This window comes from Trachemys scripta, chromosome 7 (assembly GCF_013100865.1).
Source record: "Trachemys scripta elegans isolate TJP31775 chromosome 7, CAS_Tse_1.0, whole genome shotgun sequence".
NCBI classification, from domain to species: Eukaryota; Metazoa; Chordata; order Testudines; family Emydidae; genus Trachemys; species Trachemys scripta.
The window spans coordinates 54281122-54353024 of record NC_048304.1 but is presented as its reverse complement, the minus strand read 5'-3'; the positions used below and the strand labels follow the sequence as shown (position 1 = coordinate 54353024).

General features: G+C 45.0%; 3 protein-coding genes across 4 annotated transcripts in view; 1 reads left to right on the top strand and 2 right to left on the bottom strand.

The window, feature by feature from the left end:
• LOC117880924 (protein transport protein Sec24C-like) overlaps positions 1 to 9829 on the bottom strand; it is a 15960-nt gene extending 6131 nt beyond the window's left edge. The window contains exons 1-11 of the mRNA XM_034777526.1: positions 9598 to 9829; positions 8984 to 9175; positions 7788 to 7881; positions 6648 to 6764; positions 6045 to 6215; positions 4723 to 4819; positions 4276 to 4421; positions 3175 to 3313; positions 2127 to 2245; positions 1187 to 1366; positions 174 to 365 (exon numbers count right to left, since the gene is read on the bottom strand). Of these exons, the coding sequence (XP_034633417.1) occupies positions 174 to 365; positions 1187 to 1366; positions 2127 to 2245; positions 3175 to 3313; positions 4276 to 4421; positions 4723 to 4819; positions 6045 to 6215; positions 6648 to 6764; positions 7788 to 7881; positions 8984 to 9175; positions 9598 to 9686 (1536 nt within the window). The 5' untranslated portion in view covers positions 9687 to 9829. The remainder of the gene's footprint in view (positions 1 to 173; positions 366 to 1186; positions 1367 to 2126; positions 2246 to 3174; positions 3314 to 4275; positions 4422 to 4722; positions 4820 to 6044; positions 6216 to 6647; positions 6765 to 7787; positions 7882 to 8983; positions 9176 to 9597) is intronic.
• A 12293-nt stretch (positions 9830 to 22122) lies between these two features.
• LOC117880074 (protein transport protein Sec24C-like) lies at positions 22123 to 61607 on the bottom strand. Its single transcript, XM_034775784.1, has 8 exons — positions 61460 to 61607; positions 47141 to 47343; positions 40088 to 40174; positions 37495 to 37636; positions 34653 to 34828; positions 32594 to 33055; positions 26704 to 26834; positions 22123 to 22305 (listed from the first exon to the last, which is right to left on the bottom strand). The coding sequence occupies exons 2-8, from the start codon at positions 47313 to 47315 to the stop codon at positions 22123 to 22125; spliced, it is 1356 nt and encodes a 451-aa protein (XP_034631675.1). The 5' UTR covers positions 47316 to 47343; positions 61460 to 61607.
• A 5836-nt stretch (positions 61608 to 67443) lies between these two features.
• The window catches only part of SYNPO2L (synaptopodin 2 like), a 59294-nt gene continuing 54834 nt past the window's right edge, over positions 67444 to 71903 (top strand). Inside the window, exon 1 of one of the 2 annotated variants that reach the window (XM_034777523.1) lies at positions 67444 to 67574. In XM_034777523.1, coding sequence (XP_034633414.1) covers positions 67470 to 67574 — 105 coding nt within the window. In that variant the 5' untranslated portion in view covers positions 67444 to 67469. The remainder of the gene's footprint in view (positions 67575 to 71903) is intronic. The other variant, XM_034777525.1, reaches the window with a different exon arrangement.

The window sequence follows — 71903 nt, the reverse complement described above, 5'->3', positions numbered from 1 at the left end:
GATGTTCATGCCAGCTAAATCAAATGGATAAAACATTCTTTCCTATGGGCTACAATGAAACTACTCAATGAGATTTTAGGATGACAACCTTCTGAGTTGGATGCTCATTGCTCCAATTATTGCGAGTCCTGCACACATCCTCCCCCTAGCCTGCTCCACCCTATCCAGCTCACCAGAGTGCTGCTGATGTGGTTGAAGGATGATACTCCAAAGAGGTTTTGGATCAGGCCCTGCTGAACATTCACTCCTACCCACACAAAGATGTTCAGTCCATTCTCTAGCAGGTACATGTCGCCCTTGGAGAGTCGCTCTTCAGAGTTCCGGATTGCCGCTGGCAAGGTGTCGCTGTCAACATCTACTTTGGTCTGTTCAAATATTAAATTAATTGAGCCCCTCGTTAGACATTCTTACTTAATAATGTTTAGCTGGGAATTACAAATGTTACAGAGCAAGGACTACATGGATGCCCCTAAGTCTTACGAGCCACACCAATTTCTGCCCTAAGTTTCTCTGACTCATAAGGTAGCTGCTCATACATTTCCTTCTTCTAAAAAAAGGACATCAAATCATGTACCAATCTGCAATGCTGCACCAATTGGGAATGAATTGCACTATTAGCTATAACATCGTTCCTGTTGAGTATGCTGTGAAATAAACTAGAGACGATTTACTGCTAACGAGAACAGATGGGCCTCATGGCCCTAGCAGCAATACTCCGCAATCTCAATACTGACCCCTGCGGTGGGAGTGCATTCTGCAGCTAGTGTTATTTCAGGTGTCTTCCCATTTAATTAAGGAGCAGCATCAGAAAAATCCCAATTCATCCTCCTAGGCTGGAAGGATTGTGGTTGTCATGTAGGATTACAAGGATGCAAAAGAGGATTTTCCAGGCTGCAAAAGAGCACATAGGACCCTGCTCACCCATTCCCACCGGGTAGGAGGAGGATTAAAAACCTTGTCAAATCCACAGTGTGTGGTAATAAACATAAAATTTATGGTATTAAAAAGGTACCTGCTGGATGGCACATCTCAACTCCTCTCCCATCGAGCTCTTACATCTCACAAGGAAATGTTACTCTTCTGGGGCAGGGGACGGGGGGGGGCGGGGAAGAGGTGAAGTCTCTGGAATGAAGACTACTCATGGTGTGTAACAAGGCTCAAATGTACTTGGAACAAAAGTACTTACCAGAGGCAAAAGCCTGGGGTAAAAGAAAACGTTTGTTTCTGCTACATCCATGGAGCTGACTAACTGGCGGATGTAGGCGCGGTCATCAGTGGTGACTTCTGCCCCAGGCTGCAGGACATCACTCTTCAACACACAGTTCAAGTACACAGGAAGCAACTTCATGCATTCAGGGAGGATCAGCTACAAATGGCAAGATGGGGAATAAAGAGATAGAAGTTAATCAGCCATCTCACTGAATGAGACAGCAGGTAATTTCAATGACCACAAAAAAAGAGAGAGGGGGAAACTTAGAAAGGAAATCGCAATGGATCACAGTTACAATTCCTTAGCATTCTGGAGCCTATTAGTTTTCACACTGTGTAGTTCATTCAGACAGGAACACACTTTGGTTCATTATGGCATCCTTAGTTCTTTAAGATATCTGATGCTGAGATTCAGACACTCACCCTGTGGTTCTCTTGCATCATAATAGTGCTTGAGAAATACTGTAGTAGCAGAGCCATACAAAGGAAGCTTGCCCAACACTGGAATAAATCTGAAGAGGCTCCACCCAAAACATTTAAAAGATCCATGATTAAACTTTAACATACTGAAGTGTTGTGCATTCAAAGAAACCTAGTATCTAAGGAATGGGATTCCCGGCTATGGAGGTCTCTATTTAAGAGGTCAAGTATCATGTAAGGTACCGGCTCCTAAGAATCACAGGGCACGTGATATTATAAGTTTCTCCTGAGGAGATGGTGACTGGTGTGCCTCAATGTCAGGAAAGTCTACCTGAGAAGTCGCTCTGAGCAGAGCTTCTCTTCCAAGCTATCTGGTTATATTTCTGCCCCCAGCTGCTAAATAAAGCACTCCACTCAGATTAAATGGGATGGGAGGAGTTCCCTTCTCAAGCTGAACCTCCAAAAGCTGCCATCCAAACCGAACCACAAGCAGTCACCTGGCCAGCAGAAGAGGGGCTAGCGCAGTTTTTTCGGTAACATGCCAGAATCTGTGCGCACTGGTTGATCAGCGTGTCTCGCACTGTCTTGACTGGATTATTCAGAACCCCACGATACGCTGCACAGGAAGGCACGAAAGAAAAAAAAAAATCAGCAGGGATGTTAAATGTTGTCATTAATAATGATTTAACTTATAAAGTGATCTAAAATCTTTACTGTAGCCATGTGTAGAAACCTAGAGCAACCTCAGATGGTTTACATTATAGAATTAGTTATACTTCATTTTTTTCCCTTGTGGGAAAGAGTCTACACATTCCTACCGGAAACTCAAACAATCCCCATTTACCTTGTTTGAATGCATACTCTCCATCTCCCCCACCCCACACACACCTTCAAGGCCCTGCAGCAAGGCCAGCCACACTTCTGGGCAAGGACAACTGGTGAGACTCCTTGTAGAGCCTGGCAATGCCATTCCCTAAGGGGACAGGAGGGGTCACTGTGGAATGCAAGTGACCCTCTCTTCCTCTTGGAGAGGAGAGCACAGATGACTTCTGCAGTTCCCTAAACCCTATTTAATTCGTATACTTTTAATATACACTGGTTTGGCACTATGAGGATGTTCATCGGTTTAACTACTGTGATGTCGGTGTGGGAGCAACTTTGTGTTTTTCCATGCCTGGAGCAGAGGAACTCAGGAACATTAAAGGGGGAAAAGCGCTTTGGTTCCAGGAGTGGACATATGCAGGTGGCAATAGCTACACACATACACATGCCTCCTTTTGTTCAGCCAGTCCACCGACCAGTCTTGGCATCTGACTCAACAGGCAGCAAGGCTGTGCCTTCTGTCTGCCCCTCAGTCCAGACAAAGAGTACTATGATCACAGCTATCCGTGGGAGGGAAAAGACTGTAGGAACACAAGGATGAAAACTCCAACCACCAACTGTCTAGTCTTTGGTGGAAGAAAGTAAAAAACAAGTGCCACTAGCTGTGAAAGAGAACTATAAAATAATAGTAAGACTAGCACTGTCTCCAAGACAGTCTCTTACCAAACTTAGCCAAGAAATTGATGAGTGTGTCTGTCTCGCAATTCCGGTAGAGGTCAGCAAGTTGCGTGCAACAGTTCAGGGAGAGGTTGTGAATGCGGAGTCGTCGCTGTCCTGCGCAGTTTGTGTACAACAGAGCACACTATAAAAGAGACATGTACAGAATGACAGAACAGTTAAATAGAACTCAGTCCTGCTACAGTAAGCAAATCAGCACATCCCATTTTGTTAACATCCGACCCTTTGATCTGGAGTGTAACCTCAGGTTAGCTACCTGAGCCTGAGAAAGGGGAGGTGATTTAGGGTTTGGCCTGCTGTACCCCAGAGCTAACTGTCCATCATTCCCTTTGTTGAAAAGCTAGTGGTTTTTCAACCAACACACTGTGCCTCTTCCTTCCTATAGAAAAGCCTTCATATGGTGCATTAGAAGGCATTTAACACTATCAAGTCCCTCCCATGTGTGAACTTCCACTATTCCAAACAAGGCTTGGATAGCTGGACAGACAATTAGGATGATACTGTTCTAGTTTTAAAGGATTTACAATCAAAGCCAAGAGCATATAGACACAGAATAGGGGATAGGAGGCAATAAACAGAAAGAGACTGAGCTTCTTTATAGTTCCACATATGGGGAAAATGTCTCTGTAGGGAAGACTGGCTTAGAGAGTCTTGGAAAATGAACTGCCTGGAGGGCTTTGAAGAGGAGGTGGAATGGGAGAAGGACCCACATCTAGTTGTGTGACTTGGGCAGAGAGGAAAGGAAATGATTGTGAAAGTTTCACCACGAGCCAATGAGGGAGGATGGAAGACTTGTTCTTTCAATAGGCCATCAGCATTCAAGCTGGAGGGCGCCTCAGTCAAGTAAGGAATCTAGCAGAACCCCTCAGCAATGCAGACATATAACCCAGTGTATGAACAGCTGAGAAAGTGATTTTAATTCCAAAAGAGGGAACCTTATAGCAAGTTACACAGGTGGATGCTGTCAACTCCAAAGATCAATGGTCCTGTATCTCCATCTGGAGAAGCTCTGGTAGCGTGCGATAACATTTTTTAGTTTGAAAGTTCTCACCCACTCCCTTCCCTGCAGACTATCTTCTGCCTCACCTGAAGAAGTGCCCCACTATCTTCACTCAGTTTGTCATCATGTCTGAATTCCACTGTGATGGTTTTATCACAGTCCAGACCCGCCAGTTCCACATCCGTCGTGTTGCTCATGTAGAAAGCTCCAAAGAAGTCCGTTGCTCGAATACCTGAAAGGAAGAAAAGGACACTCAAAGGTGAACAAGCCACATTTTATAGCAGAGTAGTCTAGCAGGCAGCATTTGGGAAGGTGCGGCAGACCTTGTCTATCAGGGACACTAAGTTACATTGAGATCTCTTGCTTCAGCTTTTCATTCAGTTTTGCCATAATCCCATGGATTTTAGAGCTTTACAAGGGCAGAGTCCGCAGCCTAACCTCGGTATGTTCCAGGCTTTGTGTGTTTATGACCCTTCCCACTCCCTACATGTTTACTGGCCAATTTATTAAGTCTAGGCAATGCAAATACCCACCCGTGCTTGTGCGCACCCTCATCACAGCATCAAATCCCACTTCCTTTTGGACATCTTTGCGCAAGTCATTCAGGAACCGTTCTTGGTCTGTCTCCAGCTAGAACACAAAGCTCCAAGTCAGATTTTTTTGGTGTGTCAGGCCTGAGTTGCCCTTCAGGCCTCAACACACACAGACCAAAGGTATCTCAAATCCTCTCTTCCCTCCCCCCAAAGAGCCTTCTCTCAGATCTCAACATCCCATTCCCCAAAATGCCCTAGGAGCCACTTCTTTCAAGGTAGGGAATCCTGCTCCGTACAAACTGCTGGAGACCACTGCACCAATGACTGCTAGTGAGAGGGATTCAGAAAACCTTTACCACAGAACACCATTGGGGATATCTACACTAGGTGAGAGGAGCAGAACTCTGGCTAAGAGTTTCTGCAATCCGTTGTGATGGAAATAGAAATCTCTGGCCACTGTACACACATATAGAGGATTACAGTCAGTTTCTGAAGTGCTGAACCCTGATATTATGTAATATGAGATTTTCAGGACATGGCAGATTTAGGCCCAACTACAGACAAGTTTCATGATGTGAAGCCTGAGACATTGTATACAACACTCATTTCAGAGAACAACATTTGATCCAGCTGATCTTGACAAAAGAAGCCATTAAGTGTCTATTTGGAGACCTGCTAAAACCCTCTGCAGTTTCCCTCTTCCTTGAGAGCTGCCTGAAGAATATGAACTTGTTCCCTATACCTCCTGTGCAGTTTGCCTTCCAGATTCTCCCTCTCTCTCCCACAAACATTACATCCATTTGGAATGAACATCTATTATGAATGAAGCCTAATTTAACCTCGGAAGTAAGCCTTAGACGTACATTTTCATGATGCAGAAACTTCACCGCTCATCTTAACTACAGAGCATTCTGATGTTTTAACTTAAAAGCAAAGCTTTCTCCATCTGGTAAGTTAAGGAAGATACCTGAACTAGCACAAGTTGGAATGCTAAGTGTCTCTATGTAGCCAGCACTGCTGGGAGATTCTGCCCTGTAGGTAATACATTGGGATGACTGTTATAGGGCTGATAATGCTCTTCACTTTTCATTAGCCTTTTCTTATTGTTAAACTATATAGCACAGGTTCATTTTTTGCCCTTGGTACAAATAAGTCAGAAATATAAAGCAAATAAAAGCACGTAAGTTATAATCTTGAGTTTCAAGTATAAACTAAGATCCTCACTGATGGCCCATATCCCATGAAAGAAAACAGGCAACTAAGTGATGGGTTTTGTTCACCTGTATAGAACAGGTGCTAGCCTGACCCAAGAAAGCACTTACCTGGAAATAGGCGTATTTATAAATGGTGCCACCTGTCTGGTAAGGAACCACCCCCAGTGTCGCCACATCCAAATACTGGTTTGGAAAAAGGAACAGATCTACACAGCAGCCCTGGGCCACACAGTCCTTGGCCAAGTTGCTGTAGAAGCTCGTCTGAGGCTGAAACAAAGTCTATGGAGGACAGATGGAGTACAGAGATGGAAAGGGAGTGGAAAAAAAGGGAACATGAGACCAGTGTAACTGCTACAGACAACATACATATTTCTTCAGCGTATTAGGATATGTGAGGCACCTTTCCACCTAGGATTAAATAGGTACTAGGTGTAAACCTTCTGATGGTGCAGAACTTCTTAGTTATACAATTATTCTCCCCCCTCCTTGGTTTCTGAATTCTAATACTACCCACTCTTGTCCCCGACACAGAAGCGTTTTCTGTCCTTATAGTTAACACATACTCAGTTCCAGATGGCTACCCAAGGGGAATAGCCATTAGATAGAAGATTTTCAGTTAGCTACTATGGAGACTTTACATCTCTTCTTGATTCCTTCTAGGTTACCCCAGAGCAATACAAACTCTCTTCTAAGCAGTACATCAATTGTTACCTTTTCCTTATCTGTGTTGATTAGCTTCCTGTCATCTCTGTTCTTCAGCTTCCCTGGAGCCTCTGCAATGGGCAGTGAGGTGTGAAAGATGAAGAGCTTGCCAGCACACTCTGCAGCCTACAGGGGAGGGGATGAAATTGCTTAGGTGAGAAAGAGCTGATGAGGAACAGTGGATTTCTCAAGAAGAATATCTCTGGGACTACATTAAAAGCCTATATTAATCACTGGTTCCTCTATACTAGTTAGGTACTTAATCCTTCACTGATGTGACCAAGTAGTTGACGAGCCTACCTGTCTGAGATTAATAGCTCCCATGTTTTGTGGGTGAAACAGAAGTACAGTTATAGGGAATGCAGTGGATTTTGGAAACAGCTTCCTCAGCTTATTATTTTTAAAACACTATCCCATGCCTAAAGTATCTTTTTAATGGCTCAACTGCCAGCAGGTAGATCCCCCAGTCCTTAGATACCTCATGAGTGGGATACCGAATGGCTTGTCTTTGCTTTTCCTCTCAGTGTAAGTGAATATGGATAACAATTCTCTTGAACAGGTAGCAGTGTCTTCTAGGGAATTCTCACATGATTAGCCAATGGATCAACACATACAGGTTTGAGCTGGGTCAGGTATTGGGATGGGAAATCTTTAGAAATGGTCTAGGAGCTTTGCAAAAGTGATGTTGGCAAATTAGTGGTGGTGTCCTCTCTGAATCAGAACTAATGCAACTGCCAGAGCAATCTTTCAGAGGAGACATAAAACCAAGGTCCTAAACCATTTACAAGTTCCCATGGCACTTTTTGTAACAATGTGCATATCAACCCCAGGGACCTGACCAATTTTCATCTCAGGCAATTATTCTAAACTACAGTTAAAGTCCTGTGCAGTTTCAGTTGCATAGGGTATTCTTCACTTTCTATCCTAAACAATTAATTGAGCAGGTTAAAGAGCTGCTAACTTGAACCACACAGGTGGCTGCATTTCATTGATGGGTTAAGCATTCCCTACCAATTGCACACACACCTGAGGGGAACAACAACTTTGTTTATGAACAGCACTTAGATTCCCTAAACAAAGGTGCTTCTGCTGTAAAAACAGAACCTTTAGCAGAATTAAGCCACTCCCCACAACAGCATGTCAACAAACCTTCAGTGCCTCCATTCCTGCCTGAATCACTGGGGCAAAGACAGTTTCTGTTTCTCTTGTGTCTGCAAACATTTCCGGGATCTGGTCCAGCAAACTGCCAGGAAAGAGGGAAAAGGAGATCATCAAAAGGGATTCAAAGCTCACCTTCTAAATCCATAGCTGGTGACCTCTGGGACTGAGGTGCATTGTAAATAGTGATTATTAACATGACTAATCCTTCTCTAACCTGCATGCTATTGAGTTTCTTAAACTGACCTTTAGTCATCTCTCCATCCACTTCCTCTGCCTGCATTTGCCTCCTCAGTGCACATTCTAAGGCCCCAACTAATGCTTCTTCTAATAACTTCCTCTTCTCCTTCGAAGTTATGATCTGAGCTTCCTATTCTTTGTCCCTCAGGAACATCACATGCAAGACAGTAAGCAAACTCTAGTTTCTAACTTAAAAGTTCTACTGTCTTCTGTTCATTCCCCTTCAGTTGCTTCACTGTGCTGCTTTCTAAATTTCTGGGTAATAAGAATAAGTCCCGGTCTCACTCAGTCGGCCAAACATCACCTGTTAAGTACTCAAAGCTTAATATGCTTATTAGTTTTACGTAAGCCACTCACTCATTTTTCCCCACAGAATCAATTTAGTCAGCAGTCACCTCAACTCTCGGCTACTAAGCAGTAACCTCAGATAAACTGACTTTGTGAATTCCGTTATGATCTCCTGCTCTCAGTGACAGTCTAACAGATTCTTGTCTAAAGAAGCCTTTCTCTTAAGGTCCCATTTTGCAGCCTCCTGCCAGTTCAGTCACAGTTCTAGTTGAGCAAGCTCAGACAACCCCGACAATGAAGTGAAATACAGCTGTATTCCAAGGTGTGCATCAGTTGCTAGCATATCATGTTCTGGTTATTGTCTTTTAGCATTTTCTAACAAACTGGTGCATATAAAACTTTGTGGAGGCTATTAGAGTTGCAGCATCCTGGCAACATAAGGATACCCCCAATCATAGTGCACTTCCCTGTTCTTTGCCAGCTCCATTGTGGGCATACTTAACATTAAAGTTATACCTAAACACTATTAAATGTATGATTCAAATACTATAGCCAAGCATTGTACAACTGGGCATTATCAGAGTTGGATCCTATTTCGACACAGTATGGGTCCCTTTGACAAGCCATTTACTGCACATTTCTACCCCAGTTCCTGTTACCTGACAATAACTGTCCTGGACTCATTCACGTTCACCAGGAAGCCATCAAGCAGCGGCACAAACATATCAGCTACGTCCGACACAACCATCATTTGCGGCTGTGCCAATGAGCTCTTCACATTATAGAAGTGCAACACTTTGTTGTAAGTGACGAAGCCCACCCGAATGGCTGACTCTTCCATGTTGCCTTCCCTGTAAAATAAAGACACTTACTGCATCACAGGGGTCATTGAAAGCACAACTGCTGCAATATGCTGAATCAAATAGAACAAACCAGGACTAGAGAACGGGTAACTGTACCATCGTTCCTAGTGGATAGGTAACCACAACTGGTACTAAGTTGGGCACAGCTCCTTTGCTGGGCACAGACTGAATGAGCCATGAAGGTGGCCAGTCTCAATGCCATCCCTTCAGGACAGAGCTGAGTCACACTGCTGGGCCAGGGTATGTAGGCTTGCAGTGCTACTTGCCAGGCTCATGCATGCTGTCAACCTTCACTTTTCACCAGCAGTAAAAGCATTCTAAAGGGAGTGTCCCCTCTGCAAAGGCATAGAGGGGTAGCAGCTTTGCTGCAGTTGCTGGCTGCGACAGTACAGAACAAAGGAGCTAGTTACCTGGGCAGGTAATCCAGGAGTGACTTCAACTCTTCACAGATCAGCCTCACCAAGCCACTCTTTACAGCATTGTAAGACACATCAATCATGAAAATGAAAGCAGGTGGATTGGGAAACTTGTTATTCTGTGGGAAGAGGGAAAGAAAAACATTACACCATGCTTAAGAAGAGATCATACAAAGGCTCTGCTACCCAGACAAAGTAATGCCATCAAAACACCAATGACTTCTATTTAGTAATCAGTTAAGAGCAGAAACTAAGATACTGGCATTTAATTTGCTTCTCCACTCCCACCCAATTAATTTAAGTACCGTATTTTCCGGCGTATAAGACGACTGGGCGTATAAGACGACCCNGACTTTTGAGAAGATTTTCCTGGGTTAAAAAGTAGTCTTATACGCCAGAAAATACAGTACTTCATATCGCTCCCCTCCTATGGCCAAAAGGACAGAGCGCAAATACTTCATATCAGCCAAGGGGTATGAATTTCTGTTTTCACACCCTCCTTCAGGGTCTCTAGTGGTGGCGGCCATCAACGTGAGGGCCTGTCAAGGTCAAGCAGGGCCCACATCCAAGACAAAGGACTCCGAAAGCTGGGCTTGTTTGGCTGAAATGTCTATTGGACGGGTGAGCTACAACTTTGAATAGCATACCAGCAAGCATTGCTAGGTCGCTATGATTTTAACATGTGGGAGATGCAAAAATTTAAGGACATGCTCCCCCAAGAGGGCAGACAGTAGTTCTCTTCACTAGTGGAAGAAGGGAAGAAAGTAGCTAAGGCCTCCCTGAAGGCAGCCTTGGATACCACTGATTCTGCATCCAGATCGATGGCCACAGCTGTTCTAATGCAAAGAAGCTCATGGTTATAGTCTTCAGGGTTTCCTCAGGAGGTACAGCAAACCCTCCAGGACCTCCCATTTGAAGGGCCCTTGCTCTTTTTATAGCAAATAGACACCAAACTCCCCGGACTTAAGGACTCTAAGGCGACCCTAAAATCTGAGTCTGTATTTGCCGGTAGCATCCAGAAAACACTACAGGTCTCCACAGACTGGACACTATTTTGCGCAGCCTGCCTTGCAAGATCAGTGGAGAAGGAAGAACAAAGGGTACAGGCGTAGGCCCCTTCTCCCAGCCTCCTCCTCAGGCCGGCAATCTTCCCCTGCCACTTGGGCAGCTCAAAGCACTCATTTTGATGAGATGCTTGAGGAAGACATCTCAGTCCCCTCAGTTTTTGATCCAGTTACCCCTTTGTTTTCTAACCGACTCTCCCGCTTCCTCAACGCCTGGACCCACATTATCTCAGACTGTTGTGGTCTAAGCCTCCAATTTTTATCCACCCTGCTCTCCTCCCTGTCCCTCTTCAGGGACCCTTCTCACAAGCAACTGTTGGAACAAGAAGTCCAATCCCTCCTTTAGGTGGGAGCTTGGAAGAGGTTCTGCACCATCTAAGAGGAAAGGAGTTTTATTGCTGTTACTTGCTAATTCTGAAAGCCAAGGGGAGCACTCAGACCAATCCTAGACCTGCATCATCTCGACCACTATCAAGAGCTAGAAGTTCCACATGGTCTCCATCATTCCTTTGCAGAATCCAGGGGATTGGTATGCTACCCTTGACCTAAAAAGGACATACACTTCTACATATCTATTTTCCAAGGACACAGAAGGGTCCTAAGATTTGTCATGAACCAGACTCATTATCATTTCATGGTTCTCCCATTTGGTCTGTGTGGCAAACCCAGGACAAACAGCTACAAAAGGGGGGGTAGTAATCAGTCCCAGGGGGTTAAAAAGACCTCTCCCAAGCCACTGAGGTGAGAAAACCAAGGGGAAATAAGGTTCAGCTGGGCAAGGGGTTACCAGGGAACTAATTAGGTTCAGCTGGCTCCAACTGCTTGGGACCTTTTTAAACCCTCCCCGGCGTGGAAGGGGGCGGGGCGAGAGAGAATGAGAGACGCAGGGAAGCTGCCAGTAAGCTAGGAGCAGCAAGGCTCTGAACCTTTCCTGCAAGGAAGGCCGCACTCTATCCCCAGAAGGGAAGATAAACAAGCACAAGGGACTGACTGAGGGAAGGAATAGCCAGACCCTGTGCTACCTACAAGGATTTGCTTTGCCCAAGCCTGTGTCTCCAAGGCTAAAAAGGACTGAGCCTGCTGAGGAGAAGAAGGTACTTTGCCACACCTGTCAGCCGCCCCACAGGTCTTCTCCAAATATATGGTAGTAGTAGCAGTAGCAGTTTTCCTCAGGAGAAAGGGAGTTCACATATTCCCGTATCTCAACGACTGGCTAATCTAAGGCCGGTCCACAGCTCAGGTGGAATCAGACATCCATTTCATCCGAACGACTTTCCTGGCCTTAGGTCTACTAATGAATGATCAGAAATCCACCCTTATACCTGTACAAAGGATAGAGTGCATAGGGGTGGTTCTCAACTCCGTACAGGAAAGGCCTTACTTCTGGAGGATCGTTTTCCCTTCAGACACATCTGGTCACCACAGTCTGGATGTGCTTGAGCCTCCTGGGTCATATGGCATCATGCACATATGTGGTGCAACATGTGAGGACTGGCTGTCCACTGTATATTCACCTTTGTGACATCATCTGGACATGGTACTCACCCGTCCCACCCCAGAGCCTTGATTCGTTGACTTGTTAGTGGAACCAATGCAGTGTCTGTGAAGGAGTACCTTTCAAGGCCCCAACCGTCGGTGACGCCTCAGCGCTGGGTTGGAGAGCACCCCTAGGGTGCCTCAGGACTCAAGGCCTATGGTCCCACTAAGAGGTCTCTTCATATCAAGATCAGGGAATTTGGGGGCAGTCCACCTAGCCCGCCAAGAGTTCCTGCCCCACATTACAGACAAGGTTGTTTCGGTTCTCACGGACAATACAACTGCCATGTACTACATCAACTGCCAGGGCGGAGCGCATTCTTCCCCTCTATGTCAGGAGGCAATCTGACTGTGGGAGTTCTGCATCACACACTCCATTTATCTAGAGGAGAGGGTTACTCACCTTGTGCAGTAACTGAGATTCTTCGAGCTGTCTCTCCTTGTGGGTGCTCCACTTCAGGTGATTGTGTGCCCTGTACCTCTAGTCGGAGAATTTCAACAGCAGTACCTGGTTAGGCCGCACATGCGCTCTCCGTGTCTCACGCCTGTGTTGGCAGTTCATTAGTGGTGTGTTGCTTCCCCCATCTCAGTTCCTTCTCTACCAGAGTATTGATAACTCCGAAGTAGAGGGGAGAAGAGAGGGTAGTGGACCATCCACACAGGGACACATCTCAAAGAACCTCATTCACTGCACAAGATGAGTAACCCTCTCTTCTTCGAGTGATGTCCCTGTGGGTGATCTGCTTTAGGTGACTGTATAGCAGTGCCCCTTGGTGGCAGGAGGGATTTGGAGTTAGTTCTGAATAGACATTCTGAATAGATGTGTCCCAGCCGCGTGTCAGATGCTGAGACCTGATCAATAACATAGTGTTGTTTGAATGTGTGAGGTGATGTCCAAGCTGCATATGTCGGTAATAGGCATGTTGTTCAGGATGGCTATCGATTTGGCTACAGATCTTGTGGAGTGTGTTCTAACCCGTGAGGGGGGTTGTAGGTCATATTGCTGGTAACAGAGCTGGATGCAATCTGAAATCCATCTGGAAAGTCTCTGATTAGATATGGGTTTACCTTTGGAACATTTCTCCCACACATCTCGCAGACATGATGGCAACTAGAAAGGCCACTTTCATGGAAAGGTGTAATAGAGAACACATAGCCAAACGTTCGAATAGGGCAGTTGTGAGGAATCAAATCATTAAGATGAGGTCCCATAGGGGCGCTGGCACTCTGGGATCTGGATAGAGGTTGCATACTCCCTGGAGAAATCTTTTGGTAATTGGGTGAGCAAAGGCTGAAACACTGTCCACTTTGTCATAGAATGTTGTAATGCCAGCCAGATGTGCTCGTATTGAACTAATTAAAAGGCCAGATTTCTTAAGGTAAAACATATAGTCCAGGACCAATGATATGGTAGAGGTGATGGCATCAATTTATTTGTTTAGGCACCTCGTGTGGAATCTCTTTCATTTATGGAGGTACATAACTCATGTAGTGGGCTGTCTGTTTAGCAAGAGATCTTCAACATCCTCAGAACAAGTTATCTCCTCGCCTTGGAACCACTGAGGAGCCAGGCTCTGAGATAGATCGACTCCAAGTTTGGATGCAGAGTCTGACCCGCTTCCTGAGAAAGGAGATTTGGAAGAAGCAGGAGAAGACGTTGGGGCACGATGACATCTGTTGCAGTATGGATACTAGGTTTGCCTGGGCCATGCGGGTACTATCAGAATGATTTTGGCTTAATCGATCCTGATCTTATGCAAGACCCTGGACAGCAATGGGGTAGGAGGGATAGCATACAGGAAGGATGTATCCCATAGGATGAAAAATGCACCGCCTCTGGATCCTGGCCCCAGACCCGCTCTGTAGCAAAAATTTGGGCATTTGGTGTTCTGTTTTGTGGCAAATAAGTCTAGCAACCATAGTTGAAAAATGCTCTGGATCACACAGGTGTTGGTTTCCCACTACTGATCGTTCGAGAACCTTCGACTTAATGTGTCAGCTGTGACCTTTTGAGACCCCAGGAGGTAAGTGGCTGATATGGTGATGCTGTGTTGGATGCACCATAGTCAGAGCTTTATGGCCTCCATACATAGGGATTGTGACCTCGGTTCCTCCCTGTTTGCTTATGTGGAACATGCAGGCCACATTGTCCATCACAATCTGTATGTTTCTGTTTTTGATCAGAGTCATGAAATGTGGACAGGCATTGCAAACTGCGAGCGGTTCAAGTACATTGATGTGGAGTGTTGATTTAGAAGGAGACCATCTTATCTATACTGTGAGGTTGCCTAAGCAGGCACCCCATCCCAGTAGAAGCATCCGTTGTGATTATCATTTTGGGAGGAAGCTGTAGGAAAAGGACACCTATGCAGATGTTGCGTGGGTGAGTCCACCATTGTAACGAGTCCTTGACCTTTACTGGCATGCTTAGAAGTTTGTTCAAACTGCGTTTGTGTGGGGCATACACTGTCTTGAGCCAAACCTACAAGCAGTGCACCTGCAGCCTGCTGTGTTTCACCACGTATGTGGTCATCGCCATGTGACCTTGTAGTTGGGAGACAGGTTCTGGCGGATATCTGTGGGCTGTGCACCAAGGTATTGATGAGGTTCATTAGAGGGGCAAATCTCTGAGGAGGTAATGATGCTGTTGCTTCTAGAGAATTTAGATGGGCGCCAATTAAGTCCAGTTTCTGAACTGGCGTTAGTGTGGACTGTTGGACATTTATTAATAAACTGAGACTTGTGAAGAGCGACATTGTCTGTTGCACGACTGTAATGTCTTCTTCCCAAGTGCGAGTCTTGATTGGACAATCGTCTAAGTAGGGGGTATATTGTGACCCGTGCTTGCAAAGGTCGGTCACTGCCACAGCAAGGACTTTGGAAAATACCAAGGAGGCCGTGGAAAGGCCAAAAGGTAGTACCGTATATTGGAAATAGTTCTTTCCCAGTATGAATTGAAGACATTTCCTGTGCGTTGGACATATAGCAAGGTGAAAATATGCATCTTGAAGGTCGAGGGCCACAAATCAATCCCCTTGTTCCAGTGCTGGAATGATTGTAGATAACATCACACAATTCAGGATGGTTTTCTGACAAATTTGCTTAGCTTCCTGAGATCAAGGATGTGTCACCATCCTCCAGACTTCTTCCGTTTAAAAAAATGGGAACAGAAGCCCTTCCCTCTGATGTACCGAAACTGGCTTTAGCACCCGCAGGTGTAGGAGATGTTCTTCCAGTCTCAGGAGGGGCTTGTGAGGCATCCCTGAAGACGGATGGGGAGGGAGGATGGGTGATAAGGCTGGAGGGGGAACTGGATGGCATAGCCAATTTTGATGATTTCCAGTCCTCATCTGTTGTAAGTGATAGTTCGCCAAGTTGGATAGAACGGTATTAGACAGTTGGTAAAAGGATGGTTGGTTGGTTGGAAGTGGTGCTGGCAGCAAGAGTTGGGGGAGGTTTGTCAAGCCCTGGACCAAACATTCAAATCTGCTGTTTAGATGTTGATTGTTGGGATGTAGTGGGTTGGGAAGAGTTTGATCTGCATCTGGTCAGTCTCTCCCTATGTCTCTGGTTATCGTATTGTCTCGGTTGCTGTGTGTACGGGGCCTGTCTGGGACGCTGTGATGTATAATACCTGTCTTGTTGTTTATGTTTTGTTGCAGGTATATAAACACTAAGATCTGAGAGTGGTCCTCGAATCTTTCAATGAGAGGAGTGACTTGTCAGTCTTTACCAGCAAACAGTATTCGACCCTTGAAGGGAAGGCATACTTCAGAGCCCCCTACCAGGGAGCAAAAAGGCGTCTGACAGGGAGCCTCTACCCATTCCTCGGACTGAGCAGAATGCATGGCATTTCCTGTTCTGACGGGACACGAACAAGTCCACCTGGGGAGTCCCCCACTTCTGGAAGATCAGCCTGACCCCCTCTGAATGGAGCGACCACTTGTGGCAAGACGAGAAGGTTCTGCTGAGGCGATCTGCTAACACATTCCAGGCCCCAGGCAGATGTGCAGCTACCAGATGGATGGCATGCTGCACACAAGTCCCAAAGGCAGAGAGTTTCTTGGTAAAGAGCCAATGACTTGGCTCAGTCCTGTCTGTTAATGTAATATATTGTGGTGGTATTGTCTGTCAGAACCTGCACCACCCTGCCCTTCAGGTGGGGCAGGAACGTCTGGCAGGCTAGGCAAACCGCTTCAAGCTCCCTGACATTTATGTGATGGTTCCTGAAAATGTGCCTCTAGAAGGAAGGCTCTGGCTCGAGTCGAGTTGAGAGCTGCCCCAATGAACTCTATTCGTTGCACCGGCTGTACGGTCGAATTCTTTTAGTTTACCAACAGGCCCAGGTCAGGGCAGATGGAATGTATGAGCTCGAGGTTCCATTGCACCAGTTCCCAAGATCTGTCCTTGATGAGCCATGGGGGTGGCTGATCTGGGGAGGACGACGACTACTGGGTTACCAGGGGAGGCCCCAGGAAATCATTCCTCGTTGGGAACAAGGGTTTTGGGGTGGGCGCTTGCTCCTCTACCCTGGAGTTTCCCCATCTGCACTGAGCTCGGTGCCGCCGGTTGCTGCTCTGAGGCGGTGGCTGAGGAGTGGATTGATGGAGGCATCGGCATCACAGGCATGCCCCACACGCCCCAGTAGGGCCACTGCACCAGCCACCGGCCTCGCTGCCATGACGGCATCGCGAAGGTGAATGAAGCCTCAGGTGCCCAATTGCACTGATGCTGTTGCAGTGAAGGGCTGAATTCCCTTTCCGTACTGGAGAAATCACCTTCCGGTGACCACAGAGAGGACGTAGAAGCTTGCGTCTGGCAGCTAACCATCGACACGGGAAACCAGGTGCCTCGAGTAGGTGGATCAGGGACGGGGGATCAGTACTGCAACGCAGACCGCTCCCACGGTCCAGGAGACTGAGATCTCTACCGAGGAGACAGCCAGTGGGAGGATGACCAGTGCTGGCGGTACGATGACCGGTGCCTTCCTCTGGCGACCCATGTTGAGAGGGCGGAGACCACGACTGCAGAGCCAGTGATCTAGGACATCCTGTAGAAGACGGAGACCTGGGACGTGGAGATGGAAAATGCTGTCTCAATTCTGGAGACCAGCGTCATTTGCCAACCCTCTTAGGGGTCTTTACCGCAGGCTTGCCCTTGCCTTTGCCGTGACCCACAACACACGTGGTGCTGGCAACACTAGTAGAGGCACCTGCTCTCTGGGCACTTGGAAAGCCTGTGAAGGCATCGGCCCTGCCACCAGTCTGGGTCTTCTACTGCTTTCTGGAGTCAGTGGTGGATCCCTTGGGGAGCGAGTGGGGGCCTCACCAGGGGAGGGAGATCCCCATGTGGCTCCAGTGTGGGCTGTTGGCCCAAACTGGGACAAAAGTTTTTACAGATGCAACACTTACAGATGCTTCACATATGTGATTCCCCCAAGCCCTTGAGGCAGCTGCTATGGGGGGGTCACTAACAGGCATAGGCCTGTTGCTGTCAGAGCAGGGCTTAAAACCTGGAGACTGGGCCATGCCCTGCTTGTGACAAAGTCACCATTGGGACTCTCTCTCTCTCTCTCTCTCTCACTACACTACTTAACTACTTACTAACTAACTACTGTAAACAAACTATTTGCAAGGCCCTAAAGACTGGAGTAGAAGAACCGCTAATTCTTGCTATGCAAGGGAAAGGCGCTTTGACTAACCACCATGGGTGGTAAGAAGGAACTGGGAGGGCGTAGGGCTGGTGGCGCCTAATATACCGATGCATGAGTGCAGCACTCAAGAGGGCACCACAGCTGACCCTACGGATACCACTAAGGCAAAAATCTCCAACGGCCGCACATGTGGGCGCATGCACACCTAGAATTGAATTGACATGAGCAGGCACTTGAAGAAAAACTGTTTTTTCTGGCTTTTAAAACACACTTTGCTATGCTAGCTTTTATGCCTTCCCCAAAGAAGTGTTAATTGTTTTTACTGGTTGATTAGTTCTAGGTGGACAAAACATCCAATGGAGTCCAAGTTAGGGCTATACTCATTTCACTTGTGACCTGAAACAGAATTTGAACTCAGACCTTTATTGGTAAAAAGCTAGTGCATTGGCCCCTGAACCACAAAGGGAACATTCCTAAAATTTCTCCATTAAGAATATCTGATAATAATGTAATTGGATCTCTGATAACACTGCTCTACAGCCAAAATGCTTCTGAAATAAATGTAGTCAAACTTTACTAATTCTGGGTCACTGAGAACGAAAATGATGCTTAAAATTGTTGATTGGCTCTAGTTTTCAAGATATGCTATTGGGTCAGTATATACAACCCTTGACTTGGGAATGAGGAGGATAAGTGAGTTCTAAAGGGAAGGGAATCTCAACTTAAACCAGAAATGACTAAAATACATCTTTGACTGCATCTATGAATAAATCTATGACTGGGTTTGGACAGTACTTGCTTTTTAGGCAAAACAATGAATGATGCAATCTGAAGCTGGTATTGCGTCATGCATGATATTAATTGCATCATGTTATTCCTAGAAGTCATGGATGATGCAATCATAACGAAGCTTACATCACCCTGCTGAACAAATTGCCCTATATCCGCTCCAGAAATCATACAGTGTCGTGCTCTCTTATTTGTTAGTGTTTGATTTTGCAAAGGGACACATTTCTGTTTAGCCAAAGTGAGCAGAGATGCCTCGTACTTGTGTGAACAGTGCAGATAACTTCTGCTATGTTTGTGGTGAAGTGACTTTTGCATCACAAAAGCGCAGTATAACCACTATGGTTAAGAAAGCTTATCACCTTTATTTTGGCTGCAAAACTGGAGATCAGGACAAGTGGTGGGTCCCACACATATGCTGCAACACTTGTGCAACAAATCTTCGCCAGTGGTTGAACAGGAAAGGGAAATCTATGCCTTTTGCAGTGCCAATGATTTGGAGAGAGCCAACAGATCATACCAGCAATTGTTACTTCTGCATGATGCCTCCAGTTGGGAAAGGTGTGTCAAAGAAGAAAAAGTGGACTGTGCATTATCCAAACATTCCATCAGCTATACGCCCACTACACCACGGAGGAGGACTGCTGGTTCCTGATGCACCAGAATCATTCTCACCTGAGTCAGACGAGGAAGAGGATGAAACTTCTGGTCCTGAACCATCAATGTCACAGGACCCACATTTTCGCCCATCCTCCTCCTCTGAACCACACTCATAACACAAGGTGAACTGAATGACCTTAGTCAGGGATTTGGAACTACCCAAGAGTAAGGCAGAGCTGTTGGGCTCCAGACTACAGCAGTGGAATCTCCTGGCAGGTGATGTTAGGTTTTCCATGTTCTGTGACCGTCAAAAGGATCTTGTCACATTCTTCTTCACGGAAGGTGATCTTGTAGCCTGCAATAACATCGATGGTGTGATGGCAGCCCTCAACATCGTTCACGATCCAGATGAGTGGAGACTGTTCATTGATTCATCGAAGACTAGTCTTAAAGCTGTTTTACTGCAGAATGGCAATGTTTTGCCATCAATTCCAGTTGGTCATGCAGTCCATATGAAGGAAATCTATGACAACATGAAACAACTTTTGAGGTGCATAAACTATGACCAACATCAGTGGCAGCTTTGTGACGATTTGAAGGTTGTTGCTCTCTTGCTTGGTCTGCAGACTGGATACACAAAGTACTGCTGTTTTCTCTGCGAATGGGATAGTCGTGCAAGAGATTCCCACTACATCAAGAAAGATTGGCCACTCCAACAGTCATTGGAGCCTGGGAGGAAAAGTTTTCAGCATCCACCACTTGTTGAATCAAGGAAGATTTTGTTACCACCCTTAAACATCAAGCTGGGTCTGATGAAGAACTTTGTCAAGGCCATTGACAAAACACAAGCAGCTTTCAAGTACCTCCATGGAAAATTTCCAAGGTAAGTGAAGCTAAGATAAAGGAAGGTGTCTTTGTTGGTCCTCAGATTCGTGAACTTCTTCGAGATGATGCATTTGACCATGCACTGCGTGGCAGGGAAAAAGACGGCATGGAAAGCCTTCCAGTTAGTGGCAATAAATTTTCTCAGAAACAAGGCAGACAACTACAGGTTGTTGGTGGAAAACCTCCTCAAGGCCTACAAAAGCCTTGGTTTCAACATGTCACTAAAGATACATTTTTTGCACTCTCATCTAGATTTTTTTCCACCGAACTGCGGAGCAGTGAGCGACGAGCACGGCGAGCGATTTCACCAGGACATTGCAACAATGGAGAAACGCTATCAGGGCAAATGGAGCCCATCAATGCTTGCAGACTATTGCTGGACAGGGACAAGAGATGCTCCATTTAATGAATACAAGAGACAAGCCAAGAAGCGCCGAGTAGACACTAGGACTAAACTATGTACATAATAGTTTTTTGCCTTTTGTTTCATAATAAATTTTATTTATATAACCCTTTTGCTGATTTTTAAAGTGTTACATAAACAGGACAGGTGAAATATCATGTAAAGCAACCATGATGTCATATATGCCATCATGTGCCAGCAATGCCCCTCTGCCATGTACATTGGCCAAACCGGACAGTCCCTCCGCAAAAGAATAAATGGACACAAATCGGACATCAGGAATGGTAACATACACAAGCCAGTAAGTGAACACTTCAATCTCCCTGGTCATTCTATCACAGATTTAAAAGTCACTGTCATTGAACAAAAAAACTTCAGAAACAGACTTCAAAGAGAAACAGCAGAACTAAAATTCATTTGCAAATTCCACACCATTAATCTGGGCTTGAATAGGGATTGGGAGTGGCTGGCTCACTACAGAAGCAGCTTTTCCTCTCCTGGAATTTACACCTCCTCATCTATTATTGGGAGTGGACTACATCCACCCTGATTGAATTGGCCTTGTCAACACTGGTTCGCCATTTGTGAAGTAACTCCCTGCTCTCCATGTGTCTGTATATAATGCCTGCATCTGTAGCTTTCACTCTATGCATCCGAAGAAGTGAGGTTTTTACTCACGAAAGCTTATGCCCAAATATATCTGTTAGTCTTTAAGGTGCCACCAGACTCTTTGTTGTTTTTATAAACACATGAAAAGACCTAGGTTTATAATTTATGATTAAAACTCTACTATCTACACAATATACTGTGACAAAGTTCCTCCTCTATCTTGGTGGGTCCTGCGCTTATTGGCAAATTTTCTTGCCTCAGAGGTTCACCATGTGGGTTGGGGAACAGCCCAGAGACCTTCCCTTCTGGAAGAACCCACAGTCCAGGTCAATTGGGAGGTTTGGGGGGAACCCGGGTCCGCCCTCTACTCCGGGTTCCAGCCCAGGGCCCTGTAGACTGCAGCTGTCTATAGTGCCTCCTGTAACAGCTGCATGACAGCTACAACTCCCTGGGCTACTTCCCCATGGCCTCCTCCAAACACCTTCCTTATTCTCACCACAGGACCTTCCTCCTCGTGTCTGATAACGCTTGTGCTCCTCAGTCCTCCAGCAGCACACCCTCACTCTCAGCTCCTTGCGCCTCTTGCTCCCAGCTCCTCACACTCGCACCACAAACTGAAGAGAGCTCCTTTTTAAAACCCAGGTGCCCTGGTTAGCCTGCCTTAATTGATTCTAGCAGCTCCTTCTTAATTGGCTCCAGGTGTCCTAATTAGCTGCATTAACTAGTTCTAGCAGGTTCCTGATTACTCTAGTGCAGCCCCTGCTCTGGTCACTCAGGGAACAGAAAACTACTCATCCAGTGACCAGTATATTTGCCCTCTACCAGACTCCTGTACCCCACTGGTCTGGGTCTGTCACAATACATAGACATAAAATGTAAAAACTTAAGTATCTTAGAAACAGTTGTTTTAATTGTCATATTTGAATTCAGCACATCAAAATACATAATAAATAGCACATTTTATCTCTGAAGCAGACAACTTCTCAAAAATTGTAGACCAGTGTAATGTGCTTTTTTTGGGGAGGACCTATGGAGGGAGTGAACAGCATTTTACCTTGATCTTTCACCAGAAAATTGGTAGTAACGAGGGGTGGGACCTGCCCTCTAACTCCAGTGATGAATGGCTCTGATCCACGGTTATTTCTGTCATCTTCAATTACTTGGATCTAGAATGGAAAGCAGCATGTTAGCCACAGCAGGCTCCATTTCATGAAGACACGGATGGGGGAACATAGAATCTGCAGTTACAAAGCAGTCAGACAGGGATTGGGACAAACATTACTATCTCTAAGAACTGAGACGCCTAGACATAGTTTAAACTTTACCAAGCAGTCAGCTCTTATTGTTTACAAATTGGGAATAAAACAAGAGATGGGTTTATTTCAACAACAAAAACCAACATATTTTAACCCCCCTTCCCAGTTTTCTATTTTAATTATTTTGAAGATTGGCATATTTTACATTTTAAGATCTGATCTGGACTCACTTAAAGCAAAATTTGGCCCATGAAAATAATTTCTAACAGTATTCTGCTCTTTACTGCTCCCCAGTATACTCTGTTGCAACTACAATCACAGCCAGATCTCTCTGGCAGCTTTGTTATAGATTCCAAATATCTTTCAGCTTGCACTTCCTTTTTTGTCTGCTTTTTCTTTCTGAGCTGTTAAGTTCCCGGTATTTTCACAAAGTGAAGCTGTTCCACTGTATATCTGATTAGACTCTGACCTAAAATAATCTGAACACTTCTACATAGTGCTCACTCGAGTTCATACTTTGAGCTTTTGGGACCGAGGCCAGTCTGCAACTCAGACTGTTACAGATCATTCAAGCTGAGCTCGACAGGATGGTAACAGTGTTAAATCCACTAGTTACCGTGATAAACGTGTTTAAAAGAATATGTCTAATTAGAGATTATGCATTATGAAGTTCAACAGCACTTTTGGATTAAACGTATCCACTGAACTCTGCCACAGAATGGGAGAGTTTAGTCTAGAAAGGGTTAGCCCTTGCAATACTTTTTCAGTACCTATGCCAAATCCAGTTTAAGCATTAATCTAGCACTGATCCTACTGAACAATCCATTCCCCCCAAATTATATCCCTCAATTTGCAACCTATTTTAACATGCAGAGTGTTATACAGCAGAGTTCTTGTTACCCTTATACAGTACATGTTCTAAATTGTGCAAGTGGAATGCTCAACCACAGAATCAGACTGTGACCATTCCAGGAAAAATCTTCTCAAAACTCTACAGATTAGCTGAAGTTGGTGTCATCACTGATTAGATATGAGTCATGTGACCAACTTTAACCAATCACCAGTAAAGCAAAAATGATATTGGGGTAACAGAAAATTTAATCCACCATTTTCCTCCAATCCAAAGGTAGATACTTTTCATTTTAAAAAGATTCTCAAGGCACATTTCTAATTTAAAAATTTAACATTTTAATTTTTAACAGTGGTGTAGGATCACAGATAATGAAAGAATGTTTATAGCTCCACATCCCTCAGAGGAAGTCTGCTAAGGGATTCAGACGAGGAATTAATGTAAAAACAGAACAGTTACTTCAAAAGTGAGACAATTCATCAAACACTGCTCAAGAATAAACAGTAACCAAATTCAGCTTACACAGGTAGAAAAGGAACAAACTGTGTGTACTTGTCATGCATATGGTATGCAGAAAGAGTATGTGTAACTACTCATATTGCATTTTTCGTGTTATAGATGTTCCAATTGGAATCTGATATAGGTAGGTATTTTGCTTTTAAAAGTCAGACAATGTGGAGGGGAGACATTCTTCATAATCTGCTTCCAAACTGCTGTCCACTTTCTATTGCCCCTTATTTCATGACATAGGAAGTGATTTAATGACCAGTCCCCATGTGGTGTTTATTTTATTCATTTTGATGAGGTAAGCAGAAAGGGATGGGAAAGAAGGATAAACGATTAACACTGAAGGGTTAGTAAGGTGAAGCTTATGCTGCAAACATGCACAGGTGGTCACCAACACACAGATGACAGAAGACAGACACCGCACTTACTGGGCTAGGAATTGCATCTGGGTCTATTCTGTGCCTGGGTTTCTGCTGGGGTGGCAGCTCACTGAGTTGCTTTTTTTTTTTTTTTTTTAAAGTAACAGAGTGCCACAAAAAGAAAAACAAAGAGTAATAAAACAAAAAGTAACAGTGTTACTTCTCTCTGCCAAAATGTATAGCACTGGAGTTAGATATATTCATTTGTACAATCATGCAACAAGAGGAAAAGAACACATCTGCTTCCATACTACACAGTTATCCCAGAATCTGTCTTGCCATTGAACTGTTCTTGGGTTCTGAACATTATGTTGGCAGAGACAATGACTCACATGCTTGTTTTGCTAGAATTTGGGGATTTATGCTTTGAGAACATGCTGCAATGGAGGCACTTGATGCAAGTTTCTTGAGATTTAATTTAGTGAAAGAGGAGAGAAGCAAGCAAAGGTATTAAAATGCCCCCATTCCTTCCAAAAAGCAAGTCCTAAAACACACACACACACACACACAGAATCAAAAACCAGAAAAGCCTAGGACTTCAATACCATTAGTTAGATCAGGTGGTAACATGAAGCCAGATTAAAGGCAGGTATAAAATTAAAGTAGTGACTAAAACCATTGCCCTGAAAAAGTTTGTCAGCATCAGAAGCAATTGTGGTCTTTGGAAACACCAACTCAGCAGAATCAGGAGGAGTGGAGGATGAGCCTAAAAGGCTAGTGGTAGGAATTATGAGGGACTGCCATTTCACACTGTTGCTTGTTCTTCAACAAAAAAACTTCAAAAACAGATTCCAATGAGAAACTGCAGAACTGGAACTAATTTGCAAACCGGACACCATCAAATTAGGCTTGAATAAAGACTGGGAGTGGATGGGTCACTACAAAAACTAATTTCCCCCTGCTGATACTCTCACCTTTTTGTCAACTGTTTAAAATGGGCCACCTTGATTACTTGGCCTCATTAGCACTACAAAAATGATTTCCACCCCTTCTTGTCAACTGTTGAGAACAGGCCACTTCCACTTTAATTGAATTGGCTCGTTAGCACTGACCCCCCACTTGGTAAGGCAACTCCCATCTTTTCAAATGCTGTGTATTTATACCTCCCTACTGTATTTTCCACTCCATGCATCTGATGAAGTAGGTTTTAGCCCACGAAAGCTCATGCCCAAATAAATTTGTTAGTCTCTAAGGTGCCACAAGGACTCCTCATTGTTTTTTCTGATACAGACTAACACGGCTACCACTCAAACCAGTCCCCTGCCTGCTTTTTGGAACCTCCCCTCTGTAGAGGATTAAAATTCGAGAAATAGCTCATCCTTCAACTACTAGTGTCTCACGATTCTGCATAGAATGCTCTTGGCAACAGAGTTAACTAGCTGCTTTGAAGTTACATCTAGAGGGACAGGAAAGACGACACCCTTATGGCCCATACCTTAAATAAGCAAAATATCAGCAGAGCTGGATTAACTGCTATGGTGCTATATATTCAATCAGTTCCTGTCAGGATTGCGTAACAGTACACTTGTAATGAATGGCCCACCATACCATAAACAAGCTCTCCAGGTCTCCTCAAATTGAACCATCATTGATTTCTAACTCAATTGTTTATATCCCTCTTAGAAGCTGGGTAATCTCTGTGTCAGACAGAATTAATGCAGTTTTGGGACCTGCGTCAGTCAGTCAACTGTTTCGGACCGAGACATGGAACTTATTTTGTTCTATCAGTGACGTGGGAGATTTTCAGAATTCAGGTGACAATTCCCACAGGACATTTGATTACTTTTAAGTAAGGCAGGTCATGTGTTGTGCCTAAATCTGCAGATGTAGGCCCTTTCAAAGAGTCACTAACAGAAACATCAGCACACAACGATCAAAGTCTGTTTAGGGGGAGTGACAATATGTACTACTTTGACATATTAGTGTTCACTTGAAATACCCCCATACTTCTGCTTTTGGGTTAACAAGCTTGTAGTCTAACCAGAGTCCTCAAGAGAGGGGATGAAGGTTGCTTCTGAGGAATTCTCCCCTTCCCACATGCTAACATGGAACAAAGCAGCACCCTGAAAATTAGTGCTATAAATTCAGAATTTACAATGCCATAGGGCTAATGAGCAGTAGCAAAACTGTACTTATATAGCAGCTTCCATCCAAAGTCCCAATATTCTTTACAAACAGAATACAAATTCTTTTCTCAATGACTGTCTGAGGCAGGTAAGTATCCCATTTTTACAGATAGAGAAACAAAGGGAGAGAGAGGCTCAGTAATGTGTTCAAGACCACACGGAATCAAGGACAGAGTTGGGAACTGAACTCAGATGTCCTACACCCAGTTCCATGCTCTAATCACTAGACAATACTGCTTCTGGTAAACCAGAGGTTATATTCTCAGAACCATCGTTCACGGGCAGAAGTATGAAGAACAAAGTCAACAGATATAGCATTGGGACCTGTTTTTGGCATCCGTCAGTTTGATTTATACGAAGATGTTTTATGGGGAAGTTCATGTTGGTCAGAACTGAATTAACTTACAGGGCTAGGAATGGAGTCTGGATCCAAGCGTTTTGGCGGGGGAGGTGGTGCAGGTTGACTCCCGTAATTTGGTGTTCCTGGATAAGCGCCGCCATAGTTTGGTTGTGGGCCCCTAACCTGTCCAAAGGAACCTGAAAAAGAAACAAAAAAATGAAAGCATATCTAATTGTTCTGTATTTGTACAGCACCTTGCACAACAGCGTCCTGGGTCTGTGACTAGGGCTCCCTGGAGCTACTTTAATACAAATAATACTAAACACTTCCTTTCTTAACCAATTTTTCTAGTCATCTTAATCCAAAAATGGACAGCTACCTGCCCTTCAAGTAATTAGGATCAAAGAGATTTATCAAAATTCTTCAGTTGTAACATGTCTCTCTAGCAGAGTAGTCCAGATTTAATAGTGATTTAAGTAATCCATTGTTGGAATCTGTTTCAGAAATGGGAAGAACTGGTCCTTTACCTACTCCCTTAATGGGTTAGATCTGCATTAAAGCCTCTATGAAAACACAGGCTATGCTGCAGATCTGGCTAATATAGATTATGACCGAAGCAGTCCGGTACCCCATACTGCACCAACAAAATAAAGAAATACTGACAGAAATGTGTCAGACAGCTTTTGTGTTGCCTGAGATTAGCAGAGATTAAAACTCTACTTTTCTAATTTGTTTAGTTTTTAAATTGCATGTATTTATTTCACTTTGCTTTACACTTTATTAATGGAAATGCCTGGGGTGGTACACGGTTGTATCAGCTGCAAAAGACACAGAAGGCAGTATACAGGTAGATAGCTATGTATCTGCCACAATTCTCTTACAAAACGGATAGTTCTGCCCAGCAGTGTTCTTAAATATTTAGGCCATGTCTACACTACCACTTATGTTGGCAAAATTTGTGTCAGTCAGGAATCTGGAACCCCCCCCCCCCCCCCCCCCCCCTGACATGTTTCACCAGCATAAGGGGTAGTGTGTACAGCGCTATGTCAGTCGGCGAGCTTCACCCGCTGACATAGCTACCGCAGCTCATTGGGGGTGGTTTTATTATGTCGATGGGAGAGCTCTCTCCCGCCGGCATAGAGTGGTTACACAAGCAATCTTACAGCAGCACAGCTGCATCAGTACAGCTGTGCCCGCTGTAAGCTCACTAGTGTAGACATAGCCTAAGTGACATGGTCAATAATTCACCTAGCCGATTGTAAAATGCTGCAGGGAACGTCTTCCTGATCCTTGCAGCTAGTTATCAACATTAAGGGTCACAATCATTTAGCAGAAAATGTAATAGATATTAATGAATTCATCCTCAACACCCCTGCAATGAAGAAGAGTACTTCAAAGGGAGAAACAAATTCAAAGGGATAAATTAACCTGATCACAGAGAGAACTTCAGTCAGGGTTAGAACTCAGGCGCACCTCGCTCTAAAACCCATGATCAGCAACTATACCACTCTACAATGCAGTGATCAACAGCAGGCAACGTAACAGGATGAGAACTGTAGATCTTATGTTTGAATACTTCTTTTCATTAGTTCTAAATTTACTGCTCTTTAGTTCACCAAGGCAGACAAATCAAGGCATAAGGAGATGGAAGAAAGAAGTAATAAGTGGGAAAGTAGAAATCCATTCTCAACATGTTACGAATCTTTCCATAAACATGCAGGGTGTGCGCATTTTAATCCCCAAGCACCGATATTTAATTTTTGTAAATTCCCTACTTCTGAATATAGGAGAAAGCAAATGTCAACTTTACCAACCAAAGCACAAGATATTTAATTTGAATTGGAAACTCTTCAGGGCAGGGAACCATATTTTATTCTTGTAAAGAACAATGCAAACATATGGTGCTAAACAGAGAAGCCCTCTACACCAATATTCCACACAAAGATGGACTACAAGCTATCAGGAACAGTATCCCTGATAATGTCACAGCTAACCTGGTGGCTGAACTTTGTGATTTTGTCCTCACCCACAACTATTTCACATTTGCGGACAATATATACCTTCAAGTCAGCGGCACTGCTATGGGTACCCGCATGGCCCCACAATATGCCAACATTTTTATGGCTGACTTAGAACAACGCTTCCTTAGCTCTCGTCCCCTAACGCCCCTACTCTCCTTGCGCTACATTGATGACATCATCATCTGGACCCATGGAAAAGAAGCCCTTGAGGAATTTCACCATGATTTCAATAATTTCCATCCCACCATCAACCTCAGCCTAGATCAATCCACACAAGCGGTCCATTTCCTGGACACTACTGTGCTAATAAGCGATGGTCACATAAATACCACCCTATACCGGAAACCTACTGACCGCTACACTTACCTACATGCCTCCAGCTTCCATCCAGGACACACTACACGATCCACTGTCTACAGCCAAGCTCTAAGATATAACCGCATTTGCTCCAATCCCTCAGATAGAGACAAGCACCTACAAGATCTCTATCAAGCATTCTTAAAACTACAATACCCACCTGCTGAAGTGAAAAAACAGATTGACAGAGCCAGACGAGTACCCAGAAGTCACCTCCTACAAGACAGGCCCAACAAAGAAAATAACAGAACACCACTAGCTGTCACCTTCAGCCCCCAACTAAAACCTCTCCAGCGCATCATCAGAGATCTACAACCTATCCTGAAAGATGATCCTTTACTCTCACAGATCTTGGGAGACAGACCTGTCCTCGCTTACAGACAACCCCCCAACCTAAAGCAAATACTCACCAGCAACCACACATCACTGAACAAAACCACTAACCCAGGAACCTATCCTTGTAACAAACCCCGATGCCAACTCTGTCCACATATCTATTCAAGTGACATCATCATAGGACCTAATCACATCAGCCATACCATCAGAGGCTCGTTCACCTGCACATCTACCAATGTGATATATGCCATCATGTGCCAGCAATGCCCCTCTGCCATGTACATTGGCCAAACCAGACAGTCTCTACGCAAAAGAATTAATGGACACAAATCTGACATCAGGAATCATAATACTCAAAAACCAGTGGGAGAACACTTTAACCTGTCTGGTCATTCAGCGACAGACCTGCGGGTGGCTATATTACAACAGAAAAACTTCAAAAACAGACTCCAAGGAGAGACTGCTGAGTTGGAATTGATATGCAAACTAGAGGATTGAATAAGGACTGGGAATGGCTGTGCCATTACAAACATTGAATCTATCTCCCCTTGTAAGTATTCTGATACTTCTTATCAAACTGTCTATACTGGGCTATCTTGATTATCACTTCAAAAGTTTTTTTTCTCTTACTTAATTGGCCTCTCAGAGTTGGTAAGACAACTCCCACCTGTTCATGCTCTCTGTATGTGTGTATATATATCTCCTCAATATATGTTCCATTCTATATGCATCCGAAGAAGTGGGCCGTAGTCCACGAAAGCTTATGCTCTAATAAATTGTTATTCTCTAAGGTGCCACAAGTATTCCTGTTCTTTTTATGGTGCTAAACAGTAAGCAATTCTTTTGTACCAATGCAAGCCAGAATAAATTTTTTCTAATTCAGTTTAACCCAGTTAGCACCTACATTGACCAAGAAGCATGGAGTAAACACTAAATCTCCATTAGGGATACATCCACCAGGGGTGATCTCAGGACTCTCCTCAAACTCTGAACAAGCTACAGGGAACACTAGATAAAAAAATGCAGCCAAGAGACCAACAGAGACAAATCAGGAACCAGACCACTCTTGCACCTAAAACTCAGACAATGAATCCATACTCTCCTGCAGTGCAGAAAGATCATAAAATCATAGAAGATTAGGGTTGGAAGAGACCTCAGGAGGTCATCCAGTCTAACCCCCGCTCAAAGCAGGACCAACCCCAACTAAGTCATCCCAGCCAGGGTTTTGTCAAGGCAGCCTTAAAAACCTCCAAGGATGGAGATTCCACCACCTCACTAGGTAACCCATTCCAGTGCTTCACCACCCTCCTGGTGAAACAGTGTTTCCTAAAATCCAACCTTGACCTCCCTCACTGCAACTTGAGACCATTACTCCTTGTTCTGTCATCTGCCACCACTGAGAACAGCCTAGTTCCATCCTCTTTGGAACCCACCTACAGGTACTTGAAGGCTGCTATCAAATCCCCCCTCACTTTTCTCTTCTGCAGACTAAATAAGCCCAGTTCCCTCAGCCTCTCCTCGTAAGTCATGTGCCCCAGCCCCCTAATCATTTTTGTTACCCTCCGCTGGACTCTCTCCAATTTGTCCACATCCCTTCTGTAGGGGGGGGGGGGGGACGAAAACTGGACGCAATACTCCAGATGGGGCCTCACCAGTGCCGAATAGAGGGAATAATCACTTCCTTCAATCTGCTGGCAATGCTCCTACTAATGCAGCCCAATATGCCATTAGCCTTCTTGGCAATAAGGGCACACTGTTGACTCACATCCAGCTTCTCGTCCACTGTAATCCCCAGGTCCTTTTCTGTAGAACTGCTGCTTAGCCAGTCAGTCCCCAGCCTGTAGCAGTGCATGGGATTCTTCTGTCCTAAGTGCAAGATTCTGCATTGTCCTTGTTGAAGCTCATCAGATTTCTTTTGGCCCAATCCTCCAATTTGTCTAGGTGACTCTGGACCCGACCCCTACCCTCCAGCATATCTACCTCTCTCCACAGTTTAGTGTCATCCATGAACTTGCTGAGGGTGCAATCCACCCCATCATCCAGATCATTAATGAAGATATTGAACAGAACCGGCCCCAGGACAGACCGCAGGGGCACTCTGCTTGATACCAGCTGCCAACTAAACATTGAGCCATAAATCACTACCCATTGGGCCCGATGATCTAGCCAGCTTTCTATCCACCTTATAGTCCATTCATCCAATCCATACTTTTTTAACTTGCTGGCAAGAATACTGTGGGAGACCGTATCAAAAACTTTGCTAAAGTCAAGATATATCACATCCACTGCTTTCCCCATATCCACAGACCCAGTTATCTCATCATAGAAGGCAATCAGGCTGGTCAGCCATGACTTGTCCATGGTGAATCCATGTTGACTGTTCCTGATCACCTTCCTCTCCTCCAAGTGCTTCAAAATGGATATCTTGAGGACCGGCTCCATGAATTTTCCAGGAACTGAGGTGAGGCTAACTGGTCTCTAGTTCCCCAGATTCTCCTTCTCTTTTTTAAAGGATAAGCACTATGTCTGCCTTTTTCAAATCGTGGGGACCTTCCCCAGTTGCCACGGGTTTTCAAAGATAATGGCCAGTGGCTCTGCAATCGTATCAGCCAATTCCCTCATCACCCTCGGATTCATTAAGCTGGACCCATGGACTTGTGCATGTCCAGCTTTTCTAAATAGTCCTTAACCTGTTCTTTCACCACTGAGGACTGCTCACCTCCTCCCTATACTGTGCTGCCCAGTGCAGCAGTCTGAGAGCTGACCTTGTCTGCGAAGATTGAGGCAAAAAAAGCAGTGAGTACTTCAGCTTTTTCCACATTAAACTGTCACGAGGTTGCCTCCCGCATTCAGTAAGGGTCCCACACTTTCCCTGATCATCATCTTGTTGCAAACATACCTGTAGAATCCCTTCTTGTTACCCTTCACATCCCTTGCTAGCTGCAACTCCAACTGTGCTTTGGCCTTCCTGATTATACCCCTGCATGCTCGCGCAATATTTTTATACTCCTCCCTAGTCATCTGTCCAAGTTTCCACTTCTTGTAAGTTTCCTTTTTGTGTTTAAGCTCACTGAAGATCCTGCCTTGTACCTACCTAATGCATTTGGAAAAAAGACATTCTCTTCCTTCAAGAGGACAGTAATTCCTTCCTGATGACTGCAACTCAGTAACCAATACCACTAGTTCGCTCCGACTGCACATTACCTTACATCAAGTATAGAAGGAGCAACGGGATGACTTACCATTCTGCTGCATTTGGTATCCTGACTGGGAAGGATGTGTGGGAGGAGGTGGTCCCTGAAGGCCAGTCATTGCAGGCCCTGACATGGATGGATGAGGTGGTGGTGAGGACACATGATTAGGCTGGGATGTTGGTAATCCAGTTAGAGCCTGTCCAGGTAACTGTGAGCCTTGCATTGTTGAAGGTCTTGGGGCCCCAGTGGTAGGAGGGTAACTGGAAGGTCCAATCCCTGTGGAGCAGGGAGGTGGGACAAAACCAGGGGCTTGAGGGAGGCGCTGGGCTGACAGTGGTGGACCAGAAAAAGCAGGTTGCGCCAGGGAAAGACCCTGAGACAGGCTGGTAGGAGGCAATCCATGGGTCATGGTAACAGGAGGGGGTCCTTGGCTTGAAGAGTAAGATGTGTAGAGACCAGATCCTGTAGCAGTAAAGCTTCCTGAGGTTGGAGGAACGGATGTTGGGGGACCTGACAAGCAGAAAAGTTATTGCCATTATTTGCTTTCACAAAGACAAAAAACACCTGAGTTAAGAGAGCACAAACAAAATCCACACCCTCTAACCTACCTTGATCTCTACCTCAAACTACACTCTGCTCTTAAATCCAGACAAAAACCTTCAATGAAAGCCCTTCTGAAACTAGGGTCGGAGAGGCTGAGGAAGATGAAGTTCCTAAAGAGTTCCTGAATCACGATCACGCTTCCCCCCACCTCCCAATGATCTTTGATTCCAGGAACATCTGTAATTCATTTTGTGCTGTTTAACATAGTGAGTCTTTTCATTAATGTGAAGGCCATTTTGCAGTGGGCAAAGCCAGATTGAAAAGCTACAATGAACTTTATCTCCTACCATTGATCCTTCTCCTTGTAAGGCTATGTCTACATAACAGGCCTTACAGCGGCACAGCTGTACTGCTGTAAAGTCTCCCATGTAGCCATTCTTTGCCAGCAAGAGAGCTCTCCTACCAGCATAATTAATCCACTCCTAACAAGCGGTGTTAGCTATATCGGCAGGAGAGCCTCTCCTGCTGACATAGCGCTGTCCACACCAGCACTTTTGTTAGTGAAACTTATGTCGGTCAGGGGGTGTTTTTTTCAGAGCCCTGATCGACAAAATTTTTACCGACAAAAGTGCTAGTGTAGACAAAGCCTAACAATGCAAGACAGATGATATCCTTAATGCAAATGTCCTGTCTTTTTTCTGTGTACCAAAATATGTTACTATCTAGAGGTAATTACACCATACTATTTATAGTGGGAAATTTGAGAAAGATATTACCCTAAGTGTGTACAGTAGAATTTGTATACTTAAATCCCACTTGTTTTTCTCCTAAAAATAGGAAGTGTGATTACGCTATAGTACAGAATAGGCTTAGCAAAATTAATTGTGTTAACTAAAACAATTCAAGTGCAATAAAAATGTTTACACACAGAGAAGACCTAGTTTCACTGCAATTTCCAACCTTCTGTATAAAGGCAATGTCTTGCCAACTACAGTAGCAGGAATGACAACACAGAAAGGATGCTCAGGTTCAGCGTTTTCTTCTGTAGAAGTCTTCTGATGTTTATTTAGTTTACAAAGCCCCATGAAACCCTTCAGTGCAGGACAATACAGTCTTTCATCCACTTATTGTTCACACAGGTTCAGTGCTCTGTACCTTTGGTAGCTCCAACAGGCTTCCCCCCCCCTCACTTTTTTAGACCAGGCTCCTGCCCAGCATCAATGTATGTAGAATCTGCAACAGCTGGCTGAGAAAATGGTCTATTTCTGTAGTTCACATCCAACTAGTGTAGCTGAACAGTAGAACCAGTTACACTTTTCTTTCTCGGTTCCTGCAATCCATTCCCAGGATCACCACATGTCACAGGCTCAGTGCTAAGCTTTCTCAAGTAACTTCCTATCACTATAAGATCTACCTGTATACTACCATGACACTCAATGTCCAGAAAACACCATCTCTTATTGGAAGAGGGTCACTGCCATACAAAAATGGCTCCACTACCAAAATACGAACACAGAGCGAAAACAATTATACATACACAACCCTATGTGCCAAAATAACTCACCATAGCCCAGTCCAGCTGGGGGAGGAGCAGAGGTTGAACTGCCTATCTGCATTCCTGCCATGTGATTGGTCAGTTGCTGCGCACTGGTTGGCGGAGGGCCATATTGCTGGAAGGTAGCTGGTTGGCTAACAGGTGTGGGTGCAGTGCCTGGTATGAATGGCTGAGATGCAGAGGGCCTGTGAGGGGAGAGAAGGAAAGAATACAAATGTTATTAAGAGTGCCCTGTTATGTGAGGAATGACAGTTTTCCATGCTTTACAAACTGTTTGACTGTTCCAACACACACCTTGGTTTCAAGTTCTCACAAAACCCTGAGAACTATGCAGTACATGAAGTCTGAAGTACAATTAGTTTCTGCACATCCTTTAATATTCTGTAACAATTCTGCTATCAAAAATCCAGTGTTTCTTGCAATATAAATACTCATAGATTCACCTCACCAAACACTGTGCTTTTGTTTTTTCCCATGTTAGGCACAGCACTGTCCTAGAAGTATTGCTGCAGTGTAGTGGCATAGTAGCAGTGCTCTGCACTGCCAACTGGGATACCTGCCTTGTACTTCTCAGTCTCACCCCCCAGTTAGTTTGAGGCTGGAAGAGCTGTCAAGCTAGGGTGGATCAGCCATTCTGGAGGGCGAGTGAGAAAAGGAAGTGCTTAGTGTCAATCAATGGAGACTATTACAGCCAATTAAAAGAAATGATGTCCGACTCCAAAAAGGATCCATGCCCAGCCATCCTCTAAAACCTACTGGCATGACAGAGGGGCCCTTGGCTGGAGAATCCTCTGAATTCCAAAGGGTCACAAAGAAGCCAGAAGGGATATTTAAAAAGTTACTCCCACAAGGATGCAGACAGTGAAGTTTCAAACAGAAGGATGATGAGCTCGAGCTAAGACAGAAATTAATGCTACTGTAAGAATATAAACATACAGAAACTGAACAGAGTATTAGAGTCTTAAAACGCCTGATGTTATATGATTACTACAACCTAAGATTTTTGAGGGGAAGTTTTTGAACAGATTAATAGTTAGTAACTACTGACAACCACTGTGCCCACTATACTGTAGTGTCTATGTCTACCACTGAGGTCTTTCTAGAAGCTTTCCAGATGCAAAGATTCAGACTGTGTAGCAAATTCTCCCTACTGTGAAATGTTACATATACTTATTGCATTATAATAGGGGAAGACTCTTCCTACGATCAATACTTAAAATCCTCCTAGGAAAAAAAATAACTAACTTTAGGTCCCGCACAAAGCAGCGTATTCCCCTTCCACACAGGAAGGATTTAAAGACAATAAAAACAGGTTATAAAAGCCAAAGATAAACAGTTTTACTGTGGCAGAAATGATTGCTTAATACAGTGGTCACCAACCGGTCAATCGCCATCGACTGGTCGATCCTGGGGACTCTCCCAGTCAATCGCGATCACCAGCGGTGCAGCTGGGCTGACGCTCGGCCCTACACCACTCCCGGAAGCACTGTCCCCACAGCTCCCATTGCCAGGGAACTGTGACCAATGAGAGCTGAGGGGGCAGTGCCAGCAGAGAGGGGCATCATGCAGCGCACCGTGCCACCGACCCCCTCCCCAGGGGCGTGTTGTCCCATTCTGGGAGCAGCGCAGGGCCAGGGCAGGCAAGAAGCCTGCCTTGGCCTTGCTGCGCCACCGATTGGGAGCCACCCGCAGTAAGTGCCACCCTGTGGGAGGCTACACCCCAACCCCCAGCCCCCTCCCGGAACCAGCACCCCATACCCCCCCTCCTGCACCCCGAACCCACTCCTGCACCCCAGCCCTGAGCCCCATTCCAGAACCAGCACCCCACACCTCCTCCTGCACCCCAACACTCTGCCCCAGCCCAGACCCCCCTCCTGCACCCAAACTCCCTCCCAGACCTTGCACCCCTCACCCCCTCCTGCACCCCAATCCCCTGCCCCAGGCTCAGCTTGGAGCCCCCTCTCACACTGCAAACCCCTCTGCCCCAACCCAGAGCCCGCACACCCTCCCAAACCCCAACACCCTTCCCCAGCCCGGTGAAAGTGAGTGAGGGTGGGGAAGAGCGAGCAAGCACCGGGGAGGAGGTGTGGCGGGAAATGCAGTGAGCGGGGCCTTGGGGAAGTGGCAGGATAGATCCTGGATTGCCCTTAAATTTAAAAAGTGATCTTGGGCATAAAAAGGTTGGAGACCACTAGCTTAATAAAATAAAGGGTGGGGGGAGGGAAGAGAGTTACTCCATAAAGCTCAGTGACTCAAATCTGATTGATTCAAAGTTTGGACCCCTTCCTACTCACCTATATTTTAAGCACATGAAATTCTTTAAATATGGTCTGCACCCAAGTGTCAATGTTCTCACCTAAAAAACCCAAAGACAACAGCCCTGCGCTCATGAGCAACTCTGACATAGCTAACAAGAGCAGAATGTTTCAGGAACTAACAGAGTTTCAAGCTCATGAGATATTATTCTAAAGGAATTTAAAAAAAGGGGGGGGGGAGGAGAAGGGGTTTCTAGCCTGATTTTCAAAGTGGCTGAGAGAACTCCCCGGCCACACTGATGCCAAAGAAACTGGGTATGCTCAGAACCTCTGAGAAGTCTGCTCATTGAGTTTCACTGATGTTTTGATTATATTCCTTTCCCTTTTACATTGTTTCACAAGTGGCAGTAAGACAAAAAAAAATCTGAAGCCACTTCAAAATCTCTTTGCTACCTAAAGCACAAGTTAAGAGACCATAAGTATTTTTGCCCTTCTTTGGGGGGGCGAGGCGGGAGGAAAGTAGTATTGTGCTCTAGTAGCTTGATAGATTTAAGGTGGCCGAAGCCTTTCCTATGACTTGCTCTTCTCATAAGTACCTTTGCATCTGGACTGCTGAAGTTGCAATCCCATTCTGCACATCTCCTTGCCCAAACTGACTATACACTGGCTGGCCAGCAGGAACAGGTGCACCAGAGGTTGGTAGGGGAGCTCCAGACGTAGGGGGAGCTCTTAATGTACCTAGGGATACACAGAGAGAAATATTAATTGCATAGATTACCTCACAGAAATCTACCAGCACTGACCAGGTACCCAAAACTAAGGGAAACAAGAATCCGTATGCAAGAGGAGATTAATGATTTGTGATCAAAGGCAGTATCTACACTGACCTTTCACCATTGCTGAAGCATCAATGCAGCTCCATTTATAGCAACAGTGAAAGCCCTAGCATGAACAGGCTGCCAGCACTTTTAGCCACAGTGTTGTCTACCTCCACTCAGAAGAGGTCTAGATGATATTCGGTTAAGTCTCAGCAGTGGAAGTTCACCAGTGGTAGCAATGACCAAAGAGTCAGCTAAAGACAAGGCCCAAATGTCCATCATCCTTACAGTAACAGTGGTGTGACCCCCTTTATGCTAGTGGCTAAATTATTTTCAAACCCAAGTAAGGGAAGTGGTCAGGTGGGATCTTATGTCAACATTGGGTCACTTTCCCCGTACGCACTGGCAGATGAAAAGCATTTGCTGGAACCATTTACAAAATTGTTTCCTGGCACTATATTTTTTGTAATATAACTGGGAACAACATGTCTAAATTGAAGTTTTTGGAGACTGTGAATAGTGGTTAACAGACTTAGTCTCATATTTGTTAGATCAAACTGTTTCAGTTGCAGTGTGGACATAACTGTGCAGTGAAATTAAGTCTGTCTTCCTTATCAGTCCCCCAGCACATAGGGCAATGCCAAAGAAGTGCTTTCAGTGTCTACTTCCAAAACAGAATGCACAAGCATAGATTTGGTATGATCACATTGACAAACACACTTATGGATACTTAGTAGCACAATCAAGACAACTAGCCATAAAAAACGTGTATTTGTATTATTATACATATGACTAGATGCAGATGACTTAAAACATAAAATTGCTATATCATATTGGACCACTAGTGGTATCCCGACAGTGGCCAGTACCAGATATTTCATAGTATGCTGCTAGTATCCCCATAATGGAGTTATGAAATAAACTGCCATAGGGGAAGCTATTTTTCAATCCCAGGAAGTTGGTTTTTTGCACACAATCAAGATGGGCTTATATTCATACATTTTATTCTGCCTATATAAGCATGGTCTTATTTTAATTTACTATGCACCTGACCTCAGAGATAGCATGGAATAAGTTATATGAGCTAATTATGCCTTATGTGAACAAGTTTTTCCCCTTTATAAGTTTTAAATTAATTGCCAAAATCTCACTGAATGCCCTATTTGCCTTGCCTCACAATACCAAGAACAAGGGGACATTTAAATTTACTTTATACCATTCGTTTTTTATATACCTCCAATAAGTCACATCTCATTTGTCTCCTCTCTAAACTAAACAATCCTAATACTTTTCATCTTTTCTTCCCATACAGAAGTCCCTCCAGACCTCTAATCGTTTGAGTTGCTCATTTGAGCCCCTTCTATTTCTGCTATATCTTTTTTTGAGATGGGTGACTATTGGCACTTAATTTCATTTAAGAAACTTTAAGGCATTTTTGGGGTCTCCTTCCCATAATGAAACAGCCTCCTTGCAAAACTGTTAGGAATTGTGGGATACAACCTTACCGTGGGTCTATCCCAGGCATCTGAAAAGCATATCTAGACTGATTCCTAGAAGGGGATAGTGAGACTGCTCTAATGTTAGCATAGTCTAAAATGCATAAACACATGAATGAAATGTTCAAAGGTGATTTAACTTTGTTGACAGAACTCAGAGTCTCTTGCAAATACATCAACGCTAGTTATGAATGCATTTCTTTAATCATTTCCTTGCAATTGCTCCAAGAAATCACTGGAAAATATTTACTTTAAAATTGCTGCTGGCCAATATTACCTGGAAATATTAGTGTCACCGCTAAAGCCCCTCTGTCCACCTTTATCCTCAGCTAAAGACATTGCCCTTTTGCAGTGCAGACCCCATTGGGCCATTTCATTTACCATCTACACTATCCTGAGACTAAAGATACTTTGACAAAAATCTCAATCTCTCTTTATAGTGAAATTGTTTTAGTGGAGCAGCCGTGTTAGTCTGTATCCGCAAAAAGATACAGACTAACACGGCTGCTACTCTGAAACTTGTTTTAGTGGGTTAGCCCCAATTTTGACCTCATAGTGCCCTAAACTAACAGGATAGACAAACATAGCTGTAGTTCAGTCTAAATCAGGCAATCTTCAGGAATTTCTACTAAGATTCTTTCTTTATACGCTGTGTGTGTTTCTGGAGGGCTGCCAGGGAGTAGAACAGTGAGGATACCATCAACCTGCAACTGAGTAGCAAAGTGCATATTCACTACTTCCTTGAAACAAAACGCTCAGATCAAATGTGAACATAAAAGATTTCACAGAGACACTTAGCAGAGAAACTATTTTTTGCTGTATGGACAGCAGGACGCCAACATCACAAACACTCCCACACAGAAGACTCCATTTACCTATGAAGTTAGGTGCAAGAGTAGGAGTGTCAGAGTTGAGAGAAACAGGAGAGCCCTTCGAAGGGAACCCCAAGGAAGAAAAGTAACCTGGAAAGACAAAACACACCAGCAAGTAAAGCCTGAGAGACAGTACTCAGAGGTGAACTCGACAATGCCAGCTGAAGTCAGTTTGCTTTAGAGCAGAGAAACCCATAGAGATGTAGCATGGCTCTATTTGTTATACCCCACAAATCCTGAAATATTCCCTATACACTGCTACTCCATATTACTATTCTATTGTATAGAAAATGTACTACTAATGGGCAACATCTAACCATTGTAGATAGTACAGGCTTAACCAGTATTGAGCCTGGTCAACAACAAGTATTCTAGCAGCAACATGGAATTCAGAGAACTCTATAGGACTGCTTTTCCCAGGAAAAACCTTGTCAGAAAAGCAACTATCTCCTATGAAACATTCATACAAGCTCAGCCCACGGTAGGTTTATTCCACATTTCACTAACAAAACATAAGAATGGCCATACTGGGTCAGACCAAACGTCCATCTAGCCCAGTATCCTGTCTACCGACAGTGGCCAATGCCAGGTGCCCCAGAGGGAGTGAACCAACAGGCAATGATTAAGTGATCTCTCTCCTACCATCCATCTCCACCCTCTGACAAACAGAGGCTAGGGACACCCTTCCTTACCCATCCTGGCTAATATTCATTAACAGACTTAACACCATTTATTTATCCAGTTCTCTTTTAAACGCTGTTATAGTCCTAACCTTCACAACCTCCTCAGTCAGGGAGTTCCACAAGTTGGAAGTTCTTCTTCACACAGCGCACAGTCTTATTTGTTTTAAACCTGCTGCCCATTAATTTCATTTGGTGGCCCCTAGTTCTTGTATTATGGGAACAAGTAAATAACTTTTCCTTATTTACTTTCTCTACATCACTCATGATTTTATATACCTCTATCATATCCCCCCTTAGTCTCCTCTTTTCCAAACTGAAAAGTCCTAGCCTCTTTAATCTCTCCTAATATGGGACCCGTTCCAAACCCCTAATCATTTTAGTTGCCCTTCTCTGAACCTTTTCTACTGCCAATATCTCTTTTTTGAGATGAGGAGACCACACCTGTACGCAGTATTCAAGATATGGGCATACCATGGATTTATATAAAGGCAATAAAATACACTCTGTCTTATTTTCTATCCCCTTTTTAATGATTCCTAATATCTGGTTTGCTTTTTAGACCAACGCTGCACGCTGCATGGACGTCTTCACAGAACTATCCACGATGACTCCAAGTTCTTTTTCCTGATTTGTTGAAGCGAAATTAGCCCCCCCATCATATTGTATGTATAGTTCGGGTAATTTCTTCCAATGTGCATTACTTTACATTTATCCACATTAAATTTCATTTGCCATTTTGTTGCCCAATCACTTAGTTTTTTGTGAGATCTACAGATGCCGATTTAAAGGACAGGTTATAAACCATAGTTAATAGTTCTGCAACTTCACATTTGAGTTCTTTCAGAACTCTTCAGTGAATGCCATCTGGTCCCGGTGACTTGTTACTGTTAAGTTTATCAATTAATTCCAAAATCTCCTCTAGCGACACCTCAATCTGTGACAATTCCTCACATCTGTCACCTGCAAAAACCAGCTCAGGTTTGGGAATCTCCCTAACATCGTCAGCCGTAAAGACTGAAGCAAAGAATCCATTTAGTTTCTCCGCAATGACTTTATCGTCTTTAAGTGCTCCTTTTGTATCTCCATGGTCCAGGGGCCCGCTGGTTGTTTAGCAGGCTTCCTGCTTCTGATGTACTTAAAAAACATTTTGTTATTACCTTTTGAGTTTTTGGCTAGCCATTCTTCAAACTCCTCTTTGGCTTTTCTTATTACATTTTTACACTTAATTAGGTAGTATTTATGTTCCTTTCTATTTACCTCACTAGGATTTGACTTCCACTTTTTAAAAGATGCCTTTTTATCTCTCACTGCTTCTTTTACATGGTTGTTAAGCCACGGTGGCTCTTTTCTTTTAGTTTTTACTGTGTTTTTTAATTTGGGGTATACATTTAAGTTGGGCCTCTATTATGGTGTCTTTGAAAAGCGTCCATGCAGCTTGCAGGGATTTCACTTTAGTCACTGTACCTTTTAGTTTCTGTTTAACTAACCCCCTCATTTTTGCATAGTTCCCCTTTTTGAAATTAAATGCCACAGTGTTGGGCTGTTGAGGTGTTCTTCCCAGCACAGGGATGTTAAATGTTATTATATTATGGTCACTATTTCCAAGCAGTCCTGATATAGTTACCTCTTGGACCAGTTCCTGCACTCCACTCAGGACTAAATCGAGAGTTGCCTCTCCCCTTGTGGGTTCCCGTACCAGCTGCTCCAAGAAACAGTCATTTAAAGTATCGAGAAATTTTGTCTCTGCATTTGGTCCTGAGGTGACATGCTCCCAGGCAATATGGTGATAATTGAAATCCCCCACTATTATTGAGTTCTTAATTCTGATAGCCTCTCTATTAGCATTTCTTCGTCACTATCACTGTCCTGGTCAGGTGGTCGATAATAGATCCCTAATGTTATATTCTTATTACAGCATGAAATTACTATCCATAGAGATTCTATGGAACATGTGGATTCACTTAAGATTTTTTACTTAATTTGATTCTACATTTTCTTTCACATATATTGCCACCCCCCACGACCTGTTCTGGCCTTCCGATATATTTTGTACCCTGGGAATGATTTTGTCCCATTGATTGTCCTCAGTCCACCAGGTTTCTGTGATGCCTATTATATCAATATCCTCCTTTATCACGAGGCACTCTAGTTCACCCATCTTATTATTTAGATGTCTAGCATTTATATAGAAGCACTTTAAAAAATTATCACTGTTTATTTGTCTGCCCTTTTCTGATGTGTCCGATTCTTTATGTGAATGTTTCTTGTCTGATCTGGCCCCTAGATTATCCTCTTCCATCCTCTCCTCCTGACTAAAACCTAGAGAATCTCTATAACTAGACTCTCCTCTAAGAGAAGTCTCTGTTCGATCCATGTGCTCCTCTACAGCAGTCGGCTTTTCCCCGTCTCTTAGTTTAAAAACTGCTCTGCAACCTTTTCAATGTTAAGTTCCAGCAGTCTGGTTCCACTTTGGTTTAGGTAGAGCCCATCTCTCCTGTATAGGCTCCCCCATCCCAAAAGTTTCCCCAGTTCCTCTCTACACCATTGTCTCATTCACGCATTGAGACTCTGAAGCTCTGCCTGCCTACCTGGCCCTGCGCGTGGAACTGGGAGCATTTCTGAGAATGCCACCATAGAAGTCCTGTATTTCAGTCTCTTCCCTAGCAGACTAAATTTGGCCTCCAGGACGTCTCTTCTACCCTTCCCTATGTCATTGGTACCTACCTGTACCACAACCACCGGCTCCTCCCCAGCACTACACATAAGTCTATCTAGAAGCCTCAAGAGATCCGCAACCTTCGCACCAGGCAGGCAAGTCACCATACGGTTCTCCTGGTCATCACAAACCCAGCTATCTATGTTTCTAATGATTTAATCTCCCATTACTAACACCTGCCTTTTCCTAGTGACTGGAGTTCCCTCCCCTGGAGAGGCAACCTCAGTGCAAGAGGATATCCCAACACCATCTGGAAGGAGGGTCCCAAATATGGGAAGGTTTCCCTCTGCTCCCGTTGACTGCTCTACTTTCCTGGACCTTTCATCCTCCTCAACAGCACAGGGGCTGTCTGACCGGAGGTGGGACAATTCTACAGTGTCCCAGAAAGCCTCATCAACATACCTCGCTGCTCCCCCTTAGCTCCTCCAATTCCGCCACCCTGGCCTCCAAAGCCAGTACGCAGTCTCTGAGGGCCAAGAGCTCATTACACTGAATGCACATATACGCCACCTGCCCATAGGGCAGGTAATCAGACATGCTGCACTCAGCACAATAAACTGGGTAGCCCCCACTCTGCTGCTGGGCTTCTGCCTGCATTCTCTCCTACAGCTACCTAAGTTAATGAAAGGGTATTGTTTAAATCAAGAAGTTTTGAATATAGTTAGTTTACAGGTTTTAAAGAACAGCAAGTGAACCTTACCCCCTTCCCACTCCTCTTCCAAACTCCCTTGCAAAACTCCCTGGTCACTTGCTCATTGCTTTATAAAGGCCTGGCCTTCTTGATAGCCCCGCCCACTGACTAAGGCTCAGCCAATTAACAAAGTCTTCTAGCTTTCAAACCTTACTTTGAAGCTCACAGTACTTCACCCAGCCACAGCACACAGTCCCCAAGGGTCCTGTATTTGCTCCTCCTTCACCTGGAGAACTCCCTTGCAAAACTCTCTGTTAGCAGCCCTGTTCGCAAAAGCCTAAACAAGAACTAGCTATTGCTCAGTCAATAGTGTGACATCATGTCTTTATCCCACTTACAGTGAAAACTAGTGGCATGGCACCTCTTCTACTCTGCTACCAACTGGGACTATCACTACTATAAAAGTCAGATCAGAAAATGGGATTTCTCCTCTAAAAGCACGGCATAGCAGCCACCTTTTTTAGATCCCTCGCTGTTTTTTAAATGTAGTCTCAACTGCAATTCTGAAGCTACATGGTGCTAAATTTCTGCCAGCCCCTTACGATTCTGGACTGGCCTATACATCATGCAGAGCAAATGAATCCTACCACCATTACGTGAGATACACCTTTATATGTGATAGGGAGGAGAAGAGATGGCCAGACAGCTGGCCAAAAAAAGGAAGAATGAGAGAAGGAAGTTGGCCAGCTCCAGAAGGTGATGCAAGCAGCAGAGCAAGGGAGAAGTTGCTGGGAAAACCACCCCACCTCTTGAATCCTTTTAAAGTTGCCTGCATTTAAAGTAATATATATGGCTGCACGTTTATCAGGTCCCTGATAATATAATACCAAGTAAAAAATTTGATGAAGTACTTAACCCTCAGCTGAAGTTTCAGGAATATATGTCAGTGTCAGTAGTTTCATGTTCCTCAGACTAAGGATCCATTCATCTAATTTAAATTCACTGTAACTTCATCTGTCCTCCCCTGATGCTGTGTTGCTTGTCTCCCTCCATTTCCCATGTCTGGCAGTCATAGGAACAAATGTCCACTTCTGGATGTTATGTTAATACTCAGAGCATCCTACATTTCTTCTCTCCTCCTCCCCAGTCACATACAAGCTTTTTAAAAGAGCTAGTCAATTTCATGCCAGTGAGAAGTGCTCGACTGATAGTTCCAGGGACCAAAGCCTTTAATCTATCTGCAAAAGTTGTACAGTACACACAATCAGGTAATTCAAGCATCCTTCACACTATCCCACTAATATGCTTCCACTATAACCTGAGAGAACCACCTCTAAGCATGACATGAAAAGTAGACCCTGTGCCCCATTTAATCACTGGTCTTATCTTTACTGTAAAAATGGTATTTTGGGATGTGAGCCTCTGTCCACTGGGAACAGGTCAGACCAAACTCATTGCACTTCAACCAACCAACAGCCATCACTATTGACCTGAGCTGGTTTTGTTCTGGTGATCTAGAGGCAAAAAGGTTCATATCCCATTGCCACCAATTTACTGAGGCATTCAGGATCTTAGATTTTTGCAAATAGTATTTCAGCTACATCTGTAATTGAGCAGTGTTTTATTGCTAGTGCAACCAAAACAGAACTCAGAGGAAAGGGGTAAAAATAAAAACAGCCACTCGTCTTGAAAAGAGAAGTACTTTCATGCCTTACAATCACTGTAGTATCAGACAGGAAGCCACTTGGCAGTTTCATTTCATAGACATCAAAAGGAGTGAACAGAAAATATGTTATCTTTCCCAGAACTAACTTCCAGACACTGATTACAGTAAAAAGTCAAACATTAAACTTTCCATAATGGTCCCTAAAGAAAATTTGAACTACTGTCATCTTAGTAGAAGTGATTTAAATCATGCACACAATGTGTTACACTATTAAAAGGTGAAGGGCTGAAGGCTGTGATGGTGATATCATATTAAGTACCTATGCCCAGAGTGACACAGAATTTTAGCCCTAGGAATCCAACTCTTTACAGACATTAAAAGGTAATATTTTCAAATTGTTTTATGAAAAGCAAATTAAAAACATGAAATTTAAGCTTCATTTCTTATTCAGTTTCTTCACCTCTATCATACTATACCTCTATCTCGATATAATGCTGTCCTTGGGAGCCAAAAAATCTTAATGTGTTATAGGTAAAACTGCGTTATATCGAACTTGCTTTGATCCGCTAGAGTACACAGCCCCCCCCGAGCACTGCTTTATCGCGTTATATCAGAATTCGTGTTATATCGGGGTAGAGGTGTATATAGCAGAGTTGCTCTTTAGTTGCTTACCTGCTGACACTGAATTATTTTGTTACAACAGCATTTGTTTTGAAGATGGAGAAAAACATTAGATCTGCCTTGCAAACAGATGCAAAATAAAAGCAGAACTAATTTTGACTATCATTAACAGTATCCATTTAAACTGGTAACATTTATTTATTACACATATGGCCACAGTATTACCAGTCATTTCACCAACACTATCACAGATCGCATGCCCTCATCTTTCAGGAGCAAGAGTGATCCATGGGTTTTTTCTGCAGATGAATATGGACCTGCCTCAGTCACATGGCCTGTTATCAGTCTATTACTGCCCTCAATCCAAGCTTAGCATGGAAACTGTCCTGTGCATTCTTGCTCCTGGACCACATGAGGGGGGAACTATAGGGAACAAGCTGCCATTGGGCCTTCTCAACAATTAATTTGTGGGCTACTAAAAAAGTTTAAGTCCTAGTGAGCTGGTCAAATGGCTTCTATGCCACCAAATGATAAGCAACACTGTGAGGCTGCACCACAAGAAAACCCACTTTTTACCTTGACTTCTGAAGAGTTAGCATACAGTACTGTTCATATTAAAGAGAAGTTATACCATAAAATATTAATTTAGCTAACAGTAGGCCATCAGCTCTGGAAAAGCATTCCCAATGCACTCAAACTCACAGGCTATTTTAAGTTGCTAAGTCTTGATTAAGAGTACCTTGTGGAGGGGCTGGCTGCTGATATCCTGGCAGCGGACCATTGTAAGCGCCATACTGAGAATGATGAACTCCAGGCATTTGCTGCCCTCCATAACCAGACTGTTGGTATCCCTGATATCCAGGCTGAGGCTGCCCATAAGGAAGCCCTGTGTGAGCTTGCTGGTTTACACTCATTGTGTTCACATCCCCAAACTAGTCTCACCTGCAAGGAGAGGAAAAAAGAACACAATTAGAAAACAATAGTCCAAAAAGGATCCCTTGCTATGAAAGCTGCTGAGCGGGAGCTGGCCTGCTAGTAACCGTGAGATGCTAGAGAATAGGGTTACCATTCGTCCGGATTCCCCCGGACATGTCCGGCTTTTTTCAGTTAAAAATAGCGTCCGGGGGGAATTTGTCAATGTCTGGACTTCCCCCCCCCGCAGAGCGTGCGGGGCTTACAGGGCAGCCAGCCGGATGGTGCCACTCGCACGGGGCTCCGACAGCCAAAGCCCTTCCTCCACTTCCCCCCTCCTCTCTCCTGCAACTTGACACCACTCCCCTCCTCTCCCTCCCTCCCTCCCCCCGCCCTGCATTCACAGATCGCAGGCCGTCGCCTCGGCCTCCGGCAGTCTGGAGCTCCGACCCTGCTCCCCTCCCCCACTGTCGAGCGCGCTGCTCTGCAGCACCGTAAGGGGGCCGGGGGTCAGAGAAGCGGCAGGGAGGTTCGGGGGGGGGGGGGGAGTCAAGAGACAGGGAGCAGGGGGAGGGTTGGATGGGTCAGGAGTTCGGGGGGGGGCTGTCTGGGGGTGTAAGGTTTTGGGCAGAGTACAGGTGGGGGGGTCTCAGGAGGGGGCAGTTAGGAGACAAGGCACAGGGAGGCTTAGGTAGGGGGTGGGGTTCTGGAGGGTAGTTAGGAGCAGGGGTCCCAGGAGGGGGCAGTCGGGGGACAAGGGGGGGGTGTTTGGGAGTTCTGGGGGGGGCTGTCAGGGGGCAGGAGTGGGGAGAGGGATCGGAGCAGTCAGGGGACAGGGAGCAGAGGGGTTTAGATGGGTCAGGAGTTTTGGGGGGGGCTGTCAGGGGGTGGGGAGTGGTTGGATGGGGCGTGGGAGTCCCAGGAGTCTGTCTGGGGGTGGGGGTGTGGATAAGGGTTGGGGCAGTCAGGGGACAGGTAGGGGGTAGAGTCCTAGGGGGCCAGTTAGGATGTGGGGAAGGTCTCAGGAGGGGGCAGTCAGGGTACAAGTAGCAGGGAGGCTTAGGTAGGGGGTGGAGTCCTGGGGGGCAGTTAGGGGCAGGGGTCCCAGGAGGGGGCAGTCAGGGGACAAGGAGTGGGGGGAGGGTTGGGGGTTCTGAGGGGGGGGAAGTGGGAGGGGCAGGGGCGGGGCTAGGGCAGGACAGGGGCGGGGCTCCCCCCGTCCTCTTTTTTGATTGTTGAAATATGGTAACCCTACTAGAGAAGGAAATGTAATAGGTAGTGAATGAATGAATTGAATTGAATGAATGGAGATATCCTATCTCCTAGAACTGGAAGGGACCTTGAAAGGTCATCAAGTCCAGCCCCCTGCCTTCACTAGCAGAGCCAAGTACTGATTTTGTCCCAGATCCCTAAGTGGCCCCCTCAAGGACTGAACTCACAACCCTGGGTTTAGCAGGCCAATGCTCAAACCACTGAGCTATTCCCCCTCCCCCCACCGCCCCCAAGTGTCTCACTTGCCTTCAGAGTGGATAAAAATCAATGATTTTTTTTTAAATTAGATTTTTTTATAAAATGCTTTTTGAGGAAAAAACCTATCTAAAGATAGTTTTAATGAAGATATCTTCGAGCTATAATGTATCTCATCATGGAATAGGGATTATAAATTCTAATTCTATAGTATAAGACAATATATTCATGTAATGTTTAAGAAAAGTTTTGTAAATGAGTTCCAATAGTTCCTGGATTAGGGACCCAATCTTATGGGGTTCCAGGAGCTTCTGTATAGATTATTTAGGTTAATCTTTCTATCTACCCAATGGGACTCAGTGTTCAATCTAGAAGATACCATCAGAGATGCTTAATTTTGCAGTTCTCAAACTGTGGATTTGTGTCTCCAGAGATAACATGCTTGTTAACAGCAAAAATGGTGGTGCTGGATGGGGGGGGGGTTAAATGAAATATTAAAAAAAAATTTAACTATTTTAGTTAAAACAAACAACAAAAACAAACCTGATTTTAAAAAAACTTGAACGTTTACATTCAAAAATTCATATGCTTGTTTTGTTAAAATATTATGTTTGCTGTTGAAGAAATAAATCCAGAATACATAACATTGTTGTTTTAGTTAAATAAAACAATTTAAAATGTCTGTCTGGTGATGTTCTCCTAATACAGCATGGAAATAAAGCCCTCCAAATATTAATGAGTAACCTGTTGAATTGGAGATATTTATGAAATCATTGGGAGGTGAACTATCTGCTTCAGTTACCTTTGGTAAATGAAATAACCAAACAATCATTTTCTGATACAGCAGTAAAACTAATCTGAAAAGTTTTCAAAATAAATCACTTAAAAAATGTATAGTGTGTAACTTCTAAAAACAAAACTTACATCTTTCTCTGAGTTGTGAAGAATATGTACTAAGGTTATAATAACCAACAAGAATGCACTTTTATGTAGAAATCCATGATTAAATTGAGTCTTCCTGACTAGTGATTTAAATCAAATCCATCCTGCTTGCCTTCCAGAAATTGCCTTTGGAATTACTGGGAGAAGAGAATTGTTATCTACATAAAGAAAATGCTTTACAATGGACACAAGTGCTGGTAACACCGCTTAGAATTGCCATCAACCCACAACCTGCTTCAGAATGCCTCAAACAATACTTAGCACTGCTGTAGCACTGTAGAATTATTAAGACTCACACCACCTATAAGAAGAGACTGGTATCCCCCCATTTCACATAGAGAAACTAAAGGAATACAGGTGTCATGCCCAAGATTAACTAAATCACTAGGAGAAATGGAGTCAGTACTCAAGAGTTCCTGGCTCCGAGCCCTGTGCTCAGTCTGTTAGGTCTTGCTTCCTTGACACAAATGGATGTACACTAATTACACTGCTCTACAGCCAAAATGCTTCTGAAATAAATGTAGTCAAACTTTACTAATTCTGGGTCACTGAGAACGAAAATGATGCTTAAAATTGTTGATTGGCTCTAGTTTTCAAGATGTGTTATTGGGTCAGTATATACGACTCTTGACTTGGGAATGACGGAGGATAAGTGAGTTATAAAGGGAAGGGATCTCAATTTAAACCAGAAATGACTAAAATACATCTTTGACTGGATCTATGAATAAATCTATGACTGGGTTTGGACAGTACTTGCTTTTTAGGCAAAACAATGAGTGATGCAATCTGAAGCTGGTATTGCGTCATACATGATATGAATTGCATCATGTTATTCCTAGAAGTCATGGATGATGCAATCATAATGAAGCTTACATCACTCTGCTGAACAAATTGCCCTATATCAGCTCTAGAAGTCATACAGTGTCGTGCTCTCTTATTTGTCAGTGTTTGATTTTGCAAAGGGACACACTTCTGTTTAGCTAAAGTGAGCAGAGATGCCTCGTACTTGTGTGAACAGTGCAGATAACTTCTACTATGTTTGTGGTGAAGTGACTTTTGCATCACAAAAGCGCAGTATAACCACTATGGTTAAGAAAGCCTATCACCTTTATTTTGGCTGCAAAATTGGAGATCAGGACAAGAGGTGGGCCCCACACATGCTGCAACACTTGTGCAACAAATCTTCGCCAGTGGTTGAACAGGAAAGGGAAATCTATGCCTTTTGCAATGCCAATGATTTGGAGAGAGCCAACAGATCATACCAGCAATTGTTACTTCTGCATGGTGCCTCCAGTTGGGAAAGGTGTGTCAAAGAAGAAAAAGTGGACTGTGCATTATCCAAACATTCCATCAGCTATACGTCCACTACCTCACGGAGAAGGAGTGCTGGTTCCTGATGCACCAGAATCATTCTCACTTGAGTCAGACGAGGAAGAGGATGAAACTTCTGGTCCTGAACCATCAATGTCACAGGACCCACATTTTCTCCCATCCTCCTCCTCTGAACCACACCTCATAACACAAGGTGAACTGAATGACCTTAGTCAGGGATTTGGCACTACCCAAGAGTAAGGCAGAGCTGTTGGACTCCAGACTACAGCAGTGGAATCTCCTGGCAGGTGATGTTAGGGTTTCCATGTTCTGTGATCCTGTCCCATTCTTCTTCAGGGAAGGTGATCTTGTAGCCTGCAACAACATCGATGGTGTGATGGCAGCCCTCAACATCGTTCACGATCCAGATGAGTGGAGACTGTTCATGGATTCATCGAAGACGAGTCTTAAAGCTGTTTTACTGCATAATGGCAATGTTTTGCCATCAATTCCAGTTGGTCATGCAGTCCATATGAAGGAAACCTATGACAACATGAAACAACTTTTGAGGTGCATAAACTATGACCAACATCAGTGGCAGCTTTGTGGAGATTTGAAGGTTGTTGCTCTCTTCCTTGATCTGCAGACTGGATACACAAAGTACTGCTGTTTTCTCTGCGAATGGGATAGTCGTGCAAGAGATTCCCACTACATCAAGAAAGATTGGCCACTCCGACAGTCATTGGAGCCTGGGAGGAAAAGTGTTCAGCATCCACCACTTGTTGAATCAAGGAAAATTGTGTTACCACCCTTACACATCAAGCTGGGTCTGATGAAGAACTTTGTCAAGGCCATTGACAAAACACAAGCAGCTTTCAAGTACCCTCGTGGAAAATTTCCAAGGTTAAGTGAAGCTAAGATAAAGGAAGGTGTCTTTGTTGGTCCTCAGATTTGTGAACTTTTTCGAGATGATGCATTTGACCATGCACTGCGTGGCAAGGAAAAGATGGCATGGAAAGCCTTCCAGTTAGTGGCAATAAATTTTCTCTGAAACAACATGGCAGACAACTACAGGTTGTTGGTGGAAAACCTCCTCAAGGCCTACAAAAGCCTTGGTTTCAACATGTCACTAAAGATAAATTTTTTGCACTCTCATCTAGATTTTTTTTCCACCGAACTCCGGAGCAGTGAGCGACGAGCATGGCGAGCGATTTCACCAGGACATTGCAACAATGGAGAAACGCTATCAGGGCAAATGGAGCCCATCAACGCTTGCAGACTATTGCTGGACAGTGACAAGAGATGCTCCATTTAATGAATACAAGAGACAAGCCAAGAAGCACCGAGTAGACACTGAATAGGACTAAACTATGTACATAATAGTTTTTTGCCTTTTGTTTCATAATAAATTTTATTTATACAACCCTTTTGCTGATTTTTAAAGTGTTACATAAACAGGACAGGTGAAATATCATCATGTAAAGCAACCATAAACACATGAAAAGACCTAGGTTTACAATTTATGATTAAAACTCTATCTACACAATATACATAGACATAAAATGTAAAAACTTAAATATCTTAGAAACAGTAGCCAGTTTTAATTGTCATATTTGAATTCAGCACATCAAAATACATAATAAATAGCACATTTTATCTCTGAAGCAGACGACTTCTCAAAAATTGTAGACCAGTGTTACCTCAGAGTACAGAATAGGGTCGAGATGAGATTTTCAAATAAACTGGACAGTAATTTAAATCCCAATGATCTCCATAGTGAAATAAGAAAACAACATTTAAAATGACAAATGCTCAAGGGAGACCTGAGACTGAAGTTGAATGAACCTCAAGCTAGGAGAGGTGCATGAACAGAGTTACACGAAGGCCAGAGCAGGAAGGGCAGGGAATGACCGGAATAAGGGCATGGTGCTATGATGGAGTTGTGAGAGGCAGCTTGCAGAATGGAGGAACTCTTCATTCCTCCCTTTCATGCACATTAAAAATCCACTATCTTTCTCTTAATAGAATACAAAGTAGGCAGCACTTTAATACTATGGTGACAGACACAATACACAAATCAGAGCCAGACATGCTAGTGAGAGCTTGCTCCAGAGAGAGCTGGTGGACCACTTCATGCTTGGTTCATGGACAACAGACAGCAGAGGATCCCCACTGTTATTTTACATTAATATACTGGTTGTGTTACCTGCTTAGATAAACCATATCTGCCACAAGACCTTGTTTACAGCCTTACAGTTAAGGTTGCAATGACTTAATAGTATGCTGTTGTAAAAAAAATACAAGTGCCTGAAAGCCAGAAAATTCAAAGATGAGATCACAGTTACATAAAAATTGTGGAAAGTAAATTTGGTTATACCAAAAACCTTTAGCTCTGCCCCTCATATCCTTGCCACCCCATGCCCTATCTGTGTGAGGGAGTACCATGTGTAGCCACGGCTACACTAGGAAAAGAGATATTTAAACATGTTTTAGCTAACATGCTAAAAATCTAGACAGATGATGCAGATGTAATTTTAACACGTGTTCGCTGGTTGAGGTAAACTCTAATGAGGAATGTAGGGATTACCTCAACCAGCTAACATGTTGTAACTGTTTTGATTACCATAGAATTTTGACATGTGTTAAAATACCTATTATCCTAGTGAAGACAAGGCCTATGTCAGCTATCACAGCTTGCTGACATGTTAAATCCAGGGTCCCTAAACTCAACCAGGAAGCCAAGTGACTGGGGAGATCTTAGACGCCATATGCAAAAATGTTTCCTGAGAAGTAATTGTAGTTCTTTGAGTAGAGCATCTGTATAGATACAAATTCTTAAAGATCCATACAGATCATATTGAAAGGAAAACTGAACATTACATCTGCAGTCAAGCCATGTCCACAGTACAGTTACCCTGATCACAATGCTGCAGTAGATTTTAATGTATTTGTGGCTGCTGGAAGTCCACACTGAGAATATTAAAGGGATAAAACATTCCCATTTTAATGCTTGATATGATGAAAACACTAGGTAGCAATTTAAATAGGAAGTTGGCATAGGAGTTGGAAGGTATTTGGTTTGTATATAAAGTATATATAAATAATAGTACTATTGTCATGCACCTTTCATCGAAGAAACTCAGTTCTCACTGTAACATTATATAAATATTTCCCTCTCCCCACAAAGAATCCACAAAGGCAAAAAATTAGTATGTGCTTTTTTATTATTCTTCATGTTTGAAGGCAGTCTAAGGTTTTTTAGGGAAAAAACTGTACTTGTATTTTGTACATTGGGAATCTGCATTAGCAACTTCTGTATCAAAAACACTTAAACATGGCTAATCACTTTACTACTCGCTACTAGCTACACAGAATTCCATTAGGCAGCTTTGATGCTAATGTGCTAACACTGTCACAAACAGTGGTCATTACTGTCATTACTGACAATCACTAGGTTACTTCAGCAAAAAGAACAGGAGTAATTGTGGCACCCTAGAGACTCAGGCCTGGTCTACACTACGAGTTTAGGTCGAATTTAGCAGCGTTAAATCGAATTAAGCCTGGACACGTCCACACGACGAAGCCCTTTTTTTCGACTTAAAGGGCCCTTTAAACCGGTTTCTTTACTCCACCTCCGACGCGGGGATTCGCGCTAAAATCGGCCTTTGTGGGTCGGATTTGGGGTAGTGTGGACGGAATTCGACGTTATTGGCCTCCGGGAGCTATTCCACAGTGCTTCATTGTGACCGCTCTGGACAGCACTTTCAACTCAGATGCACTGACCAGGTAGACAGGAAAAGCCCCGCAAACTTTTGAATTTCATTTCCTGTTTGCCCAGCGTGGAGAGCACAGGTGACCATGCAGAGCTCATCAGCACAGGTAACCATGATGGAGTCCCAGGATCGCAAAAGAGCTCCAGCATGGACAGAACGGAAGGTACGGGATCTGCTCGTCATATGGGGAGATGAATCAGTGCTAGCTGAACTCCGTAGCAGTAAACGAAATGGCAAAATATTAGAAAAAGTCTCAAAGGCCATGAAGGTCAGAAGCCATAACAGGGATGCACAGCAGTGCCGCGTGAAAATTAAGGAGCTAAGGCAAGTCTACCAAAAAGCCAGAGAGGCAAACGGAAGATCCAGGGCAGAGCCGCAAACATGCCGCTTCTACGTGGAGCTGCATGCCATGCTAGGGGTGCAGCCACCACTACCCCAACCGTGTGCTTTGACTCCATCAATGGAGAATTACGCAACAGGGAAGCGGGTTCGGGGTATGAGGAAGATGAGGATGATGATGAAGACAATGAAGATAGCTCACAGCAAGGAAGCGGAGAAACTGGTTTCCCCCACAGCCAGGATATGTTTATCACCCTGGACCTGGAACCAGTAACCCCAGAACTCACCCAAGGCATGTTCCCAGACTCTGAGGGCACACAAGGGACCTCTGGTGAGTGTACCTTTGTAAATATTACACATGGTTTAAAAGCAAACGTGTTTAATGATTAATGATTAATTTGCCCTGGCAATCGCAGCCAGTACATCTACTGGAAAAGTCTGTTAACGTGTATGGGGATGGAGCAGAAATCCTCCAGGGACATCTCCAGAAAGCTCTCCTTCATGTACTCCCAAAGCCTTTGCAAAAGGTTTCTGGGGAGGGCGGCCTTATCCCGTCCACCATGGTAGGACACTTTACCACGCCAGGCCAGTAGCACGTAGTCTGGAATCATTGCATAACAAAGCATGGCAGAATATGGTCCCGGTGTTTGCTGGTCTGCAGACAACATCCATTCCTTATCTCCCCTTGTTATCCTCAGGAGAGTGACATCATTCACGGTCACCTGGTTGAAATGGGGTGATTTTATTAAGGGGACATTCAGAGGTGCCCGTTCCTGCTCAGCTGAACAGAAATGTTCCCCGCTGTTAGCCACGTGGTAGGGGGGAGGGGTGAAGTGATCATCCCAGAGAATTGGGTGTGGGGGGGTAGTTGGGTTTGTGCTACATGTTAACCCGGAAACCGCAGCCCCTCCTTTCACATTGCAAACGCATTTTAAATGGCCAACCCAACAGGTGCTTGGTATGGGAAATGAGGGCGCTACTGTTTGAAACCATTTGCACATGTTAAGAAGGTTAAAAAAGCCAAAAGACTGTGGCTTACCATGGCTGCCTGCAAGCCGAAATCTGTTGCCTGGCACTGCGTGAGTGATCTCTCACACCAAACCGGCAGGCCCTCAATATAAGAGGAAAAATGCGACCTTGTAACGAAAGCACATGTGCTGTGTAATGTGAACAGCAAAATTTAACGTGAACGAGCATACCCATTGTTCTCTAAAATGTGTCTTTTTTAACTACTTCTCCCTTCTCCTCCACCAGCTGCAAATGTTTCTCCTTCACAGAGGCTAGTGAAGATTAGAAGGAGAAAACGGTGCACTCAGGATGATCTGTTCTCGGAGCTCCAGATGTCCTCCCATGCTGACAGAGCACAGCAGAATGCATGGAGGCAGTCAATGTCAGAGTGCAAAAAAGCACAACCTGAATGAGAGGAGAGGTAGCGGGCTGAATCGCAGACTGAAGAGAGCAAGTGGTGGGCTGAAGAGGATAGGTGGCGTTAGCTTGCTGACAGAAGGCAAGAGTCAATGCTCCGGCTGCTGGAGCATCAAACTGATATGCTCCAGTGTATGGTTGAGCTGCAGGAAAAGCAGCAGGAGCAGAGACCACTGCTACAGCCCCTGTGTAACCAACAGCCCTCCTCCCCAATTTCCATAGACTCCTCACCCAGACACCCAAGAACGCGGTGGGGGGGCCTCTGGCCACCCAGTCACTCCACCCCTGATGATTGCCCGAGCATCAGAAGGCTGGCCTTCAATAAGTGTTAAAGTTTTAAAGATTTAAACTGTAGCGTGTCCTTTTCCTTCCTTCCTTCCTCCCCCACCTCTCCTGGGCTACCTTGGCAGTTATCCCCCTAGTTGTGTGATGGATTAATAAAGAATGCATGAATGAAGTAACAATGACTTTATTGCCTCTGCAAGTGGTGCTCGAAGGGGGGAGGGGAGGGTGGTTAGTTTACAGGGAAGTAGAGTGAACCGGGGGGGGGAGGGGAGGGGGGAGAAGGGGTTCATCAAGGAGAAACAAACAGAAGTTTCACACCGTAGCCTGGCCAGTCACAAAACTCGTCTTCAAAGCTTCTCTGATGCGCACCGTGCCCTGCTGTACTCTTCTAACCGCCCTGGTGTCTGGCTGCGCGTAATCAGTGGTCAGGCAATTTGCCTCAACCTCCCACCCTGCCATAAATGTCTCCCCCTTACTCTCACAGATATTGTGGAGCGCACAGCAAGCAGCAACAACAATTGGAATATTGGCTTCGCTGAGGTCTATCCGAGTCAGTAAACTGCGCCAGCGCGCTTTTAAATGTCCAAATGCACATTCCACCACCATTCGGTACTTGCTCAGCCTATAGTTGAACAGGTCCTGACTACTGTCCAGGCTGCCTTTGTACGGCTTCATGAGCCATGGCATTAAGGGGTAGGCTGGGTCCCCAAGGATAACGATAGGCATTTCAACATCTCCAACGGTTATTTTCTGGTCCGGGAAGAAAGTCCAGCTTTCGAAACAGACCAGAGTGCCTGAAGACGCGAGCATCATGCACCTTTCCCGGCCATCCCACGTTGATGTTGGTGAAACGTCCCTTGTGATCCACCAGAGCTTGCAGCAGCATTGAAAAGTACCCCTTGCGGTTTATGTACTCGGTGGCTTGGTGCTCCGGTAACAAGATAGGGATATGGGTTCAGTCTATCGCCCCACCACAGTTTGGGAATCCCATTGAAGCAAAGCCATCCACTATGACCTGCACGTTTCCCAGAGTCACTACCCTTGATATCAGCAGGTCTTTGATTGCGTCGGCTACTTGGATCACAGCAGCCCCCACAGTAGATTTGCCCACTTCAAATTGATTCCCGACTGACCGGTAGTTGTCTGGCGTTGCAAGCTTCCACAGGGCTATCGCCACTCGCTTCTCAACTGTGAGGGCTGCTCTCATCCTGGTATTCTGGCGCTTCAGGGCAGGGGAAAACAAGTCACCAAGTTCCATGAAAGTGCCCTTACGCATGTGAAAGTTTTGCAGCCACTGGGAATCGTCCCACACCTGCAACACGATGCGGTCCCACCAGTCTGTGCTTGTTTCCCGGGCCCAGAATTGGCGTTCCACGCCATGAACCTGCCCCAGTAACACTATGATTTGCACGTTGCTGGGGCCTGTACTTTGTGAGAGGTCTATGTCTATGTCAATTTCCTCATCACTCTCGTTGCCGCGCTGCAATCGCCTCCTCGCCTGGTTTTGCTTTGGCATGTTCTGGCTCTGCATATACTTTAGGACAATGCGCACCAGGAAGGTTCCAGGTCAGTCAACAATCTCCTCCACTAGAGCCTTCAGAGGGGGTCGCCTCCTATATATGTCTGGTCAGAGAGATCTGACTAGCCCAGATCCATCCAAGGAACCAACTGCATCTTTGTGGCAGTATCTCTTTTTCTTATTGGACAGCTTATTGGAATTGCTGGAATCACAGATGGTGTATTCTCCATCCCAAGATTCTGACCCTAAATCAATGGAACATGTTACCTGTTCCTTTACAGGCACCTTTATAAGAGGACACAACCCCTTTCAACCCAGGACTTTACACTGCAGATCCAAGGAAGGTGTAGAAGGTACCCTAGTCATATTGAAGACACTTTTTGATCAAGACAGAGGAGAGAGGAGAACTAAAGGACTGCTAGTGGGATCTACTTACACCCTTAATCTTTGGAAGGCAGGGCTCAAGAGACATGCATGGAACCCCAACTATTTCTCAAAAAGATTCCACAGCGACTTGACCATATAAGTAACTACTTCATGGGTCATTCTCACATCTTACAGCCTAGGAAATTATCTGGACTTGATTCCCTGAACATTGCACACTTTAGTGTAGTTGATAAAAAGTTGTAACATGGTTTAAGATTTGTAGATGAGGGTAGGGTCAGGAAGAGAGGATATGTTGAAGGGTAGTTATAGATACAGAAATCCAAAATCAAGATATGCAACTTACTAAAATTATATTAGCCATTCTTCTAAATATTCTGCTTGTATGTTTTATCTCTTTGCTCATCCTTCATGCAGTATATTTTTTCCAAGACCAGACTATGCCTTTCTATATTTTGGCACAAAACCAACCATATTTTGAGTACTAGCATAAAACACACAATAAATGATCACTTTTTGCAAGATGGGAAACTTCAAATTAATCATTCTTCTAGGCTTCGCAGTGCATGACATCTTCTCCGTGCAGCCTTTTAGACAGTCACTATTCGGAGTCTTGCTCAGCAATGAGGATATCAGCCTTAAAAATAAATTCTCAACATATAAACTCACTTCTACAGGAGATAAACACTGAGTTCTTTCCTTGTCTCTTCTGTGGAGGTTTTGAGGTTGACAACTTTGGCCATTCTTTGTATCCCAACCTTTCTCAGTTACCATCAACTAACTCCAGGATTACTGACTTTCCTTCCAACAACAAGAATGCTACATGAAGAAAACAGTACTTCAGTCAGGAAATAACAGTCAAAGAAGTACTAATGTCACAAAGGTCATGAAAGAAATAAAATAATCCTTCAGACACCTTCTTACCACTAGTGCCCAGAACACAACACATACATGGTGAAAAGCAATCTGAGGTCCATGCCAGCTCCACCAGACCAATGGCAACCACCCTTCCAAGTCAATTCCATCCTAGTACTCTGGCCATAGCAACATACAGGTCCTTGCAGCTACAATGAATTCTAAACAGACATATCAATGAATAATTCTGCTCCTTCCTTCCTGAATTACCTCTCCATCCCAAAACAAAATAAGATGTACAGATAGGAATGTGTGCATTTGCACTTTCAGAACAGGTAGTAAGAAAGGACATTTCCCCCTTATGCCACCAATGTGTATGGATGAATGAAGGAAAGTCCCTTCCCAAAGCAGTGATTCAGAGTTCCTAGCCAGTATGAGGTCTCTCTCAACCCTTCAACCAAAATACCTACTGCTTCCCACTGAAGAAAATAGTCAAATCCCAAGTTCCCAGAGTCTACATGGGACAATTCTGTATTACTGAGCAGTGAAGACCTCCCGGAACATCTTGCGGAGAGCTCACATTACTTTTTAGGGTCCCCATAAACTAGAGCTCAACTAATAGATTCTCTCCTGGACTACAACAAAAACAGTAGCTCTGGACAGAATCTCCTTTCCAGGTAAAGATACTTGTCTTGTGACTTTAAAAGCTCAGGTGCAGATAAGCCACCAGTACTCTGAGCAAGTTTGGCTGAGACAATGCTTAAAACAGCAGTAGCAAGAAGTCCATCTACACAAGGGCTCCCAGTGTGGCTATCACCAGGGAAGCTGGACTACTGACTGGTGTTAGCAAGAATGGGATGTTTTTGCAAAATTTTCCTAGTGGAGACAAGATTTCTGAAGTTGTCCACACTTGGGAAAACTTGTAAGAATTTTTCTGTGCCAATACTGAAAAATATTTACAAAGCATTCTTAATGCAAATACACCCTATGACAAAAGCAAGTCACAGCAACCTCTTCCCTGACCCAGAAACCAGTTTCAAGGAAGTGAAAGACAAATGCAACTTAGCAACACAATGCAACCAGATTCCAAGCCCCATTTAAAAAGAAGATTCTCTTCATTCCACACAATCTCCTCCTTAGAGACTACGTTAGTTTTGGGTCACACTTGTATTATCTCTTTGCTCCCTGCTTTTTCAAAATTAGTCTAAAACAAACAAGTAAATCCTATTCCCAGATCCCGACAGCTTTAGGCTAGGTATCACTTAAGAATTGCCAGGTCCCTGCGTGGGTCAATTGTCCCTCATAACCCTAAAAGACCTGGCAGCTGAACGGTGCAATGCAAATGCTGCAGCAAGAGACGTGAGGATTACAGGAGATTAAGTGTTTCCGCCTGGGCTCTTGCCTTTGCGGCCAGTGAGACATTTGACAGTGAGCATGTCACAAGGGCAGCAGCCCGGGCTGATGGGGCCCGGCCCCCGCATCCGATTGGGGAGCGGGCGGCTCCCCTTCATTCAGCGCCAGCGGGGCCTGGGGCTCAGCGGCGCATCGCAGGGCAGACACCGACCAGCCGGTGCGAGCTCAGGGAAGGGCGAGAAGCGGCGGAAGCGGCTTGGCAAGCAGGGCCCGACGTGAGCCATTGCCGGGGCGCGGCGCCTATCAGCCCTCGGCACAGCTTCGCCAGGCGCTCACGGGGGCCACCTGGGCGCGGGGAGCCAGGCCCGAACGCCCCCCACACACAGGCCGCTCCCCACAGGGGGAAGGGCCCGCCGCCCCCAGCTAGTCCCGCGGGAAGGGCCCCCGACCCCGTGCCGGGCTCTGCCCGGAGCTCCAGGCCCGCCCCACTCACCCAGCTGCTCCTGCTCGTCCCTCCTGGCGCTACTGCCCCGGCTGCGCTCCGCCGCCAGGCCCCACTTCCGGTTCCCGGGCCTATCACACCCACCGGAAGTGCCCCCCCAGCCTGCTCTCTGCCACGTCCTCACTCGCGGCCAACCCCCGGCGGCCGCGACGCCCAACCTCGCAGGACCCGGATGTTGCGCAGGCGCCATGAGGCCGGCAGAGGCCGCAGGGCTTCCGGGTCCCACTCCCTGACATTGACGTCGCAGGGTTTACACGCCTGTCCGTATCCTGCCTCCTGAGGGAACGCCCATGTCAATGACGTCACGGGGGAATGGAGCCGAATGCAACCATGCTTGGGGAAGGACCCATGAGTGCTACCAGAGCTGGCTCTAGGTTTTTTACCACCCCAAGCAAAAAAATTTTTTGGCTGCCCCCACCCCAGCCCTGGCCTCTCCACCCTGTGCCACCCCACGCTGCTCCAATCCTGGGCTCTCCACCCTACCCGCACCCCCTGCTGCCCCAACCCTGGGCTCTCCTCCCCTACCCCACCTGCACCGTCTGCCACCCTAGCGCTGGGCTTCCACCCACCAGCGCTGACTCCGCCTGCTTCCCCATCATCTCCAGCCGGTCCAGGGCTGGCAGGGTCAGGGTAAGCAGCAGGCCTCCCGGGCCGTGCCTCAGCCCAAGGTCCCTCCAGACGGGGCTCCCGCCTCCAGGACCTGCCGGGACTGGGGAGGTCAGAGCCGGGGGACTGCCCCGGCAGGGGGCTGAGGAGCCAGGGCAGGACAGTCCCAGAGGGAGCGGAGCACCCCGCCCTCTATGGCCCCGCTCCTGCTGCTGCTCCTGGCCGCCCTGCCACAGTCCCTGGGTGGCTCGGGCTGCTTCGCCCAGCCCCGGCTGCGGCGCTGGGAGGCAGCCGCCCTGAGGCACCTGCAGCCCCCAGCCCGAGTGTCCCACGCTCGGAGCCCGCCCGGCCATAAGGTGTGGGTGCTGCTCCCCGATGTGAACCGCAGCGGCCGCAGGGTGCCCCTGGTGCAGGACGCGCTGCTGCTGCTAGGGCTGGCTCTAGGCTTTTGCCGCTCAAGCGCTAAAAAAAAAAATAAAAAAGTCTGGCTGGAATGCCGCCCCTGAAAATGTGCTGCCTCAAGCACCTGCTTGGTTTGCTGGTACCTGGAGCCGGCCCTGGGTGCCACAAGCTGCTCGCTCGTTGGACCACCCATGGAGTCACTTGGCCAATGAGGGTCACTCATCCGTTGGGCCACACAGCCAATGGGGTCACTCACCAAATGGGCCACATAAGCTGACTGGGGTCACCAATCACTCACCCAATGGGCCACAAGAACCACATCATTGGCCACTCATCTAACTGTCTGCAGGCCACTCATTCATTGCAACACAAGCTCAATGAGTTCACCAGCCCCAGAGCCAATGGCTTCACTTGCCCAGTGGGCCAGAAGCCTGGTGGGGTCACCACCCTCTCAGTGAATTGGCCATGAACTAACTTGGTGGGGTCACCAGCTGGTTAATAGGCCACAGGACAAGCCCAATGGAAACAAAAACAACAAGCAACAGAGGGTCCTGTGGCACCTTTAAGACTAACAGAAGAATTGGGAGCATAAGCTTTCGTGGGTAAGAACCTCACTTCTTCAGATGCAAAACAACAAGGAGTCTGGTGGCACCTTAAAGACTAACAGATTTATTTGGTTTCAGAGTAGTAGCCGTGTTAGTCTGTATCCGCAAAAAGAACAGGAGTACTTATAGCACCTTAGAGACTAACAAATTTATTAGAGCATAAGCTTTCGTGCATCCGAAGAAGTGGGCTGTAGCCCACAAAACCTCACTTCTTCAGATGCATAGCGTGAAAGTTACAGATGCAGGCATTATATACTGACACATGGAGAGCAGGGAGTTACTTCGCAAGTGGAGAACCAGTGTTGACAGGGCCAATTCAATCAGGGTGGATGTAGTCCACTCCCAATAATAGATGAGGAGGTGTCAATTCCAGGAAAGAAAAAGCTGCTTCTGTAATGAGCCAGCCACTCCCAGTCCCTATTCAAGCCCAGATTAATGGTGTTAAATTTGCAAATTAATTTTAGTTCTGCTGTTTCTCTTTGAAGTCTGTTTCTGAAGTTTTTTTGTTCAATGATAGTGACTTTTAAATCTGTAATAGAATGACCACGGAGATTGAAGTGTTCACTTACTGGCTTTTGTATGTTACCATTCCTGATGTCCAATTTGTGTCCATTTATTCTTTTGTGGAGGGACTGTCCGGTTTGGCCAATGTACATGGCAGAGGGGCATTGCTGGCATATGATGGCATATATAACATTAGTAGATGTGCAGGTGAATGAGCCCTTGATGGTGTGGCTGATGTGGTTGGGTCCTCTGATGGTGTTGCCAGAGTAGATATGGAGACAGAGTAGGCAACGAGGTTTGCTACAGGGATTGGTTCCTGGGTTGGTGTTTCTGTGGTGTGGTGTGTAGTTGCTGGTGAGTATTTGCTTCAGGTTGGGGGGTTGTCTGTAAGCGAGGACTGGCCTGCCTCCCAAGGTCTGTGAGAGTGAGGGATAATTTTCCAGGATAGGTTGTAGATCGTGGATAATGCGCTGGAGAGGTTTTAGCTGGGGGCTGTATGTGATGGCCAGTGGTGTTCTGTTATTGTCCTTGTTGGGCCTGTCCTGTAGTAGGTGATTTCTGGGTACCCGTCTTGCTCTGTCAATCTGTTTCCTCACTTCCCCAGGTGGGTATTGTAGTTTTAAGAATGCTTGATAACGATCTTGTAGGTGTTTGTCTCTGTCTGAGGGGTTGGAGCAAATTCGGTTGTATCTTAGGGCTTGGCTGTAGACAATGGATCGTGTGATGTGTCTTGGATGGAAGCTGGAGGCATGTAGGTATGTATAGCGGTCAGTAGGTTTCCGGTATAGGGTGGTGGTTATGTGACCATCACTTATTTGCACTGTAGTGTCCAGGAAGTGGATCTCTCTTGTGTGGACTGGTCCAGGCTGAGGTTGATGGTGGGGTGGAAATTGTTGAAGTCCAAGTGGAATTCTTCAAGGGCCTCATTTCCTTGGGTCCATATGATGGAGTTACCAGCCTCTTACCCTATGGGCCACACAAGTCCAAGTGGGGCCATGGTAGCCACAAGCTGCTAGCCCAATGGAGCCAAGGACAGCTGGGAGCCGCTCACCCAATGAAGTGACAGTAGCCATGATCTAGAGTGACTGTGATGGTCATGAAAACGGTCACAGCAGCCATTTTTATGGGCTCAATGATATGAAAGTTTTTGTTGCACTGCTACACAACAGTTCTTTGGTAAGGTGTAGCCCATTATATGATCACAACACAACATGGCATTGCAGCAAAACATCATTGTGCAACAAAAGAGTGTGCTGATTTTTTGGCAGTATAATGTGTCAGTGGCACATTAAAATATCACACAAAAACACACTGCCAATTTCACATCAAAATGTAATTGCATTGCAAATAAGAGTAATTACATGGCCGCATAGCTTGACATTGTTGCAGCACACAGCAACACAGTATGGCAAAATCACAGCAAAAGGTGACACAAAGTGATAGTCTTAGCAAAATCTCATCACGCTGTGATGCAATGTGAAGGTATCATGTCAAAATGCCATCATACAGAACTGTAAAATGATTACTATTTATTATATGTTGAGGCCTAACAATGTGCTCAGTACTGTCCAGAATACAGATGAGACAAGGTCCTTGCCCCAAGGATCTTGCAGAATTAAGAAGTTCCTGACAGAGGACTGAGGGAGATTTGCATGGTACTAGAGCAGGGGTAGGCAACCTATGGCACGCACGCCAAAGGCGACACATGAGCCGATTTTCAGTGGCACTCACACTGCCCGGGTCCTGGCCACCAGTCCGGGGGGGCTCTGCTTTTTAAATTAATTGTAAATGAAGCTTCTTAAACATTTTTAAAACCTTATTTACTTTACATACAACAATAGTTTAGTTATAGATTATAGACTTATAGAAAGAGACCTTCTAAAAACGTTAAAATGTATTACTGGCACGCGAAACCTTAAATGAGAGTGAATAACCGGCATACCACTTGTGAAAGGTTGCCGACCCCTGTACTAGAGAGAGATATAGATTGTATTTCTCCTTGTTTGTTTTCCCAGGCAATCTCAGACATGTCCTTCCTTTCATTCCTTCCCCATTCTTCACGTCTCTCTAATACTGCTGGCAGTTTGGGAAACCTGCACACATGCACATTTTCTGCCTTCTCCACTCCATCAGTCAATCCAAATATCAGCACTCTCCACTCCACCTGAAACCTATGACCAGAGGGAGGATTTCAGCATGTGTTAAAACAAGGATCCCATCTGCACTTGGGTCCTTATTCTGATTTATAGGTGCAAACACTTGTGGGGAGGGGAAGGAGAAACTGAGGCAACATACTGTCCTCCACACACACTTTTTAATATCCTAGTGATGTCCCTTTCAGAGCAGCCACAGGTCCCCTGCATTCTCACAGCTATGGGTAGCTGTAAAGTAAAGGAGAGGGAGAGACTGGAAAACGGCAACAGAAGGCTCTAGCAAGCAGATATGAGATTAAGAGGTAGCTATTATAAGAATGGGGGGAAAATTCCAGTTAGGAGTTGAGGGTGCTCACACCTTGCCAAATCAGACTCCATAAGTGCTTGTAACTGCACCAATGGTTCAATAATCCCTTTAGAGAAAACATCCCCATTGGGCTGCTAACCCTTGTGTGCTCAGCAATCTCTGTAGCTGAAAAACTGCCATATGGACTCTGCATATCCTGTGTTTTCAGAACTCGCCAGCCTCCCTTGTAAGCTTATTCTGGGGCTAACCAGGGGCCCACTTGATCCACCGTGGAGGTCAGAGTAGCCTCAGGGTTGTTCTTATTTATGATTGGTCTGCCCATGGCCCTCTAGGGACTCTGGGCGTAGGTCTACACTGCAATTAAAAATTCACAGCTGGCCCATGCCAGCTGACTTGGGCTCACAGGGCTCAGGCTAAGAGGCTGTTTTGTTGCAGTGTAGATGTTTGGGCTCTGCAGCCTGGGCTCTAGGACCCTGCAAGGGGGGAGGCTGAGCTCTAACACTTGCACCTCAGTTAAACAGCCCAAGTCAGCTCGCATCGGCCAGCCATGGGTGTCATATCCCCACAATGGGGGCTGCGAGGGAAGGTGTCATAGAGCCATTCTGTCAGCTCCATGCCAATCAGGACCCCCCCCCATATCCAGAGTATTCCCCAGGAGCCACAGAGAGGAGAATTAGAACCCCATCTATGTGGATAATTATATATAGTGTAGTCACAGCATTTAAGAGCAGGAGTAGTAGGAGTGGCTGGTTGTGGAGGGAATGCACAGTAAGAGGAGATCCTGCCAGGGTTCACAGATATAAGGAGAAAGCGTTTCTCCAAAAGTGATCACATTCAAATTCCCTGAGCCAGGCGCTACAACTGAGCCTGCTGTGAGGGAGTTTGATCTAGTGTCATATCTCTTCCTGTAGCTGTCATTTTAATGACTCCTGAGTGCTGTATGAACCCAGGAGTTCTTGTGGGAGTGAGAGGTAGAAATATCCATTTTAACTGAAATGCTTAAATGAAATCCCTCCAGCTTTAAGGGTGTGAGACAAAGCTCTAGAGACGGACAGGAGGTGAGCTATTTTCAGCCACACGTCGGTGAGAGATCCATGGTACATGTGGTGGGGGGGGCAGAGAGGGTGAGATTGACGTGACATGTGTGAGGGACAACTCTGGCCCCTTACCAAAAGCAGAATCAAATACCTAATCATAGGCAGCACAGCAGCTGAGAGTGCAGAAGAGCAGGGAGGGCTGAACTCATCGGTCTGAACTCTCCTCTCATGTGTCTGAGCTTGAGGGAGAAAGTGAGGAGAGGGCTTTTCGGGGGACTCCAGAGGAGGTGGATGCCATTTGTGGAGATGGAAGGGGGAGCTGCCACCCTGTAAGAGCTGGGGTTTTGCTTTGAAGAGTGGAAGAGGGAAACCAAAAGTGCTAAAGTCATGGGAGCTGAAGAGGAGGTGCTGGTCACGCTGTCTGGAGGGGCCCCCTGGGGCTTCAGGCTGCAAGGGGGCTCTGAGCAGAAAAGACCTCTTCAGGTGTCAAAGGTAGGACTGGAGGATGTTAACTGTCCAGAGCAAGGCTATGCAGTTGATCCCAGATATGATAGGAGAGTCAGGCATCTCCCACTGTCATTAAGTAATGCTCTATTAACCTAGTGGATCTGAAAGGAGATCTTGGGTGGGATGGTCTGGCAGTGCCCATGGAAGGGTGAGGTTTCTGAAATGTGTGTTACTGAGCTGGAAATAGACTGGCTTCTGGCAGGCGAGGATCTCTTTCTTCCACTGATGCCCATCATTGCTCCCATCACAAGCAGAACCTAGATAATCCAGACACTTTATAATCTGCACAGTTCTCCTCACTTGAAAGCAAAGATATAACAGCAGCAACAGTGCAGAAGTGAGAGCTCATATTACTGAGGCTTCATGGCTTGTATAATACATCCAGTGGCACATTATGAAGTGTGAAAATCATTAAAACTATTTGACAGTGGTCAAATGAAAGGAACAAAAGCCATTTTGTGATGCAGTGTTCATGCTTTTTCTTTAGCTATATTTGTTCAGTAAATTGCAGAATTCTACCATCACAATGGGTCTCACAGCCATCAGTGCAAATTACTGTGAGTCTCCTGCATTGGCAGAAGCTATATAATTGCTTTCTAAGCTGAATATGAGCAACAGCTATTAGTTCAGGTTCCAAGAAACTGAGGGTAGGAGGGGGGGAGGATAAAACAGGAATCAAGACAATCCTTGAATTGCATTCTTTCTGATCTGCAGTTCTCTTTTCAAAGTTATCACTGAGGAGTGTTGAAGTATGACAGCTAGAAAAAAAATCCTTCTGCTTTATTAATTCACAACTGCTGCCTTAGCCTTGACCCAAGGATATTTGAGAATGGCAGTGTCACCAGCAGCAAGGGCAGGAAGGTGCTATAACCAGCAGCTTCTGGTTTCTCAGGAAGCCTGTCCCTGTGGAAGAGCATTGGAGAAGGGCACGTTCTGTAGAAGTTCAGCCAAATAACATAGAATAGCTTAGCTTGGTCTCCAGCGACAGGTCTCTAAAATAGGGAAAGATGATGATCACCAAAGAGAGAACTTCTTCACAAACTCAGTGTGCTGTGGGGAAACAAAGCCAACACCCATGGGCCAAGCTATCCAGAGGTTCTGTGAGAATAGGATTTTTGGCATCCCCTAAACTATGCAGAGTCTGGAATTATTTCTGTTGCCAGTTTTGCATGGCACTTGGGAAGGGGCTATCAATGCGTCTGGGCCTGTCACATGCAGTCAGGAAGGGAGCTGTCATTGAAGTCAGGCCTGCCCAGGTTGGATAGTATGGCATTCAGATAGTGCAGTGATGAGTGTGGCACAGAAGCATAGATAGATAGATAGGAAGGAATTGTCAGTGAACTCAGAGCTGACAAAGAAAGGAGCTCTCTGAGAAAGTGGGGTGCCAAGATTAAAATAGAAAAACATTGCATTAGCATACAAGAAATATGATTAGTGTTGTGGCTCACAGCAAAGACTGTTTGGATGGGGAGGGGAAGGATAAAACAATAATAAAAGTGAACTTTGAGATGGTGCTATAGATGTAACAGATATGACTGTGCTGTAGATACAGATGCTCCTGGGTTACACAAACCCGACTTGCGGAAATCCGGAGTCACGGAAAAAGTTCATTAAGTTCCATAAGCTTTTTTTGTGTGTGCGTAATTGTTGGAGATATGTTCCCGACTTACACAAAATCTGACTTACGCAAGGCATTCCATAATGGAACACTTGCATAAGTCGGGGAGCTTCTGTACTAGGAAATGTTTGTGCAGATAAAGGGGGAGGCCTACAAAAAAGTCCAGTGTTGTGCTCATAGGGGATTTCAATGATTAGATACTGATTAGGAAAACCATTGTAGGAACCCTACAGCAGGATGCATACCCATGGAGATAGTACCAGATTGCTTCTATATACCAGCACACTTTGTAATGAAGTGGCTACCAAGCCAGAGACTAATCTGGGCCTAATAAGTGGAAATGAGCCAAGCATGATAAATGAATGGTGGTTCACAGGGACATAGGAATTGCCATACTGGGTCAGGCTGATGGTCAGTCCAGTCTTATATCCTGTTTCTTGCAGTGGCCAATGTTGGATGCTTCATAGGAAGGGTTAAAACGGCCATAGTGCATCTAATGATCAGCTTATACCCTAAGGTATGAGAATTGATAGTCCTGCTAACTATACCCTAACTATAAACAGCTGATTATTATGAACCTCTAGTCCTTTACTTGTCTGATTAAAACCTTACTTAATTACAGTATTTGTCTCATTAATATCGTGCAGCAGTAGATTCCGCACACTAATTAAACATTGCATAAGTAGCTTTCAGAGTGGTAGCCGTGTTAGTCTGTATCAGCAAAAAGAAGGAGGAGTACTTGTGGCACATTAGAGACTAACAAATGTATTTGAGCATAAGCTTTCGTGGGCTAAAACCCACTTCATCGGATGCATACAGTGGAAAATACAGTAGGAAGATATATATTCACAGAGAACATGAAAAAATGGGTGTTGCCATACTAACTATAACGAGAGTAATCAGTTAAGGTGAGCTATTATCAGCAGGAGAAAAACAACTTATGTAGTGATAATCAGGATGGCCCATTTCCAACAGCATGGGGAAATAGTTTTTACATTGTGTAATGACCCATCCACTCCCAGTCTTTATTCAAGTCTAATTTAATGGTGTCTAGTTTGCAAATTAATTCCAATTCTGCAGTTTCTCATTGGAGTCTGTTTTTGAAATTTTTGTTGGAGTATTGCGACTTTGAGGTCTGTAATCGAGTGACCAGGGAGGTTGAAATGTTCTCCGATTGGTTTTTGAATGTTATAGTTCTTGATGTCTGATATGTATCCATTTATTCTTTTGCGTAGAGACTGGCCAATGTACATGGCAGAGGGGCATTGCTGGCACATGATGGCATATATCACATTGGTAGATGTGCAGGTGAACGAGCCTCTGATAGTGTGGCTGATGTGATTAGGTCCTATGATGGTGTCCCCTGAATAGATATGTGGACAGAGTTGGCAACAGGCTTTGTTGCAAGGATAGGTTCCTGGGTTAGTGTTTTTGTTGTGTGGTGTGTGGTTGCTGGTGAGTATTATCACTACAAAAGTTTTTTTTCTCCTGCTGATAATAGCCCACCTTAATTGATTACTCTCGTTATAGTTAGTATGGCAACATCCATTTTTTCATGTCCTCTGTGTATATATATCTTCCTACTGTATTTTCCACTGCATGCATCTGATGAAGTGGGTTTTAGCCCATGAAAGCTTATGCTCAGATAAATTTGTTAGTCTCTAAGGTGCCACAAGTACTCCTCATTCTTATTGCATAAGTAGTATTTCCTTGTAGCCAGTTCCTGTTTAACTTGAGTAGCCTTTTGCTCTTGCTTTATAAGGCAAGGTAAATTGGTGTGCCTGGCTGACTTGCTCTGCACTGTTCGTTATTTTATATTATAAATGCACCATTCTCATAGTTCCTCTTAATCTTCTCCTTTGTCTAGTAAACATCCTAGTGTTTTTTAATGTCCTCTGCATATGGAAGCCCTTGATATGTTTAATCACTTTTATTGCTGTTCCCTGGCCCTTTTTTATATCTACTGTGGCTTGAGACAAGATGTAGAAAACTGAATGCAGCCTGTACCAGGTGTATTAAATGGCATTAGAATATTTTTCATAATATTCTCTGTCCCTTTCCGAATACATTATACAATCTTATTTGTTTTTTATTGTTTGTTTGTTCTACTATTGCTATACTTTGAGCCAATATTTTTGTTCAGCTGTTCTCGGTGATGCCAAGAACTTTCTTTAAAGCTGCAGGTAATTTAGAACTCATCAATGGTTACACTGTTGTAGACTCATAGAGTCATAGACTTTAAGGTCAGAAGGGACCATCATGATCGTCTAGACTGACCTCCTGCACAACGCAGGCCGCAGAATCCCACCCACCCACTCCTGTAACAAACCCCTAACCTATGCCTGAGTTATTGAAGTTCTCAAATCGTGGTTTACAGACTTCAAGGTGCAGAGAATCCTCCAGCAAGTGACCCATGCCCCACGCTGCAGAGGAAGGCGAAAAACCTCCAGGGCCTCTGCCAATCTGCCCTAGAGGAAAATTCTTTCCCGACCCCAAATATGGCGATCAGCTAAACCCTGAGCATGTGGGCAAGACTCACCGGCCAGCACCCAGGAAAGAATTCTCTGTAGTAACTCAGATCCCACCCCATCTAACATCCCATCACAGTAGGGCTACCATATGTCCGGATTTCCCCGGACATGTCTGGCTTTTCGATCTATAAATAGCCGTCTGGGGGGGGGATTTCTAAAAATCTA

Bases quoted from the DNA above. Each gene is read 5' to 3' on its own strand.
- LOC117880074 (XM_034775784.1), bottom strand. From the start codon at position 47,315: ATGAGTGTAAACCAGCAAGCTCACACAGGGCTTCCTTATGGGCAGCCT. The intron at 37,637-40,087 runs GTAAATGGAGTC...GTGTATCCCTAG, and splicing joins TCTTGCACCTAACTTCATAG to GTACATTAAGAGCTCCCCCT. The intron at 33,056-34,652 runs GTGAGTTATTTT...TCTGCTTGTCAG, and splicing joins CCCAGCTGGACTGGGCTATG to GTCCCCCAACATCCGTTCCT.